Source organism: Alosa pseudoharengus, unplaced genomic scaffold, assembly GCF_046254945.1.
Source record: "Alosa pseudoharengus isolate Yale_2024_CS ecotype anadromous, Long Island Sound unplaced genomic scaffold, YU_APseudo_1.1 YU_APseudo_1.1_scf_8, whole genome shotgun sequence".
NCBI classification, from domain to species: Eukaryota; Metazoa; Chordata; class Actinopteri; order Clupeiformes; family Clupeidae; genus Alosa; species Alosa pseudoharengus.
The window spans coordinates 12,254,702-12,318,893 of record NW_027468870.1 but is presented as its reverse complement, the minus strand read 5'-3'; the positions used below and the strand labels follow the sequence as shown (position 1 = coordinate 12,318,893).

At 43.0% G+C, this 64,192-nt stretch overlaps 2 protein-coding genes across 2 annotated transcripts in view; one reads left to right on the top strand and one right to left on the bottom strand.

Moving 5' to 3' along the window:
• The first annotated feature begins 13,633 nt into the window (after positions 1-13,633).
• clint1b (clathrin interactor 1b) lies at positions 13,634-36,699 on the top strand. Its single transcript, XM_076273714.1, has 12 exons — positions 13,634-13,803; positions 22,257-22,361; positions 22,908-23,004; positions 23,363-23,471; positions 25,012-25,176; positions 27,656-27,839; positions 28,537-28,771; positions 29,567-29,639; positions 31,254-31,331; positions 32,882-33,156; positions 33,596-33,794; positions 34,051-36,699. Exons 1-12 carry the CDS (start codon positions 13,763-13,765, stop codon positions 34,434-34,436), a joined length of 1,947 nt encoding a protein of 648 aa, XP_076129829.1. The 5' UTR covers positions 13,634-13,762; the 3' UTR covers positions 34,437-36,699.
• Positions 36,700-61,588: 24,889 nt separating this feature from the next.
• The window catches only part of LOC143112591 (TOG array regulator of axonemal microtubules protein 1-like), a 3,238-nt gene continuing 634 nt past the window's right edge, over positions 61,589-64,192 (bottom strand). Inside the window, exons 3-8 of the mRNA XM_076274879.1 lie at positions 63,827-64,004; positions 63,421-63,526; positions 62,999-63,231; positions 62,604-62,762; positions 61,837-61,962; positions 61,589-61,688 (exon numbers count right to left, since the gene is read on the bottom strand). Coding sequence (XP_076130994.1) covers positions 61,676-61,688; positions 61,837-61,962; positions 62,604-62,762; positions 62,999-63,231; positions 63,421-63,526; positions 63,827-64,004 — 815 coding nt within the window. The 3' untranslated portion in view covers positions 61,589-61,675. The remainder of the gene's footprint in view (positions 61,689-61,836; positions 61,963-62,603; positions 62,763-62,998; positions 63,232-63,420; positions 63,527-63,826; positions 64,005-64,192) is intronic.

Below are 64,192 nucleotides of genomic sequence, written 5' to 3'. Positions count from 1 at the left end.
TTTTATGTAGTGTGACATTTCACTTTTCAGCATGACAGTGGTGGCAAAGTTCGGCAGCAACAAATACTTACTTTTTCCACTTTCTGGTTTTCCTCATCCCCATTTTGTAACGTCCGACATCATTTCCTCTTTAGTCTGGGCACATGTTGGCAGAGTTACACTGAGTGAAGGCACTTGGAGGCCCTTTAAGTATGTGCAAAACCACAGATGTCCACATCATTATTCCATATAAATACACCGCAAGTCGGAGCTAGCGCTGGCGGAGATCTGGTGTTGAGTCTGTGGCTTGGTGCCAGTGCGGGACCAGGGCTGTTCCAGAGTCAGCAATTGGACAGCTAGTTTGATGAGAAAATGTTGTTGTCTTGGCTTTCCTCAGGCCTCTGATCTGTGTTATATCTGTTGTGCTCCACTTTTATATGTCTGTGGATGTAGTCATGAAGAAAGTGTTTTTTTTTTACCCTGACAACTTTTAGCAGTTGAATGTCTCATTCACCTTACACTTTTATGAATTCAGCCACTTTTCATCTGTCTCAACTGTTTCCCAGGGAAATCTTGGTAAATCATGCCAGCTGACTGTGGTATGGGTGCTTAAAACACACACACACACACACACACACACACACACACACACACACACACACACACACATAATCAAAGAGAGAGAGAGAGAGAGAGAGAGAGAGAGAGAGAGACTTACATTTGACCTCTCTGTGTCTCCCTGTTTATATCAGTAGGAGGCAGGCTGCCTATCATTCTTGTTTGACTTGGCTATGGTGTGTGTGGGGGGCCGAGGTTGGCGATCGCATATGTAAAGCGGTACAGCGTAATAGTTCTCAGATGCAGCACAGAGAGGCGGTTGGATATGCCAATGGCTTGCGATGAGGTTAAGCCCTAGGCCGTCCATGCAACCGCACTGGTGTTGCTTGGCCCCGTTTGGGCATACTTCTTTGCTGAGGCCATTTTAAAGCATTTGAGATATTCACCATGTTGGAATTAAATTGCGAGAAGATTCAAGAATTTTCCACACATCATATTTTGTCAAGAAATGATTTATTTAGCTATAAAAACCATGTTTTCAGTGCATGTCAGAGCCAGATCCCAGTATCGTCTCATGGAGTGATCTTACGTACCCACATAAATCACACTCGAACCTCAATCTGTCACACAACACCCAACCACACCACATAGTCTAGAGACACACATACATGCAAAAACACACGCACGCACACACACACACACACACACACACATACACACACACACACACACACACACACACATCTAGGGAGACTGAGCTCTTATTCACTGTGGCAGGTGAACAACCAAAAAGGTGGTTTTACAGTTTGGCCTTAAGGCATTTATCCAATTTTCCTCTGTTTCCTCTCTCTTTTGTCAAATCACCACCACCATCAGTATCCCCCCACCCTACCCCACCCCGCCACCCCTTCACTCTAAACTATCCCCCCACACCACCACCAGTCTGGCCTATAATCAGGCACCGGGGTCCACCGGTGTGGAAAGCAGGGTATTCTCAGGGGGGTAGGAGGGGGCCGGCTGCCGTTGTCGGTGGACAGCCTGGACGAAAAGGGGGATTTTTTTTTGGGGGGGGGGGGTGTAATTCCACACATCATTGCCTGGACGTAAACACTGACAGGGTTCCACAAACAGCACACTCTCCTTCTCCTGGGTTTCTTGTGTTTCACGACCTCATCCCTCTGCTTTCCTGTCTGTGCAGTTTGGCTTAAAAGGTCGTTCCCAGTGCTTGTTCGTTTCCATCCTGCGCGCTGCGCCCTTTCTGAGGATGCCTATAAAAACATGCTGCTCTCAGGAGCTTCTGAGAGGGAAGGGCTGCAGAAGGCTCGGGCTGTCAGTCAGCACCGCGTCACCTGTCCGACAGCCCTAGAGGGCCATCATCCGCTATTACTTATCTTTCAAAGCAGATATTCTGAGATGCTGAGGTCAGCTATTTGGTCAAGATGATGGTTTACTGCTTTTCGCGTTGTTAGGAACATTCCTGTATTTGATTTGTCTGAGTGTGCATGGATACTCGTCTAACTAAACCTCCATCTTTAAACTCTAATACTTCAAAAAGGAATAACGCAAGATGTCTGAACCACACAAAATACCTGTGAATAAATGTTGGCCTGATACACTAAGCACAGTACAACTAAAAGATTGGTGTTTTGAACTCAGAATAAAGGATGATGCAAATATTAATCCTGATGTATTAACAAGGTGATTCTGTAATGTAGTATTTATTCTTGAGGACAGAGCGAAAAGGGGTTTTTTACAGTCTTTTTTAATTACTTTGTGGCACTCACACTTCTCCAATGAAGAAGCCCACTAGGAATAGTTTGACTTTCCACAACTGTTCTCAGATTAAACCTGCGTAAACACAACATCTTTAATTGATCTCAACAGCTCTTAAAGATGACAGCCTGAAAACAATTTACACCTTCTCCCGACGCGCCATACTTTCCTGCTAGCCGAGAAGTAATAATATTTGTTTTCTCCTGTAGTGTCACGGGTCACATCGGCTCGTTGAGTTGACTATGTTTGCAAACCGGTGTTTCAACACCCTCTGCGCTATGGTGGAGACTTGCCTGTCAAGGCAGTGTTATTTTAAGAATGTAAATTCCCTGGTATGCGTTCTCTCTCTCTCTCTCTCTCTCTCTCTCCCTCTCTCTCTCTATCACTTTCTCTCTCTCTCTCACTTTCTCTCTCTCACTCTCTCTGAGTTGTGCTATTCCCATGGAATATAGCCTGGTGAGGGCTTACCACCAAATTGCAAATAAAATTCTATGCATCATTCTTATTGGCACCCAGAACATTTTTTATGTTCTTATTTCTTCTTAATCAAAATATCAAATCAAAATCAAAGTATCTCTGGATAATCTAATCTATAATGCACATTAAGATGTGCCTTGTGTATACAAAAAGCTGGTTTTCCCAGAGAAAATTTCGGTAAAATATGCAAAACTATACCCTGCAAATCTGCTATCTATTATCAGTCTAATAAACATACAAAACAAAAACCTGTAAAAAGTATCTTAATAATGACTGAACATGACTGACTTTCTCAGCCCCCTCCCCTTTTTCTTTTTTCTTTTGTTGTCTTTGAGTTTGACTTGTGGTTTTTATATTGTTAAATGTGGAGAGAAAGGGAATAGTTCTGAAATGAAAAACAGCCCCAAATGTGGAGCTCTCTGCTGAAGTACCTTCACTGGGGCTGCACTGCCAGCCTCGCCTGTCGCTGCCACTGTTGCTGGTGCTGATGTGCTTGGCTGTAAGCTGCCTTTTCTCAGGCTTCTTGGGTTTCAGATAAGCAACATATTCTGAGCTGCATAGGGAAATCTGACAATTTGTGTCATCCCCCCCCCCCCCCTCTAGAACACTCGCTCGCTGTACGTTTTTTAAAATGCTCCGCACGCGTGTGTGTCCTTGAGCGTCACCCATTTTCGCCCCATCCACTCCATCTCCGGCATTAACTGTTAATGACTCCAGATGTTTTCAATGGGGGGTGGGGAGGGGTAGGCGTAGGGGTGGGGTGGTCCGTATCTCCATCTACCCCCCCCCCCTTCCTCTCCACCCATTAAATAGTTAATTGCATGTGGCCGTAAAAGAGCATATGCTTTGGAGATCAGAATGATGGCGTGTAGGGTGGAAGACAGGAATCAGAGAGACAGACTGATAGAAAGAGTAAGAGAGAGAGAGAAAGAGAAAGAGAGAGAGAGGGAGAGAGAGATGGGGCTGTCCAGAGACTTTGGGAATAGTGGTGGTTGCATTTCACTGCCCCGACATGGTGGTGCATGCCACAGGGGCCTGCATGACACTTTGAGCTTCTCTGAGGCTCTTGGACCACTTTAAAAAATCTACTGACATCAATCACAACAGAAATAAATAAATAAATAAAAGCCATGACTGACACCAGGTTCACTGCCTCTTATGCTATAGCTGTGCTCCAAAGGGGATCTTGCTCCCCTCTCTCTCTCTCTCTCTCTCTCTCTCTCTCTCTCTCCCTCTCTCTCTCTCTCTATCTTCTTCTCCCTCATCCTTTCATTTTTTCACCCGCGATAAGAGAAACGATCCAACCCCTTTAAATGTAAGCTCAGGCGCTTTCCCATGAGGTTAAGTCCCAGTGCTCCCCAGATGCAAGTGCAAGGAACAAGGGCCCTTTTTCTCCTCCACCTCCCCTGTTACTTCCCAGTTTATTTTGGTAACAGCAGAGGAATGTGTTGCTCTGACTCTCTTTCTCTCTGTCTGCCTGTTTGTGCCATAAATAAATTTTCAAAAAGTGAGGCTAAACACCGCCGCTGTCGATAAAACAGGGGAGCTGTGCTGAAGGGAGAAGGTGCTGAATATTGGGCAACTGGAGTGAAATGACACAGGGAGGATGACAGAGCGGAATAGAGGATGAGAGAGGGAAACCAGAGAACGACTAAAGAGAAAGGGACAACAAGAAGGAGGGAAACAGCAAGCCAGAAGAGGATCACAACAGAAAGAGCTAGAATACTGGACAACGGAGGGAAAAAAGACGACAATAGAGGAAAACTATACAAAGACTGAAAAGAGAAGAGGCAAGGGAAGGAAAAAGAGAGAGAGAGAGAGCTGGAGGTATCTATTGTCAGATCAGTGGAGAGAAACCCAAGAAAGAAAGAGAAAGAAAGCAAGGGAGAAAGAGAAAGAAAGCAAGGGAGAAAGGGAGGAAGGGTTCTCTTCAGGGCCATCGGATGTCAGTCCCCTGTTTATTTTTGGCCCCTTGGCCTCCCTCTGCGCTGTTACCCTAGTTCCAACGGCCAACACTTTATGCCCACTTTTTATGCGTCTCCAGCCATCATCGCCACCATGGCACTGACAGCTTTCCCCAAAAGGCTTAACACCAGCGAGGAACGCAGAGTCAAACACACAGCTCCTGGAATGCAAACTACAGCTTCACAGACAAAGGGTATGGAAGCAGTGAGAAAAAGAACAACATGAAGAGAAATTAGAGAGAGAGAGAGAGAGAGAGAAAAAAAAGGGAAAAAAAGAAGAGTAAGAAAACTAACTAGAGTACATTATGGCAATTTTCACGTCAGCCTAAACGGTTCATAAACGACCATGTGATCCAGGCGTTTACGGCTCTTAGGTGAAATGTTGGCTGGGAGCCTGACGGGCGGAATCAGAAAACATTCCCATGGGTGGCTAAGGGCTGGGGCACTGTGAAACGCCAACACTGATAGGGCAAATGTCTGCAATTACAGCTACCTCCATAGTATGGGTTTACTACACAATCATCATCCACTCTGCCAGCCTGCATACTAACATACAGCAACGCTCCTTGGTTTCGACTAGGAATATTTTTAAGAACCATGCAGCTGCAAAATCTATGATGTAGCACAAACGATACATTTGATATTGTATATTTATGTCGAAAAAGAGCCAACAACAGACTGATAAATTACTACGGTATATTATTAACAGCGAACCCATGCACCTGTTTTAACCAATTACTTCATCACTGAAGTCACAGAGGAGGCGTGTAGACTGAAGATGAACTGAGCCTATACTTAAGTACGTTTAAAACCTTTTGCGGACCAAAAAGTGGGAAAAGGGGGTAATAAACATGACGAGTGAAACAACATGGCGGCCAAGCCATTTGTCAATTTCCATGAGTACTAATGGAGGGGGCTTGTTTATTCAGCTGAATTTCCCATGGCAGATGTGGTCAGATCATCATCGGCGGTCACGGACTTGCTCCAGCTTTTCTCTCCATCTCTTTATAGTTTAACAAAACACAAAATGGAAAAAAAGATATAAACAAAACAATCCAAATTTCCCATTATTCTTTTTTGGTGTTGTCATATGGATGCAATTAGACCTAAGTGCTGTGAAACACTGTGTGTGTGTGTGTGTGTGTGTGTGTGTGTGTGTGTGTGTGTGTGTGTGTGTGTGTGTGTGTGTGTGTGTGTGATTGAGACGGAGGATTTCTCTTTTCCATTTTGCCGTTTCATCAGAAATGCAGCGTTCCTTATTTGTGGCTTTTCGTCTCATTCCACAGCACTGCAGATGTGCATGCCCACGTCTTAGTTCTCAGGTTTGCAATCACAGTCATTGGCTAGAATATCTCTCTTTTATTCTCTCTCTCTCCCTCTCTCTCTCTCCCTCCCTCGCTCACTCCCTCCCTCCCTCCCTCCCTCCCTCCATCTCTCTCAACTCACTTGGCTTTTTATTTGGGGATGTTGTTTTTGGCTGGAGCGCAGACCACTCTTGGACCTCTGCTCTTTTTCCCAAGCGATATGCGTCTCACACACCCACATGCCATAGATCATTTGACCCCAGCATACACAACAGGTCACATCTCCCACTTTTTACTCTCCATTTAAGAACAGCACACACACACACACACACACACACACACACACACACACACACACACACACACACACACACACACACACACAGGGAGAGAGAGAGAGACACCAACAAACAAAAACAAACAAATCAAACACAATACAAACAATACATACAATAATACTACAAGCAATACAGATGAACTCACATATGGTCTCTTAATGTGTCAGATAATTTAACTGGTAAGCAAATATTTTTCAATATCTATTCAACCTGTTTGTAAAGTTACCAGAATGTTGATTGTAACATATTACATATTACAACTACTATCTTATTATAGTAATAATTGAATGTTAATATATTCAATTATACTGACATATTTACACTGGGTGGGAAAGTCTCTCACTGTACACACTGGGAAAGTTATTTTTGAGTGAATCTCTGGTGTATGCTATGCCAATTGTTTTGGCAAATTTAGAGTGGTGTAATAACAGAGTTACAGTGCCCTCTAGTGGCAGAAAGGGAAACAACTAACAACTGAAAAAAGAGACATCATAGAAGTTGTCTTCTAACCAGAACATACTGTAGCCCACAGACTTGTCTTTGAATCATAACTAGGTGAGTTGGAACCGATAAAGACTATCTAGACTAACTAGTTTGTATCTCATTTGTTTGTATTTCAGTGATACATGTGACAAAGTCATGTCCATAAACCTTCAAAATGAATTTAAGAATTTTATCAAAATAAGTTACCTACAAAAGCCTTCAAGAGGTTGCTTTAATAACTCCTAATAAAATTAATATATATATATATATATATATATATATATATTGTTAATCTTAAGGTTTGAAACCTACCATTCACATTTTTATAGCCTACTCTTTTTTCTGGAATGTACAATGATTTCTAAAGAGTCCTGTATCTTCACATATCAATGATTTGATCTGTTTTATGTTCATTCATGTGCTCAAAATATAGTTAATCAATTCATGTACCAACAACGTAGAATTTCTTGAGCTACCTGGGGAAAAATTAGAGTATTCATAACATAATGACTTTTTAATCATTTTTCCTGTTACATTTTAAATGCTGAACAAACAGGTCATCACTTTGCTTGGCTTGGTGTGTAATAGTACATTCTATGTGTTAGACCAGGGGTTTTCAACTGATTGTGAACCAGGGACCACCATTCTGGCTAATTGCACAACCCCAGGACCACCACTGAATAAAAATACTGATTCCCACATTGCAACTACATGACTGAATCCATGGTCACAGACCACTGGCAAAGTCCTCACGGACCACAAGTGGGACCACTGGTAGAAAACCCCTGTGTTAGACCATTCATTCAAAACACTGGCACACCTCTGATAACCTAATAACACATAACGATTGATCTCTACTCAATTGTACATCTTTTACTTATCAATTAATTGAACTGATCTCTTACAATGGCACTCAGAAAACACAGTGAAGCAGTTCCTTTGAATTGCATTCAGTATGACAAGAAGGGTTGACAGCGCAGTCTGCTTGTGCCTGATCGCATTGACAATGCTCAGCAATTTCAGCAAGATCTGAGACTAAGTGCTTCTGAAATACATTGTTTACTACTTAAAGCCTCCTCCCATTGGCCACAACACTCCTGAATAGTTTATTAGCGGGGCCAGAAACAGATTTTCCCTGTCAATCTCTCCCGGCCTTCATGTGTCAACGTGATCAGATTGCTTGTGAGTGCTCTGATTATGTCTTCAGGTCTGTTAAACCGTGCATCATGCGGTGTGGGTGACAGCTATGGCCCTGACATGGTCTGCTCAGGCACAGAAACTTGGGGACGTTAAGTGCAGTCTTATGTCAAGCGCTGCAACTTTTTCTCAAGTTTAGTTTTTTTTTAAATGTTTTTTTGTGTGTGTGTGTGTGTGTGTGTGTGTGTGTGTGGCTGTCATTGTCTGCTTATTTATTTATATATTTCAGCAAGTGTTTGTTTTAGAGAATGTTGTGGAGAGATGCAGATTCTTCAAAATTCGTAAACCCCCTGGTGAATTTATACACACATAAAATGCACACAGACATAAGCATGTTGAGAGGATTTGGGAGAAAGAAAGAGAGAGAGAGAGAGAGAAAGTGCCGGAGATAAATGGAAAGACATAGCAAAAACTCAAAAAACAAAAAAGAGTGTGTGTGTGTGTGTTTCGGAGAGAGAGAGAGAGAGAGAGAGAGAGAGAGAGAGAGAGAGAGAGCAAAGAGCATCAAGACGAGTTTCTGAGAAATGGGCTTGGAATCGGAGCTGACACGAGGCGGATCCAGCCCGGGCTGCCTGCTGTCTGTCCCGGTGACAGGCTTGATGGAGCCAGGAGCCTAAAGTGCTACAGCACGGGAGGAGATGGGCTGCTCGGCCTGATGCGGAGCTGTTGTTTGGAGATGCCGATGCTTCTGTTGAAGGCCTGTTTGTGCTCTTTGGCCCATCTGTTCAGGCTGGCCTAAAAGAGATAGCACTCACTCACACTCTGACAGAAAGCTTTCATGTCAGTATGCTGCCTTCCTCTGTCTGCAGTGTCTAATTTAGGAGGGCTAATATGTGGTTGCAGCTCACTGCTGAGTAATGTTCTTGATATTTAATGTGTTTTAACTTGAGGACCCACCAATAACCAAGAGTTAAAATAATAGCTAATCTAATCAAATATGCATATTGGTTAGCAGTGTGGTAGAACCTTCAGAAATACTATATAAACTATAGTATTCTGCAGACTATGTGACCATTACATATCAAACACCACCTTGAACATATAACAATACAACTGTAGAACCATACAACTGATCCACCTAAACCTGTTTTTTCCACTCTTATAACTTGAGGATTGTGAGAAAGTAGGAGGAATGGATTTACAGATCAGCAAGGGCATCCACTGCAAGTGGTGGCTGAGGAGGTTGATGCTGAGATCTGATAGCTGATAGCTGATTCATCACAGCAGTCAGCTTGTGTCTTAGGGTGGGGGGGGGGTGAAGCCTCACTTCAGCTAAGCTTGAGTTCCTGCAAGGATAATGTTGCCCTCTGGTGATGAGCATCAAGAACAAGTAACAAAAGTCATTATAGGTTTCAGTCTATAACTATTTTCTACATAAATATCTCACAGCTAAAAGTTTTTTCCGGAAAACCCCATCTGGAACACTTCTATAGAAACGTAATGTCATCGCAGCTATAAGGAATCTGCGAGGGCCTGCACAAAAATGTTTTGTGTCTTATGTACTTCTGAGAGTCTATCAGCTTGCCACTTCAAAACACAGCTCCAGAGAACAGGGGAAATCTTGCTTCTGCTGAGAAACAGTGCTATGAGAGGATTTGGCAACAGTGCTAGTTGGCTTTGGAGCTCTATACCTCACTCCAAACAGTAAAGATTATTATAAAAAGACATGTACTTTGGCCATTTCAGGGGGACTTAACTCATACTTACCGAATTATCACTTGAACACTGCACATTACTGCAAATTTACTGCATTGTCACACACTTATGGGCTATCCCACATCATTTGTCATTATGCCCAATTATAAAAGTTCCATTTTATTTGCTAAGGAAATTAGCTCTTTCTGTTTGTTAGGTTAGAGGGACTGGCATTGCACTTTAATGATCAGACTGGAACATTGGCAAGGACCATGGACTGGATGGATTAAAGTGTTGCTGTAGTGGAGGAAAAATGGGACAGAAGTGACAACTCAAAAGCATGTAAGATAGCTTTTCTTAAAGAAAAATATGCCTATTAAATGCGCTCTAAGATACTTGTTTTCTGTTTGTTTGTTTTTAAACGTCTGTCTCTCTTGGGTCCTGTAATCAGGTAAATGTGTAGTGTGTTAGAATCGGGATAATTAATAAGAGATGGACATCTCTGAGGTCTGTCTATCTATCTACCTTTCTATCTATCTATCTATCTATCTATCTATCTATCTGGAACAAAATCATCCCTCCTTTCACACATCAACGTTGTCTATCCTCTTGAAGATGGCACCCTCCAGTGGTCCACCTCCATCACCTCCTCTGCTATACGCTCATAAGCGAGCAGTATGGCATTGCAACTGTTACTGGTCAGGTACAGCCTACATGTTTATATTTGTGTGCTGTGTGTATTTGTGTGTTTATATTTGTGCGTGTGTTAATATTTCAGTTTATTTTGTGTCAAAATTCTATTTTGTTTGTCATTTACAGAGTCTTTATAATTACAAACACCATGTTTGGCATGCACACAGAGAAATGAGACACTACATGGAAAAGACATAGGGAGATAAGCCCCCCCCCAATCAACTTGAATTTTTGGTCTACGATGCGATGGGCCCCCCGAAACCCAAAAAATTCATTTTTTCTAAATACCTATACCTGAACTGTGGCACCGAGGATTTTGATGGCATGTTGGTCTCAAGGGCCCACGTCAACCTAGCCCATAACAATTCCAAAAAAAATAATAATAATTTATGTGTACATTAACTGACTGTACACCCATCAGCCTGTAGATGGTGGTGTTGAGCGAAAGGTTGCTGGTAAAGGACGATGAGGTGAGAACACTGTAAAAAAAAACCTGGTCTCTGTAGGCAGCCAGGGGGTATTCCAAGTTTAGTGACAAAGCTGGGTAAGTTAACTCCGAGTATAAGTGGTAAACCTCCTACAACAAGAGCCCTATGGATTGTTTAGTTAGGAGAATGATCCATTTTCTATTAAGAGGTTTACCACATACTCTGAGTTAATTTACCCAGGTTTTTCACTGAACCTCGTACTTGTAATAGCCCCCAGACTCAGGAAAACTGGAAACTAAATAAGTGCAGCCTGTCCTCCAAACAAAAACAAAACCCTGCATGGAATTTCTCTGGGAATACTAAAGGGAGGGGTGAGCTACCTCTCTGGTAGCCTGACGTCGTCATACTCAATTCTAGTCAGAATTTGAGTCTGATACAGCTCCATTGGGATGTGATTATGGTGCATGTTTCAACCGATACAGGGGGTGAATCCTGTAGTAAGAACACCCCAACCATCCTTCTCCACATTTGCCTTAACACTGTTTTCTGGTCGTTTTTGCACTGTCAATATCTTCTACAGTATAACAGACGCGATGACAAAATCTAAATGTCTACCTTCTAGCAACAGCGTTTTTGTTAGGGAAAACCGGGATGAATGAAACACTTTGTAATTAAACGTTATTTACAAAGACATCGTATACCAAAAGCTAATATTTTGTCACAACACCCTACATCTATCCTCTGTCAAACACAGTGGCATTTTCTGCTCTGAACAAAACCGTTCAGGAGTGCTTCTGGTCCGAACCGCTCTGGTTCAGGAATAGTGGCTCCACAACGGAACAAGTCCAGACCGAACATCCCGACCTCAAATGTTGTAGGCGGGGCTAAGTTCGGCTGGCATCCAGGGGGGTATTCCATCAACCTCGCTATGGCGCTTAACAGAAATAGCCTGGCTTGAACTAGCGTAGGCTTTCACTTGGGGCTGAAGCCGTTCCATTAACTCAAGTTAGCGGCATCTTGGCCTCGTTTATTCAAGCGAGGTTTAGGTCAGCTTCATCTCTGCTCGTGCACAAGGTAGAACAGTAGACCAAAACAGTAGATTGACGAAAAGAATATATATTTTGTAAAATTAAGACAATGCTAGACGATTTCTGTTCGATTTGGCAAGCGCCATCTACAGGATTTTCATCGAAAGTCATCAAATTTAACATTGAGAGAAAAAAATAGATACAGAAATGGGAGAATAATGAAAGCATACATAATAACAATGCTAATGGTTTGAAATCAATTGCGAGTTTGATTGGCTTTACTCTTGAACACATAGACTATACAGTCTGAGTGGATTGTGACTTGCTGTAGCCTAAAAGAAGCTGCATTCCCTAGTTCAGGGGTCTCAAACTCCCGGCCCGCGACGTATGTCAAAATAATAATGTAATCCGGCCCTTGAGGGTATTTTTAATTGCGACAAACAACGATACTGATTAAAATATACGATAGATCCAAGTACGGTGACACATCTCATTTGTACTCTCCTCCACTATTTGCTAGACATCCAGAGCTTGATTCAAACCCAAAATCGCTGCACAAAGTTTTCAGGAAATACTTGTATGAGTAAGAAAACACGTCGCCGTTTAAAAAAAAAAAAAAAACATAGTCCAGTATTTCTTTTGAAATTGAAATTAAGTTGTATGGACTGGACTATGTTTTTTTTTTTTTTTTTTTTTAAACGGCGACGAAATTGTGAATTTCCAGAGCACACTTGGCAATCGACTCCTACAGACTTTCCCCTAAAGATGGCAGCAAAGATGGCAACATTTCCGGAAAGGTACTGGCTTGATGAAATTCATTCTGGACTCTCTATCCGACCACATAAAGACCTCGGGATACTTCGGTTTGGCTTTAGGGACCCTCTACTCACTACCACGTAAGTGTAATGTTGTTTGGAACTGTAGAAGAGGTATAAAAATAGCGTTTTGTAGCGGCGAAATAATATGCCCTTCTCACTTCCACGCTAACTAGTTTTGACTAAAAACGGTAACAAAACACATCCGAATGACATGATTTGGATGTCAACTCAACGTATGTACTCCCAATCATCCGTAAATTGATCTAAAGTGCATTTTACTCCGGATAATTCCTTTAACACTGACGTGGCCCTCCAATCAGATGACATTGGCAGAAGTGGCCCTCAGCTCATTTGAGTTTGAGACCCCTGCCCAGGTTATAACAAGAGGCTATGTTTCCTAAGGATATAGGCTAGGCCAGAGCCATAGAGAGATATGGCTCTGGGCTAGGCTACAAACTGTTGAAAAAAAGATTATGATGAAGTCTAAGTTTTGCTAGTGGCCCTGTGTCACTTCAAGCTAATCCTATGGTGTCAACAAATCCTTAGCCTATTGGATTTGTTAGGCTATGTTAGGTTACAACAGGTTGGCGATTTCAGTGAATTTGATTGATGGGTCATGCATGGCCAACAGCCTAGTCAGATGGTGAACTTGTAGGGGGTGATGTTGGTTTTTAAAAGTCTTCGGTTGAGAGGGGTTCAGTCCTTGATGCCAAGGAATGGCAACGCATTGGTAAATGCACCAAAACATATGCCACTACTTCGATATGCACCAACAACATTGCATTATTCACCCTGGTATTTCAACACAGACAGACCAACAATTTAATTACTCTGTCTCTGTCTATTTACTTATAAAAGAACTACATTTTCTGCCATGGGGGTGAGCTAAACCGTAGGCGCTGGGATATGACGTACGTAGAATGTTGTCGTAGTAACTGAAGTTATCCGGCCCCGCCGCTACCGCTATCAGCACTGGAGAGGCAGAAGGGGTTGGGGTTGTCGGTAACAGAAATCCAAGTCCATCGGTGGGCATTACAGAAAAGGACGACGAGATATTGAGGCGGAGAGCCCCAGTTACAGTGAGAGGATGCTGAATATGTGGAAAGTCAGGGAGCTGGTTGATAAAGCGTAAGTATGCGTTCTGTTTTCTTTTTACCGTTTGTTAGCAAGGCCCGTAGTTAAAGGCTACTTATCTAGACAAGGGAAACACGTAGCCCGCACGTGACGTCACACTATGGGCTCAGCTGATGGCTAGCTTGCTAGCCGACAGAGGTTTCTATGACAGCCTTTAATATGTACAAAATAGACACTGAAACGAAATGCTACATATATGAAGCTTTCCTGACGCGTCTTTCCACCACGAGTTCTGGTTTTCAGTACCGTTTGCACAACAATTCTATCTGGATATATCCACTGAATAAGCCCTACCGTTAATGTTACCTGTCACTATTTCTATCCCCGAATGATAAGAAGTGTTAGCTTATCCAACTAGCCTTTCGCCCAGGCTAAACATAACGTTATTCATATTTATATTGTATTGTGTTTCATGTTGCAATTAGTTTAATGGTTAAAATAAAGTATATATCGTATGACTGCGACAGTCCTGTTTGCCCTCTGAGTCGTAAGCTAGCCATCAACATGTTGAGGCCCTTGTTATTGTTAGCTGGCTAGCTAAGTCGGTAGCTAAGCAAAGCTTGCTGGCAAATAAACTCATCATAATTGCTTAACTTCAAAGGCTAAGCAAGCTTTATGCGCCGAAACCTAAACCATTACAGCTGTCAAAAACTGTCGAAATGTTTTGGTATTTCTTTACAAATGATCCTCGTGTAGTTTGCTAACTAGCAATTAATGTTGGCTAGCTAGATGGAAAACGAAAAAACTGGAAGTGGCGACACATTTTGTCATTCATTAAAGTCATTGTTATTATTTAATTGACGTTAGCTATCATTGTTTTATTTCATATTCTAGCTAAGTAACGCCATCAAACACACTGTTTTGTTTACAAGGATTACTGTAAGCTAGTCGATCCTGTTCCCAATGACTTGGAAGCAGCACATGCATTACGTTAAGTAACGTTAACGTTACCCTTAGTTCCCAAATTACATGCATGACAAGTAGATACATGTATTCAATAACGCTAACCTTATTTTTGTATACATTTGACATTAACGACTGTTCCCTCAGGAAATGCGTTAGTATTAAATGCACCGGGTCTATCTGTGATGGTACTGTAGGATGAAACTTCGGTTGAAGCAATGGGTTTTGCTTTATCCTTTGACTTGATTTGGCCTGTTGTGATCTTTGGTAATTCGTAAACCTAAACGAACCAACTTGTATACAGTCGATTTGAAAACATCAAATATGATATGGTGTGTGAGAGATTGGATTCATGTGTGATACAACTGAAAGCTTGTTCCAGTTGTTTGATCTCCCACATTAAGGCATGTATTGGCAAATTTGTTGTAGTATGGCTGGTTCTGGTGGTGACCTTCCAATGTTATATCATTCCCCATGGATCAACCAGTCATAAACGATAATAGGGTGTGGTAAGCAATCGAAACTCCAGACTTCATATGCATCAAAATGAGGAGAAGTGGAGAAAAATGCTTGAGCTGAATAGCTCAGGTGTGAGTAGGTGTGAGCGGGCCTACCTGATCAGGCAAGTTTCCCAAGCGTCTTTTCACCATTCTCTACAGTAAATGGGCCTCTGTGGTCACTCCCTCAGCATGACCCCCCTGAGCTTAAACAAAGCCATGCTTGTTGAGGGAAAGGTTCAAAGGTTAAACCCTCTTGAGACCTGATGGAGAAAACAGCTCTGTCTCAACAATCCTTGCACACACTCTTTAGCCCACACACAATCATTGACTCTGTATATGAATTAGTTACAGTTTGTTTTGTGAGTACAATATTGCCAGGTTATGGAATGGACACTGTCCTTCATCAACACATTTGCTACCGACTCAATGAGTCCAACAAAAGTATGTCTGAACGTCCTGTGGTCTTATTGAACAGTTTTCTGTCAACATAGTAATAATAAATGGTTGTGCAAGCAGTAACTGTAATTTTAATCTTTGCATGAACATTTCTTGTTGATAGAAATGGCCTTGCTGTGCTACACGTTTTTGGCAGTTCCATAACCTCTCTCCCTCCATCTCCCTCTCGCACACGTGTACCACCATTCGGCCCAGACCAAGCCTGGAGTCAGGTGATGGTAATGGAAGCTGTGGCTGGTAGCACGCATGAGTGAGGCTGAATGGCGGGTGCCATCAATACAGCTGGTCTTCACCAGCCTGTGAGGCTCTTTGCCTCTCTGTAGGTCAGGTCAGAACAGTACTGACCAGTTCTATGTAAAAAGAATGGTTGCAGTTTCCTCAGGAACGTAAAGTAGACGCAAATAAACAAATGCCTAGTCATGCAGACTTTTCCCATTTGTACTCCATGCGCTGGATTTTCATTAACACACTGGCATATCAAGTTACATGGGTACAAGCCTCCCACTGCTCTTAGATGGAACAGCCTGGGGTTTTAAATTAACATTGTTTCCGAAGCACCTGAGTTGGTAAAGAAGGACGCACAGTAGCAAAGGGCATTGTCAGTTTCTATTCATTGGTCAACTAATGATAAGACATTTTTGCTGAATCAACAGTGTCTTTGTTCTATTATCAGCATCGCTGACATAAGGTAAAACATGTGAATGCCATGGAAACGAGGCTCATAACATTCCCCTACACAGACAGGTGATACAGTATTGAAAAGGCCACTAAAATGCGCAAATGTCCCCATTAATCTTTTCCTCTTGTGGAAATGTTTGCAACTCTGGGGTCTACCCATAGATAGCCATCTTCGAAAGCATTCTTTTTAGGTGTGTGCAGAGCGCACGTTTGTCTGGACACACATTTGACAGGTTAAACTATGACCAAATGGGACCGTGTCAACGACATTGAGGCCAACCAAGTTACTGTAAATAGGCTTGGATTTAAATTGTAGCCTATAGGAGCTCATGTGATTGTTTCATATCAGACTTTCGTGATCAGGCGTATATTGACAAACCTGCCCATAATGCTTAACTTCAGGGAGGCCTATGCTGTGTTTTAGTGTATTTACATCCGTGCTACAACATGGAGGGGAACTCTCTGCTGCATTAACAAACAAGAATGGATCATTGATGTTTTGAATTTGACAGAATCTCCAGGTGATATTTTTTTTTGACATGTGCGTGTAGTGTTTAGTTTGGAATTTTGATACAGTTTTGCTAGACTCACTTCAGAGTATCTACCTTGTTTATTAGACATGTAGTTTGTTTTTGTAAATTGCCTCTGTGCTATTCTTCCAGTCCAGTCAATAGTTTTTTACTGAAGGCTACCTCAGGCCCAATTAAAAGGGAGCGGGGTAATTGAGCGACAGCAGTCTGTGTGCAGTCAAGAGGACCGAGATGGATTTCCCCCCCGACTGTGTCCCCTGAGCCACCACTATCCTTTTGGGCTTTTGAGGACAGGAGCACTTGGAACACGGTGCCACTTCTAACACAGCACTGCAGCAGCTCAAATGCAACTCGGCGTGAGCGCCAACCAGCGGAGCGCCGCAGTAGCTGGCGCAACACAGAGCGGCTGCTTTTACAATGCGCCACAAAGTCTCGTTTCCCTTCCCCAAGGGGGGATTTCTTTTTCCCCAGCTAGCGTCCACAGCTACACACAAACTCTCGCTCGCTTTGTGGTGGCGAATGTCACATGCCTCTTTCCTCGCGGCTTCTGAGGCCCTTGCCATAGCTTCCTATTGATACCTGTATCAGCGAAATACTTTTCATTGCCATCTGAAAGTTGCTGCCCTAGACTCTTGCTTTAGGTACTATAAGGTTCTTTTATTTCTTTTTTTTTGGAGAAGCCAATGCCCCTGAGATCTTTCAAGAAGGGCTCCTGAGTTTTCAAAAGGCCTGCATGGCATTGGTGAATGCTTAACTAGGCCCATCCTCATTCAGTATGGGATTGAGGCGAGCAGGAGTATTACTGGAAAGGGAGAAGAAAAGACAAGATAAGGGCTTATTGCACGGTCGAGGATAGTGTGTTTTTGTGCCCCTCTTCCTCAGCAGCATGTGGCACTTAACTCTGTCACTCATAGATTATTCCAGTAGGATGCTTATTCCTTATTTTCATACTTGGTCGTCTCGTGTGTGTTTGCTTTGGCATCACTGATGTGCTGGCTGGTCTCTTTCTTTATAACCATCCATTCATTATTCATTGTGCTGCAGTTTTTTGCCTGTAATGTTGGTCCTGCTTTGCGCTGTGCCGCTTGACCTCTTTCTCTGTGTGCTCTCTCTCTCTCTCTCTCTCTCTCTCTCTCTCTCTCTCTCTCTCTCTCTCTCTTTTCCTGCCGGTCTGTCTTCTCTGTTTCTACTAATAAAATCTGTTGAAGCGCTGGCACTGGTTTAGGTCCAGATATGGTCCTTCAGACTGGCAGACTGACACACCAGAAGATATGGGGGCCCACTGTGGGAACAGTATGTTTAACTCCTTTTGGATGTTGTTTACATCCTGCCACATACAGAGTTAGGCTAATTACAAAATAATGAACGCTGTCAAGTCAGCAAGTGGGTGTATTGACAGCAGAGCTACCAATTAAGGGAGGAAACGGCAGTGTCCAGTCAACTGAAACCAAGGTGTGAAAAATGAAGTGGTACAGCAGTGCATGACTTGTCTGGTGTCCCTAGGACTCCAAGCAATTTATAATGTCCTCTTAAGAAAGATTTTGTTTTCATTTGAGTTTTCTGGATACCTTAATGTTTCACCTGAGTCTAAAGGCACTTGCAACTATGGTAACTTGCTGGGAATTTACAGTTTTTGAAGCGTTTTTACCATCTGATGTCTGTCTGTTGTTGGTGATATAATTCCAATAGAATCATAAACCAGCATGCTTTGCGCACGTTGTTAAAAGTAGACAAATGCGTATTTTTACACTTCACTTCTACTTTTAGATTGTATGTGAAACATACACATACAAAACACGTTATGTGGAGCAGTGTGCGGGTAGGGCCTATACCTTGAGATTTTCTGGGACCGTGAGTAGGGCATTATTGGCTGTTTAACTTGATCTTTGAACCGATACAATCCAGACTGGCTGCTACATTTACAGTGGTTGCTTACTCAGCATGTGATTTTGGTTTTGGTTGGTTTGGCCAAGATTAGCCCAAGTCTGGACAAGCATTTGCCTGTTTTTCCTTGTTTTCACTCACACCTCACACAATAATTCTGAAATGTCTTTGAGCATTTTGTGATGTCTTGAGTCACTCAAGCATACTGCCCAACCATCTGCCTCCATATTGGGGCAGGAAGGAACCTTAGACCCGTTGGGCTTGCAAGGGTTGGAGCTGGAGCGCTTTTTATCAGCTGAGGTGGATGACCATCTGTGTGGTGAACAGAGCCCAGGTTGTCAGGATCCTCCTTCAGGGTCATTATGACCTTGGATTCTGGATTCTGATTCTGGAGCCGGTTGCAGATGAGTTCAGCCTAGAATGACCACTTAAAATACCTGTTACAGGCCATAGGGTAGTTGTTGTCATTTCAGCAACGTTAGCCTAAATGTTATGCTTGTGTTATCCTTTCAAATATGAAAGTGCAGGGGGGGAAATCTAACTAAAGACAAAATGATACATGGCATAGATTGCGATCACACTTATTTTTTTCACACTAACATTTCTGCCTTGCTGTCAGAAATCTGGAGCCTAGTTTTGTCACTCTGTCATTGTCCTCTGGCTTGTTTGAGCACTTCAAGAAATATCCTGTTGTGGGTCTGTCTGCATGAAGTAGATTTATGTCCTCATTCATTGGCAGTGTTGTCTACCGTGCCAAAGGTTAGAGGTGGTTTGTGTGTGCGTGAGCAATATGAGCAAATACCAGAGTGTGAAGGAGTACAGAACAGCAAATATGCTCCTTAGATTGAGTACACAACAGCAAATATGCTCCTTAGATTGAGTACACAACAGCAAATATGCTCCTTAGATTGAGTACAGAACAGCAAATATGCTCCTTAGATTGAGTACACAACAGCAAATATGCTCCTTAGATTGAGTACAGAACAGCAAATATGCTCCTTAGATTGAGTACAGAACAGCAAATATGCTCCTTAGATTGAGTACAGAACAGCAAATATGCTCCTTAGATTGAGTACACAACAGCAAATATGCTCCTTAGATTGAGTACACAACAGCAAATATGCTCCTTAGATTGGCAGGCAATGCTAGCGCTGCTTTTTTTTTTTAACCACTATATGTTCTTCTCGACAGCTGAAGCAGAACTGAAGTAAAATTGGCCATGTAATGGCCGTGTAGTTGGATCCAGACTCCAAGTAGACAAAGCAGGCACCCTTTCCAAAACAATAATTGCAGTTCTGCGACAAACAACTGCAGTTATAAAGCAGAAGCAGTACAATGCAATTTCATGTCCAAATGTCCAGCATTTTTGCAGTAAATATCAGTACAATGTAGTTGCAATACAAATTTGTCATGTCCAAAATACTGCATTCTGCATGTACTGCCTGTTTTGGTGATTGACAAACTGCAGTTGGGCTATTTTTTGTAAGGTTTGCTGCAGACCCTGCTTTTTGAGCCTAATGCCTGATCCCTGCCCCCAGCAAGTTCTAACATTATGACTGTCGTTTTCCATGGCCTCTAGAAATTAGATTCACTCAGTCAGTGGGCTTGTAACCGCCAATTAGCCATCTCGACGAACAGGAAATCCCAACTCCGAAGGACCCACCACCTTCAGTGCAGGTGTTGTGAAGTTGTGAGCAGGCTTATACAGAACTGGGCTGGCCAGCACCCCTGTGCTGACCTTCCCCTACCACCCAACGCATTCCTGTATCTCTCATTTACCATCGGCTCTCCCCAGCCCCATCTTCAGTAATGACTTCCAGAAGTTCCAAGATCGCTTTTCTGCTCATGACATCTCTGTCTTTCTCTCTTCCTCTCCCACCCAGCCACACAGTGGGATTTACTAGCAGTGAAAGTACAGGGTGTGATTGCTGGTCTTGCTCTAAATTATATTAGCGATGATTGCCCTAAGTGCTCACAGCTGTTGGAGAAACAGGCTTGCTAGAGCATCACTGAATGTCTTCATCTATTTGAGGGTTTGATGGAAGGACATTTTGCAGGCTGTCTGATATGTTGGTTTCCGTCTAGTTTTACAGGTGGTCTTCCAAGACCAGTCATTGCTTGCTACTGGGGTTAGCACAGGCTAATTGCAATTTAGGCTATTGATCTTCTCAAACCAGTCAATAGGTCTGACTTGATAGCAGCCAGTTCTCAGTGCATCAGTCACTGTTAGATCGCTGCTAGCAATAGACCAGAGGCAGCACCACACAACACATTTGGGACATTTGACAGCCCCAAGGTAATGCCCGTGTGTCTGTGTGTGTGTGTCTGCTGAGTGTTGAAGAAGTGTAGTTAATTGTGTGGCTCAGAGTGCTGGCTCAGGCATGGGCAGTCGTAAGATGGGGGCTGTGAATGTCGCAATGTGATCGGAATCCCAAGCGCTCTGGGGTACATTCCAGAAACACTCTCTCTGAACACCCAGCAAGGCCCTTTCTCTCACAGTTGCCCTGATTTACGACAGCATGCTCAGCTAAGAATTGCGTTCTGGTTAAGATGGAAACCATCGGCCTCAGACCTGCCACACCCCTCTTTGTTTTTAGTCCAATGTTACTCGTTTGAAGTCTTTTTTTTTTTTTCAGTTTTAGGTAAGAACATTCATCATCTTTGTCAGCTTCACTCATCAGAAGGGCTTAAGTTTCTCAACTTGCCAAAGTAATCTGATGAGGCCTAAATTGAGAGAGGCTCAAGTGGTATGTTTCCCAAGTTTATGAAAACAGAATCGGTAAAATAACACCATTCATCGTCTGAGCTGTTATTCACCACCATGGCCTGAGTGGCATTTGTTTCTTTTGCTTTTTTCCTCTGCATTTTTAAAAAATGTATCTAGTGTTTTCATTCAGGCCAAAAGGTTTTTTCAGTGGCCCAAGTGTCTAGGTTTATGTGTGTTTCATTTAATATGTTAAAGCTGCTCCCCAACTCTTTCCGTCTTTTTTTTTCTCAACTCTCTGTCTATTTAATGGTTGTCATTTTCGTCTCTCCATTTGCGTTTCCTTCCACAACCTCCCTCAAGTCTTTCCAGCTGTTTCCTGCCATTTGCCGTTTGACGGACAGCTTGGAGTAGCCGAGTGAAATCCACCCCTAGACAGGAAGTGATTGGATCTCCTCGTGATTGCTCTGGCGATAGATTCCACACAGTGCAGCGCAGCACAGCAAAGCTGCACACACTTAAGGCTTTGGCAGTCACGTTCAGGCGATGGGGGTGTTCAGCCTGCCCCGTAAGCCGTGGTAAACACGATTGGAGAAGGGTGCCAGCTATTATCCAGTTTGGGCAGGGCTCGGCACATCTCTCACCGCAGCCATGCACCATGGCCAAATAAAGAGATCAGAACTTAACGCTGAATGATAGGCTAAGGCATGTGCAGTTCCCTTTCTCTAAGCTGACTTTAAGTTCTGACACTTTTTATTTATGGCCGCCTTCCTCTTCCCTTTGCCTCTCCAGCACCAACGTGGTGATGAACTACTCAGAGATCGAGTCGAAGGTTCGTGAAGCCACTAATGACGATCCCTGGGGGCCATCCGGACAGCTCATGGGAGAGATTGCCAAGTGAGTGTTCCGAAGCTGAAGCATTCTCTTGTAGACCGAAGAGAGGGATACTGGAGTCTCAATCCATCTCGTGCCACAAAAACACCAACATGTCTAAAATCTATTCTGAAAATGATGTGTTAATATTGTAGACAATAGTTATAATCATCAAAGTAATGATAAGTCTTTCTAGAATACAGTACTGGGCGTATTGAGGAATTAGTCTGATGCAAGATGTACTGGCAATTTCCTGAGCTTTATTATTCTTATTTCACAGAAGGGTTTTAAGTATCCTGTATTCCAAAGGTCATGTAGAAGTTAAACAGTTCCAGGGTGCTTGTGGTGTTTTTTCTTGTACTTTTCAGTGATTTCATAGTGTGGTGGGCCAAATTTTCAGATAAGGTCCGGGGTGAGGACAAAAGACAGATTTTTGACAAATTTCAAAAACGGTCAGATATTGTCCAAATTATTTTTTATTTCAGGTCTAGACATGTGAAATGCATGAACTAGGGCAAAAAAGTGGAAAAGAATTGGTCTGATTTAGTAATCTCCCTCTCCTGTCTACAGAGCCACGTTTATGTACGAACAATTCCCTGAGGTTATGAATATGCTCTGGACCAGAATGCTGAAAGACAACAAGAAAAACTGGAGAAGAGTTTACAAGGTAGACCTTGCAAAATGTGAATATTAATGCAGGGTTTAAGTATGCTGTATTGTAAGGCCTAATTATATGTGTGAATTTGCCTTTGTATATTTGACTTTGACTTTGATATGTATATTTGAACATTTAACTTTTGTTATATCAGCATTGTGTCATACTAAGCAGTAAGCACCCACAGACAATAACTGGGCCTATTCCCCATTGAGCATGCACCTCATGCTGGTTTTGCAGTTACTCAAGCATCACCCATCTGTATTTGTTTTAAAAAAGAAAGAAGAAAAAAAACGCTCGTTGTAAAAGGTGTTGTGTTGAGGTTTGTGATGACCGTTTGCTCTTCCTCCTCTCCTCTCCCCTCCCCCAGGCCTTACTTCTACTAGCATACCTCATCAGAAACGGCTCTGAGAGAGTGGTCACCAGCGCCAGAGAGCACATATATGACCTCCGCTCCATGGAAAACTACCACTTTGTTGGTGAGTGTACAGGGAGATTCCCGCTCAAAAGGTGTAACCGCTGCAGTGGCTAAGGGTTATGGTGACATTAAAAATTCATGAACAGGATCCACCACATACAAGGATACAAGGAAGTTTATTGTCACATGCATATAGTTAGTGGATGTAAGAAATGCAGTGAAATTATGTCTGGTGTCAGCCTATTTGTGCATTTATGGGGGGGGGGGGGGGGTAAAAAGTGCAGTAGAAGAGGGGTTTAGTAGATTAAGTGGCAAGGGCTGCATAAGAAAGGTGGGGGAGGATTGGGATTGGGGGGGGGGGGGCACCAACAATGAGCACATTGTTGTCAAAATAGTGGCCCTGATTTTAGACCAGGGAATGCAACAGTGCATATGTTTTGCTTTGCAAGGAATGTCACTGCTACGTGCAAAAGCCATTCTATCCTATTTCACTCACCACCACTGTTGGTTTCTGCCTTTCAGACTTACGAGTAGATTTTGAGATGATTTCCAGTAGACTCAAGGGTCTCAGCATCGCAGTTTCTCAAACATTAATTCTGTTGACACATTGTACTGTTGCGATGGCTGCTGGTTTTATGAATAATGCAGCTTTACTGTCAGTGCTTGTTTTTATTGCGTAATAACAGTATGTTTCATAGAGGGTTGTTGGTGGGAGAACACACGGCAGTTAAGTTTGGGTGTGTTTATATAGTGGCTGCAGAGCATGTATGTACATGTGCATTCATCATATGCCTGGTACTTTGTAAACGTCTCATCCAGTGCGGTGCTTGTTGAAGCATGCAAGGACTGTGTTTTAAACATGCGTAAACACAGACCTGTTGGATGGTTAATACAGGGAACAGATTTATCGGTCACAGCCAGAGGAACCGATCTTGTGTTATGTGATCTGGGCACAAACAGTCAAGTCAGAGAATGTGGGGAACCCTAAATATGTCCTCTCTAGGCCAACGTTTTCCCCCAGCAGCACATTGTTTATGTATGCACAGTTCCAAAGAGTCAGTGATGAGTGACATTTTAGCACCAGTGCAGTACATGTTGGTTTATGTTTATTTCTTCGGGATAATCGATACCATTGTGCAGTGCATGCTTATGGAGTCCACATGAACAGCTGGTGGCCGCTGCAGACTGTTGGCAGCATAGGGTATGCTGAACCTCTGTGCAGGTTAGTTAGACATAACAGAGATTTCTGTGCACATATACATGGAATATGATGCAATAAAGAAATCTCTAACTATGAAAGTAAGGAGGGAGTGATATTGTGGTGCAGTTATATGCCTAGACAGGTTTCAAGTCTCTGGGCCCATACCAAAGGATATGGGGCTGTCCTTAGGGAATATTTTCCCATTTGAACAATATTGAAGGATTGCTAAAATGATGTCAAATGATTTTTAAAACTTTTAAAACCACAATTCAATTACGCCAGAGGATTTATGCCAGTGTCTGACAGGCTCTAAGCTCATTTGTGCCACCACTCAGTACAGATCATAATTCATAAATATTTATATATTTTTGTTTATCAACCGATGACTATGCCTCCGCAGACGAGAATGGGAAGGACCAGGGCATCAACGTGCGGCAGAAGGTGAAGGAGATGGTGGAGTTTGTGCAGGACGACGACCGGCTGCGGGAGGAGAGGAAGAAGGCCAAGAAGAACAAGGACAAATACATCGGCGTCTCCTCCGACAGCATGGGCAGCGGCTTCAAGTGTGAGTGGGCGCTAGAGGGGGGAGGGGTGGGGTGGGGAGGGGGAACAGTAGGTGACAGTGGCAGATGTGGCTTTCTGTCAGTGTTTTGGCAGGGGCTTGAATGCAAGGAAATTGTTGCAACCATCTGCTTGTGTAGGCTTGATGGAATTAGCACAGCTCATCCATTGGTTTCTCTGTGTGTAGGTGTGGTGGGTGTTTATCATTTTTGTATTCACAGCCAGGCATTGCCTTACATGTATTTTATAGACTTTTTTTACCATCTTATTTGCTGATTTTCTGCGATTGCATGATTAAGCAGACTAATAATGCTGACTTAATTTTGGGGTCAGAGTTGAACCTCCAATATACCCACTCCCATTGCCAAAACAAAAAGATGTTATTGAGTTTATTTGTAGCTTACATACAGTCTTCAGGTACTCTCTTGCCAACTGTGATGCCACAGATGAATGCACTCTGAACCATCCCTCTGTGAATGACAATACGTATTAATTGAACAATGACACCTTCCCTACGGCTTTCTGTAATCCCTCTATCTAAGGCTCATTAGGGGATTTGCTAGCACAGTCATCTCAGAAGAATTCTTTATTCTCACTTTGGTGATAGTCCCCTGTTCCCTCAAGCCCTCGCTCGCATATGACTTTGATTAGCTTTATTTTCTTACTAAGGGCAATAACTTTTGCTTTACTAAATCACCAGGAATATTTTTTTACAGTCATGTTTTTACCACACAAAAGCACCGTTGTTTTTTTTATTTTTTATATATATCTCTCTGTTGTTCTCTTCAGATCCAGGAGATCGTGTGTCTAATCATACAGACTCTCAGGCTCCCAGCCATGTCATTAGCATTGCTAGCAGTCGGTGAAAGCTTTTGATTTTTTTTTCCCCCCCACGGTTGATATGGACTCTCTGATGTGACATCTTTGATTCAGGACTCCGATATCTCTCTTCATTAGGCAGAGTAGTGAGGCTGTTTGTCAATTAGTGATGTGGCACTTTAAAAATTATGTTTGGTGATGCAACATCAAAAGGACAGCGGGGTGCACACTGTATGCATCTGATTGAGAAGTTGTCAGTGGTGCTCAGTATGATTCAGATTTGACTGAGAGTAGCCCTTCTCTTTCCACACACTTTTCAGAACAGGCAACTGAAGTACGTAGAGATTAGTGGGGGGTGTTACTTCAGTTGGTTGAATTTAATATCTTTTAAAGTAAGTTCCTGAGGTAATATAACATGTTAGCTCAGCAGGACAAAGTAAAATATGGGCATTGTATAATACATGCTTCGAAACAAAGAAACTAAAATGAAGCTGGGAAAACGTTAGTAGTTTAGTAGTTAGTAGTAGGCTATAGTTTTTAACCACAGACTTTTCAAATATCACAGACATGCACTTCTTATGGTTGAAAGCAGGGTCATTGTGAATGCAGTCATTTTTGCATTACCTTTGCTACAAGTTATTGCCTAGCCTCAATCTACACAAGAGTATAATTAAAGCAATGTACTGCTCCAGTGATATGAATGAGCCTTTTACCCTTCACAATGTTGCTACCAGTCACCTGATATCAAACAAATCATGTATTTTGCCTCTCCCCTTGTAGAAATGGAACAGTGGAACAGTTTTATTATCTAGTAATAAGAAGTGCAACCATTATCAATTGTTGTCATTTATCAAATTGATAATCTCCAACTATTTTGGTAATTGATTAATGAGATTGAGTAATTTTTTAGACAAATCGAGGAATTGGAGAATGACTAATGAATTAATTCAGAAAATGTTTGACAGATTAATTCATTATGAAAATAATTGTTACTTGCAACCTTACTAGTAATCATCATCTCTGCCAATCAAAATTTGATTTTCTTTTCATTGGCACAACTGTAGGCTTTGGAGGCCTGTGCTCAGACTGAAGCTTCACAGAGAGTAAAACGTGATTGGATTATTTTTCGCCTCACTTGATCGATCTTATGGCAGGAGGAAGCGCTAGGATTTTGTGACTCGTGAAGATGTTGCCCCATTTTTAATTTGGATAAAGCACAAACGTTCTGTTTAAAATGGAAATGCAACATTATATGTTGTGTCTGGGCATTATCACTGTACGTTTGGGCATGCAAGTTCATAATTTCTTTTTCCCCCCCCTGAGAAATGAAGTGTACCAGTCAAAAAAAAATTACAGAAAAACACTAATCCATGCATGTGTGCATGCAGCAGCTAACAGAAACAGGAATACATGTTTACATACATCCCAAGTGTGCTCCCTCTAACTGCTCCCACTCAGTCTCATGAGTGTGTCAGTGATGTGTGCGACTGAGAGGCCATAGTGATGAGTGTGTCAGTGATGTGTGCGACTGAGAGGCCATAGTGATGAGTGTGTCAGTGATGTGTGCAACTGAGAGGCCATAGTGATGAGTGTGTCAGTGATGTGTGCGACTGAGAGGCCGTAGTGATGAGTGTGTCTCCGTCTCTGTCTTGTTCTGTGTCCAGCGGGAGAGCGGAGTTTAGACGGAGACTCCAAGGGGAAATGGGAGGAGGACTGGGACAAGAGTAAAGGGGGCTTCCCCTTCAGCGAGAAGCTGGGCGAGATCAGCGACAAGATAGGCAGCACCATCGACGACACCATCAACAAGTTCCGCAAGAAAGACCGTGATGACTCGCCTGATAGAATCAGGTGTGTGTGTGTGTTCCAATTGTTAATCCTCTTTTGCATCCAAACAAGGAAATGACACAGCACCTGTAAGTAAAGCTTTGAAATGTCACATCAAATCGTAAATTGTTTTTACTGTTAGTAAAAATGTTTTATTTGTGTAGTCTCACTGAAGTCTTTTACAACTTTTAGAATTTGAACAGGTTTTAAAAAGACAATTATTGCCTACTGGCAGAATGATTTTGACTTTATCAAAATTTAATTATCATGGTGAGAGACGACTAGTATGGCATGTTCCGCCTCCTCACTCGCTATGATGATTAAGTCTAAATCATCAACAAAAAAGTGTGTGATTGTGCAATCACAGGAACCTAATGGGCATCCTATTTCAAGGCAAAACAAGGTACATTTTTATTGGCTGATAGTCCCAGATGTTTTCTGATGGGATGCATTCATTAGTGGAATTGGAGTGCATCATACACCTTGTTACTCCCTTGATGATCGGATCAAAAAATCAAAAACATGCCTGAATTTGTGTGTCCATAGACTTCCGTAGTCCCTGTTCACTTCAACTGGCCAAATTCTGCAATCTCTAGCAGACAGTTGTGAAGTTGATTGATTATAGATCAGACTTAAAAGCAAAGTAACAGTCGCATAGTGTCACCTTCGCTTTAGCTCACAACTGAAATTCTGTGAAACTGAAGCTTTTGTCTTTCCCCAGTGACAACGAGGAAGACAGAGTATCGCAAAATGGCCCGCCCTCCAAGTCCGAGTTCAAGGATGAAGAGGACGGCGTCACAAACAAGGGCAGTACAGTCACCCAGGCAGAAGACGCCACGACAGCTGCCACCACTTCTGCGCGCAAACGTGGTGGCATTCCTTCTAAAACAGTGGACCTGGGGGCTGCTGCTCACTACACCGGCGACAAGAGCAGTCCAGACGCAGACAACGCAAAGGTAACCCATTGCCGCTCAAACCACATCCTACTACTATGAGTATAGTTATGTCTTTTTTTTGCATTTTTTGCAAGTGCACAAATGTTTAAAGAATAAGAAATGTAATTGAAATAATGCAATAATGCATGTTAGTACTAGTATGTCAAAAATAGATTGAAACACACACATACATATGCACTAGTTAACTATTTTAAATCACTAGTCAGTGCTGTAGGCAACAGTCAACTAGTCATGGGCAAAAAGGCTGAAGGTTAAACAGGCTAGATATTCCTATGCATTGAAGTAATGAGACAAATGAGAGCTGTTCCACAGTGACATGTAAGCTGTACAGCTATATCAAAGAACAATAACAACATGTCTACTATGGACAACAGTCAACAGCTAGAACTAGACAAGCATTGGATTAGCAATGGATTTGGATGAGTGGCACCAACAAAAATTACAACTAGTAATAGTAATAGAAAGAGTAAGAATACGTAGTTGTGAATTGGCTAATATACACACACTCTTATAGATATTGAGCTGTCAAATGTGCATGTTTGGCCAGATCTGAGGAATGCCTGGTGAGGGGCGAGTTGCCAGTGTGTGCTTTAAAAGCTAAGCTTGTGCTGCCACCTTATGGCTACACACTGACAAGCTCGAATTCAGCCAAACCTCTGCCAGCGTACTGTGTATTTAATGCTTCAAGGCTTTTGTTGGTTTTGTTTTGTTTACCTTTGTGTGCCAGTGTTTTCCCATCGGAATTCAGTTGAAAGTCTTTCCTCTTATTCATTTGACATTTTGTCTTTTTCTCAGACATCCATCAGTCAATCAAGCAGTGGCCTTGCAGACCTGTTAATGGGGGACCCAGGCCAGACACCTTCCAGTGGTAAGTGCTCTGGTGCTGCTCTCCTTCAGAGAACAGCAGGAGTGCCATACAGAACCATACCCTTATGGCAGGCCTTTAGAACCATACCCTTATGGCAGGCCTTTAGAACCATACCCTTATGGCAGTATACTGCCTTTAGGCTCAATAGTATGCTTATTTTGTGAACACTATATCCGACAAATTCTATTTTTATTTATTTTTTTACAAAAAAAACACAATTTCTTGAACGTTCTCCCACTATGGGGATGGAGGATAAGTAGACAAAGATCAGTATACATGATGGAAAACACAATTTGATAACTTTTATTAGTTGTTAGTGGAACTGTTGTAATAAAGCAGTATGACAGTTCATGGCGTTGGTAAAAGGAAATACCCGCTGCTGTGGTTACCTGCAGCGCTTGGTCTCTGGTCTTGTGCCCACGGCCGGACCACTGCCAAGGCTATCTTACCAACCCCACTCTGACTCATGCCATATTGCTTAATCATGCATCACTGGTTATTTGTGGAACGCCTTTCTGGGTGTCGTGATTTATCACCAGTCATCTGATGTGTCATCAGTGGATGATCTGCACACACTGTTGCCAAACATTTCCATGCCTCTCTTAGATGCTATAGCTAGTTAGTATCAGTCACAGAGAAAGGGGGAAGTTAGTATCAGTTTGAGAAAAGGGGGAAGAGAGTGAACACAACATTTCAGACAGATTGCAGAACTTTGGGTGCTTCAGACAGATTGCAAACCTTTGAGCTGAGTATAGTCTAGTTCAGTGTTACAATATATAAAATGTATAAACTATGGCCAGATTTTGCATTCAAATTCTTGTCTCTAGTTTATGTGGAACATAGCATTGTTCACATAAAACCCCTGGTCATACTGATGTTGGAAATTCAGACCTAAAACATGTTTTGCTCCAGATGGAAATAATCTTAGATTGGAACAATGACGGCTGCATTTTCTGCTGCATGTTGCCTCAAGTGTAATTTTAAGTAAAAATTTACTTGAATCCATCATGAATCTGATTTTTTTTCCCCTTCTTCTTCTTTTCGGTAGCTAGTGGTAGCCTAGCTCTTTGAGATGAGGTGTGTGGAAGTTGTGTGAGGAGAAAGGGAGACCGTTGGCAGTGCGGTGGGCATGAGTCGGGCACGCACACAAACAAGCAGTGCGGTGGGCATGAGTCGGGCACGCACACAAACAAGCAGTGCGGTGGGCATGAGTCGGGCACGCACGAGTGGTGAGGTGAACGCAGTGCACAGAGTGGAGGTGCAGAGCCCACGGGGCCACGCTGCACACATGGTGTTGTGTCCTCCCCATCCTGCCACTGTCTTCACCCATCAGCTTCACACTCTGCCTTTTAGAAGTGTGTGTGTGTGTGTGTGTGTGTGTGTGTGTGTGTGTGTGTGTAGCAGAAGCAGACAACAGACAACAGACAGCATGTTTGTGAGGAAGAGCGTGTGCCGATGAGATATGACAGAAGGTGATGCAGTGTGTATGAAAGAAAGAGGGATTTACGTGTGTGTGTGTGTGTGTGTGTGTGTGTGTGTGTGGGGGAGGGAGAGCGTGGGCAGAGTAGACATGGGCTAATCTCTGCTGTCTGATCTGCTGTTTCCTCTCGGCAGGTGGAGGTTCAGATCTAATCGGGGGCTTTGCTGATTTCTCCTCCCCAGCCGCCTCCGCCAGCCTCCCTCCCAAAGCTGGTAAGTCTGCAGCTCTGCTGGGGGAAATTAGATTAGAGCCAGCACACACACACACACACACACACACACACAAACAAACACACAAACAACAGATTTCCATACCTCCACTTCACCACCCAACATTCCAATCAGAGAGTAATATGAAAAAATCACAGTGCGTTTTTAATGTGTGAAAAGATGGGAAAACAAGATTAAGACTAAGGATATTGGCATGTCCAACAGCCTTGTAGGGAGTCATTTGCCTTTGGTCCAGAAGCACAAGCTGTGCTGTACAACAGCAGCCGCAGCAGCCCATGTGTAGGGTACACCAGGGCATCTTGCGTGCTGGAAGGACGCTGAAATATTGATTAGGGTCGGAGTCATCCAGATGGAGCCGCAGGCCTCTGAGGCAGATGCGGATGGACACCTGTCCTCCCTCATCCGTCAGAGCGGGGCCTCACGCTTCGTGCCTCTCCGCACCCCGTGCCCACATCCCCAGGCCCATCCTGGCCTCCCACGCCCTTCACCACACTCCTCCCCAGAGGTCGCTCCCTGATGGCCAGTTTACCTTATGCACACCGACCACAACGCACATACCTGCAGAAGGGTCAACTAATGTCACTGCACTGTGAAAGCGGAGTGTGCTATGATTATGTGCTGCATGTATAAGTGTGTGTGTGTGTGTGTGTGTGTGTGTGTGTGTGTGGTGTTTGTTGGTATGTGTTTGAGGGAGATAGACCTGAATGTCAACATTAGTGCTATGTGATGTCAGATCCAATCAGATGTGGGCTGTGCATGCGGTCACCTCCCTCAGGGTGGATGGCTTGACCCCACTCCCCCATCAAAAGGAAAAAGACACGCTCATGCATACACATGCATACACCTACATCTCACTCAAGAACAACCTGGAAACAAAAATGCTCTCTGGAGGGGAAAAAACACCACCACTACCAAGTACAATGTCCACCTCTCCTGACCATAGCAATGTCCCAGGCAGCAGAACCTGGCTACAAAGTGTAGAAGTCATATGCTTGAACAAATTTCTGTTCAGTTGTGATGTAATATTTTAAGATGTGAACTTAGGATCACTAGCAAAACATATTTTTTGTAGGAATTATGAACAATAGGTTCTACTAGAATACTGTTTTATTTTATATTTTGATGGTTACCTAAGCCATATTCTTCAGAATGCAGTCTAAGATTCTAATGAAAGGCCATTGATGTTTAAACTCAACAACCAATTAATCAAACGACAAAACTCCCTGTTGCACTCCTGTTGATAGTGCCGGCTGAGCCACTAAGATGGCTTCTCATTTACAGAGGAAGGGCAGTGTCCAAACACTAGGCTTATTTTGACACATAGTAATAACATCGGACAGTGTTTCACTAAATTTGACAAAATGTGCATTAGATTAAATTTGCGTAACTGCTCCTTTAATACGTCTAATTTAGCATGGTGATGGCATGAACATATGGGTACTTTATGCAAGATGTCTTCTTTAACATAGAATGTGTTAAATGTGTAACAGGAAATGTTCACACCGTGACTGAAATTGTTTGTGTCCCTCCAGCCCCCGGTGGTAACGGAGAGTTTGGCGAGTGGAATGCCTTCCCCACCACCAGCCCGCCTGCCTCCGCCGCTGCCGCGTCGGCCGTGCCTCCAGCAGTGACCGACCTCTTCGGCGACGTCCAGGCTGCCCCGACTCAGCTGCCCCTCTCCTCTGCCCAGCCCCCCTCGGCCGACCTCTTTGACCTGATGGGGCCCAACCACGCCACCCTCAGCGGCTCGCAGAGCCTGAGCTTCAACATGTGTGCCAACCAGGGCATGCCCATGTCACGGTCTCAGGTGCGGTCTCTTGGACGGCTGTGGACGGTCACGCCCTTTCTCATGTCTCTTCCTTAACTCCTCTGACCGCATGAGCATGGAGTTCAACTGGAGTAATAAAATACTGCCATGGTTGCCATCAAGTGGTCAGGTTTTGGCTGTATTATAAATGGAGAGTTTTTGAACAGTAATGACCAGCTGTATAATGGTGTAGAGCTTCTTTGCTGCCATAAATACCTGAAGCCCAGCTTAATAGCACTAAAAGCAGCCCTAACCATAGGTCTATATCTTGATAAAGAACATATTGCATTGTCTTTATTGTTGTGTCCTTGCTCCTATGTAATTTCTCCTGCCTAGTCATGAAAACGCCAAAAATGTCCACTTGATTAGAATGCATACCTCAGTGATGGTTCTGACTTTATTTCGCTCTGATGTTGATCATCTCCTTTTCCACACACAGACATTGGGAGGTCCTATGCACAGTTTAGGGGGTCACATGATGCCACAGCAGATGGGTATGCAGAAACCAGGGGCGAAGGGCTCCCTCCCCGCCACGTGGTCCGACCCCAGCGTCAACATCAGCCTGGACTTCCTGTCGGCCGGTATGCAGCCGCCCAAGCCCTCCCAGCCCACGCTCAACACCATGATCCAGCAGCAGGGTAGGTGGCTTGTGGCGCTATTTACTTCCTCAGAAGGGGTTTCCTAGCTCATACACACCCTTGCATAGACTCTAAGTCACTTAGACTTAATGTGCTCTGAAATGTGTCCTGACTAGTTTATGAAGGAGTTCTGATTTTGAGCAGCTCAAAAAAATCATAAAGAGTCATTATTTTGTGGCATGTTATCATTTTGTGTGTCTTTGGACAATAATAATAATAATAATTATTATTATTATTTTGTTTTGTTTTTCTTCAGGACCAGTTACAGGTATCCAACCTCCTCTAAACATGATGGCTCAGAATTTTGCCGGCATGAACCTTAACTCCCCACCAGCAGCTGCTACAGGTGCCCCCAGACCACCCCTGGGACCCATGATGGTATCGGGTGGGCAAATGGGCATGGCGATACCCCCCCCAGCCATGGCAACGGGTACGATGGGTGTCGGGGGTATGGGAGTCGGGGGCGTGCCCCTCAATCAGGGAATGCTTGGCATGAACATGGGCATGACTGCCCCTGCTGGGGTGGGCCTGCCTGGAGGCGCTGTTGGCATGCCGGTGATGGGCATGGGCCAGGGCATGACTCCCGGCATGGTGCCACCCAAACAAGATGCCTTCGCAAACTTTGGCAACTTTGGTAAATGAACATGAGGAGGAAGAGAGGAAGGAAGACTTTTGTGATGTGAATGAGGAGAGCTGAAAGCATCTTGAGGGGGAAAAAATGAGCTGCCTATCACATGGACAAACTGAAAAAAAATTAAACAAGCAAGCAACTGACAACAGTCCTCTGCTCTCTGGGGTCTTTCCTGGGTTGGAAGAGAATGAGGTTGTGGTGTCAGAGCAACTTTTTTAGGGGGGGTGGGGGTCAGGGGAGTGAGGAATGGAAAGCGTATACATAGCATACTTCGAAGAGAGTATCTTTTGGAGTTTTGGTACGTCTACCAGTACTGTTTCAAGAAAACAACATGATCAAATGAAATGAAATGAGTCCTGTTTTCCCATCTTTTTCTACTTTAGTGTTTCTGCTTCTTTTAGAGTCTAATGAAGGAAAAAAAAGAAAATTCCAGAAATTACCTCACATTATCCATACTTCATGCTGTGACTCGGAAGAATGAAAGCGTTTGTCTTTGTAAATATTCCTTTTTTGTGTGTGTGCAAAGAAATAAATTATTGCATTATTAAGACCTCTCGGGACAGTATGGATGTGGGTAAGAAGACTTGATGGACAAAGAGCTACCATAGGTCCTTAATTTCTTTTATTTCTTCTTTTTGTTTTAAATTGTTTTATGTTTCAGTCGTACTGTTACAAAATGACATTCTACTTCCTGCACTTGATCCCATTTTGTTACAAAATGGCCACCGGTCAAAAAGGAAAACTTGTGCAGTTCACTCGTAACTCTGTCATTCCCTAATGGACTCTCTCCCCCACTGCTCCAGTCACAGACAGGCTTGACATGATCATGATCGTGATCATAACTGTTTCACAGTACAGTTAGTGACTGCCAGCCTGTCTCAACTACAGAGTGCCTGACAGCAAGCTAGTTGCCTTCTTATATCTGTGGGCCACATTTCAGAGCAAGCCAGTATTCAACCCTAGAATATGTGTAATGAGAACTGTTTCCAAAACCTCAGTATATCAAGATGTTACTGTATTTCAAGGTATGATGTGAGTTTTTTTTTTTTTTTTTTTATTATTATTATTATTAATATATTGGTTCAATTTATTTCAAGATTTTATTATTATTTCTTTGGTTTGTTACACTATTGGCAATGAAGGACATGGTTGACTGAAAGAAAATCATAATTGAAGTGAAGTGTTTGCCACAGCCCTTCATTGTTACAAGTCTGAGATGACAAGAGTCTGGATTTGAACGCACAAGGTCAAACTTACGGTATGATAACCCAGTTAGGCTTTCATGTCTGTCAGTGATCAGGCTGTTTCAACATGGTAGCATTTAAGGCTGCTCAGTGCATCACGGAGAGCTGTTCCAGTTCTACCGTCAGTAAAGAACGTCCAACAGATTCTGCCTCTGACTTACAATGATACAATGTTACAATGATCCAATAAATATAAGTGCTGTAGCAGTTGAACTTGTGAGCGTTGCAGCTATCTATGGTGGTGGTTATGTCACTTTGAGGTTTGATCCAAAGGCTAGTTCAGTACATGTATGAAGCTGTTCAAATTTGCATTGCTAATTATTTGCATGTGTCTAAGTGACATGTTATTTTTATTTCTTTTTTAATACCCAAAAGCTGCTGAACATGTGACAGTCACACACTCACTCAAACACATACCCAGATCTCCTCCCATCACATTCTGAGGCATTATGTTTAAAATGACCAAATCTTTATTTTGTTACTCTTGAGATTTATTCCATGAGGATTAGTTTTCCTATTTTAATACTTTAACATTATACAACTTTATTATATTCCTATATACATTGTTTTAGGGATGGGAGAGAGAAAAAAACATTAGTTTTATGAGCTAAGAAGCAGAAAGACAGAGAAACCTCTTTCATAAAATAGATTTTTTTTTCTTTGATTTGTTCTCAATACATTTTATGTATGACATTAAATAGTTCATTGAAACATGTAAAGGCTTCATTGTTTTCCATTGAATGTAACATAAAAAACACTTAGCCTTTTGTGATCTCTTTCTGTAGTCTTGCGGTCATATTTGTGTAGCTGCTCTCAATGTGAGGCAAATTAACCTTCCTAGTACGCTCTCAGAAGACTGTCTGCCCCCAAGGATACCTTTCATCTGCAAAGCATGGAAGCTGTAATTAAGTCCTTATAATTAGGATCACAGACATGTGATGCTCTGTGCATTCAAAGAACCTTTCCCCAGAAAGGTGATCACAACTATTGTTACAGTGTTAGTGTAGGCTAGGGCAGATACCTTCCACTGAAACTGGTGAATGGTAGGCTGCAAACATGTCAGTAGTTAGAAGACTCATTGAGCACTGTAAAATATTTTCAGCACAGTGTTCTTAGTTGAACAGAATAATGTATGTTGTATGTTTTAAACATACAAAATGAATCATTCAAAAGAGTGGGTGATAATCATTTTGTTTGCACTATTTTGATCTTCTACAATGATCCCCCACAATGACATAACCTAGTTAATGGATATTTACACTTGCTCAGATATACTTATCCACCAGTCATTGCTGATGCCGTCATCACATAGCTAAGAGAACTTCAACACCATCAACCAAAAAATAAGGTGTATGGTATGGCCCACTGTAAGAGGGTGCATAAGAATGCCCCTACTTTTTCTCAGTGATAGAGATAAGAAACAAAGATAAAATATGAATATGTTTTTGACAATCCATTGAAAATATGGGATTTTATTGTATCCGCCTGAGAGGTAGGCCTAGGCAAAGTTGGAAATACTAACCATTTATTCCAATTCTATTTCTGTCCACAAGGTGTCGCCAAAATTGAATGAATATCCCAACAGCTTCATCTGTTAAATGAACCTCACATTCCTCATTTATAATGTAAAACATGCAAGAGTATTAGGCTACAATTTAAATGGACATTTAAACACAATGTTTCTCTTGTTTCCGCCTTGCAATCTTTACTGAAGTAAAGGTGCATAATTGTTCATCTATCTTCATTCTCCCCCTATTAAGTTCAATTCAGAGATTCCTAATTGTCCAATAATAAACATGAAAAAGTTACATAATTATAAATATAGTTGTTAGCGACAATGAGGTGGGTCCAAGCAGTTCTAAAGCATGGGGAGACTTGGATCTCAGGTCAAAGTCAACTTTAAAAGTAGATCTTGCTTCAAAAAAGGTTGGGCCCACCTGCCCTATTTACACCTTCATGCCATATTTGGTTTCGGCATTCAATTAAGTTATGCCTCTTTGGTTCCTTCAAACAACCACCCCGGCCCCCAACATCCATGCCATAGCCTAAATGTGTCTTGTTTGGTTTATCGATGGACAACTGCCACAACCACAATGGTGCAGATAATGGACTCACAATGCGAATATGTAATGTATTTTCCTGCGGTTCCGATATCAGATTTGTCAGACCCTGGACGGTACTGAACACTCCCAAGGCGGTCATCTCTACCTGGGAGAGACTGCACTTATTCCTGGTACTGAAGAACAGTGATGCAGAGAGTGATATACTGACAAGGACCGGTATCACATTTCAATTTGGTATCGAAAGTCCAAACTGTCGTGCATGGAGAGTGGTGAACTAGCAGGTTTGCTTTGCGCAGTGGTGAGTGTGAGTCCAGGGGAAAGCAGGCATCGCTCTCACACCTGCCTCAACCATGATCACAGTAGCGGGAATTAAAGCTGCAGTTGGCAAAAAAAATTTGATCATATTCAGTCAAAACCGACACTATGCTCCAACAGAACAACATAAATCAGCAGGTTTTAGAAAAAGAAACAGTACTTCTACCTCCACCTAGAGCCTGTTATTTGTTTTGCAAAAATCCACAGCTCCCGGTTCTTCTGGTCCAATCAGAGCAGGGCTGTATGAGATCTGACTGTCAATCACAGTCTGGTGCACAGTCTGGTGCAGTCTGATGGGAACGAACTCGATGAGAGGGTGCTCAGTGGTAGTGGGGGAGGGGCATGAGAGTTGTAAACATTTAAAATTTTGGCTAAGTCCCCTCAATCTGTCAGACTTGCCAACTGCAGCTTTAAGGTCCTGAGGAGGGGGAAGAGAATAAGGGAAGATCGTCAGTCAGGAGAGGTGGTGGCTTTAGAGAATCAAAGCTTCTGCTTATTCATAACAACGGCATCAGTGTTGTTAAGTTCCGCAGGATCCTCCTAAAGGTATGGAACTCCCCTGGAAATTCATATAGGCATTTCCAGTGAGTAAACAGATTTGCCGTGGAAAGTAGGAGAGAAAGCAATCTAACTTATGCTTCCCATAATTATTTTTCCAGAAAATAAATCAAATCAATAAATCTGGATTTTTTTCTTTATACAGGACTTTGCTTTCTTGTCACCGTGAGTATGTCGACTATTAAAAATAATCAAAATTTTGGTTGGACCTCTTTGCACTTGGTTTTGAGATTATCAAAATAATTGTTTATTACTGTTTAAGTTTTAGAAAGTTGAATCAGTGCAGACAAACACATTTTTTTGTATTTGTTTTTTATTTTAGGTATGATTTTAAGGATGTGCATTAGCGTATCACTACAGCACTGCCCTGTGTGTGTGTGTGTGTGTGTTTTGGTTGTGTTGTGTGTGTGTCTGTGACTCCGTGGATGCCCTGTCTCGCCCTGGCTCTGATGTCCACTTCAAGGCAAAGGTCTGCCGGAAAAAAAAAAAAGCACATTACCAAGACAATTTATCCTGTATGTTCACAGATTAAACAATAGTGAATAGCGATTTTGGTACATTTAGCACTTTGATAAATAAATGTAAAGTAAAAGTGTTTAGTGTTTATGGTGTCCGGTGATGTTTCCAGTCCACCTTTTCTGGCATTTGTTAATAAAGTCCTTCATGCGGATTTGATCACTCAGAGGGGCGAACCTTTCCACCATCTTGATGAGGTCGGGATGGGAGGCCACTACAGACAGAATGTTACGGGCCTGATTCCTGTTTCAGGCACAAAATACATCAGCACCCATTGATTCACTGATTCATTAGTTTATGATGTTTAAGCATATACTGTAAGTATTATGGCTTTAACATCATTTTGATGGTACACTGACTTATAATTGGAAAAATGGCATGTTTGTCATTGCCTCTGGCCCTCCTAAAAGATCTCATATCTCATACTGTATATGTAATGTAACTTATGTAGCCTAGGTGAACCCTGCCAAATCTATGTTTGAATTTGCTCAGCAGATTCTCAGAGACTTTGGAATTGAGTTAACAACTAAATATAAAACATTTGTTTACAGGAAAGATGTGTCAATGGAGATTTGATAATCAGTCAGGTGTCAGCCAGGCTATAACTTTTGTGGACACTACTGTAAAGTAAATATTAAATCCCAAATTCTTCACTATATTTTAGCTGTAAACACACTATTTCAATGCCATGCACTGACAGATAATTACATTCAGTATTGCTGTATGACATGAGATGACTTTTGGATAGCTCATAATAGAACAGAAACTGTTGCTGATTGGCTAATTTAGAAACATTTACTTTTACTTTTATGAATTTAACTGACACTTTTATACAAAGCCAATAAGTAAATGATAAGGAAACATAGAGAAATAGGGCTCCCGACCTGACTTCCAGTGTGTTGTCAAGGGCCAGGCAGCTGGCAGTATGGATGAAGCGGGCAGTCAGGTCGTTTTTGCCGGACAGGAGACGAGCTGCCCCTATGACCTCCGTCACTTTCTCCAGGTGCCGTGCAGTGCTCTTCCTCACGGCTGTATGTTTGTGACTAAGAAGAAGCAGAGAACCAATGAGTCACACCAGGAGAATGGATAAGCCAGAGATCCAGGGGAGACAAGGAGACAGAACCAGGAGAAACAGCTGAGACAGAGAAACAACAGACAAACTAGGTGATAGGGGCAGCATAGGTCATAGGGGCAGCATAGGGGCAGCTTGAGTAACAACTGATACAGACATCTACATAGCCAGGTAACACAGAGAAAGTTGAGAAGCACTAGAAAGCAATTAACCAGTACAACCCTGCTCTCTTTTTCTCTCTGCCCCTAACCTGAGCCCTCCGTTGATGAGAGCGTTCATGCTGCGGATGGGGTTGGTGTTATACACCATGTACCCCAAGGCCAGATCCATGTCCTTCATGAAGCTGCTGGACTCTCCAGCCTTCGGCAGCAGTGTCCGGGCTGCGCCCTCGGCCTCCGCATCCATGTCCTGCCCCAGGTGAGCAAACAGGTGGGCCAGCGTCACCATGGCAGCATGGGACACCACTGAGCGCAGGTTCTTCACCTGGTTGGGAGGAGGGAATTAGAATGACAGCTTGCACCGCTTTGACTTGACATGTATAGAATACTGACAAAGTTAACATCATGTCTTTGGTAGCATCATTAAGGCATTTCAATAGATATTGCCTAGTTTGAAACAGGACAAAAGATACAACATGTGCTCCAGAATGTTTTCCAGCAGAGAGCCTCTCACCTCTTGATTGACGGCCAGACAAACATCATGCAGCCTGGGCAGCAGCACGTTGGCGTGGTGCTGAGCCAGAGACCTGATGGAGATCAGGGCCTCGATCTTCTTCCCCCTGCAGCAGCACCAACAACACACTCACATCAGAGGAACATGGTATACATGGACTTGGTTCAAGTATTCTATCTCCAGCTACTTACCAACTCTTGTCATGTAAATCCTATGTGTTAGCATAGCCTAGACTATCTACTCTAAAGGCATGCTGTTCTTTTAACATCAATATCTCCGCATAGTCTAATCTATCTTAGCTAAAAGCCTACGATTTGTCTGGATAGCGTAACAGCTTAGTCTATCTTGGCAAAAAACCTTTTATTTGTTAATATATCAGCCTAGACTATTTAAGCTATACTCTCACCAGTCATCGTCGCTGAGCACCGTAAAGGCCTGCAGGAGGGCCTGCTCGGGACAGGACAGTGGGCGCAGTTTGGCCAACTCTGGCAGATTCTTGGCTGGCTGGGTCTTGCTTGTATGCCTCACCTCAGTCACTTTCCTCTTCTTCACCTCCTTATGCTCCCTCGTTTCTTCCTGCCTCCCTGCCAGAGACTCAACAGACTTTTGCTCTGGGAGGTCAAAGGTCAAATATGTTTGTCTGAAATCCAGTCTACATTTTCCTTGGCAAACAACTTTGTTATTTGTATTGATATCTGCACTGATATTTAATTAGGCTAATAAAGACTGAGTCAATATATTCTTCTGTGTGTGAGTGTGTGTGTGTGTGTGTGTGTGTGTGTGTGTGTGTGTGAGAGAGAGAGAGAGAGAGAGAGAGAGAGAGAGAGAGAGAGAGAGAGAGAGAGAGAAAGAGAAAGAGAGAGAGAGAAAGAGTATAAGAGAGACTACTCACCTGTCACAGCAGTGACCCCACTGAGTGATATGGTGTTCTTGAGACGGGGTAGTCTACTCTGGAACTGTCTGTGGCTGGTTGTCTTTGGGGGGGCGGGGATAGCAGGGGCAATGGGCGAATTGAGGAAGGGCAGAGTACGGGGCGCCGGCGGGGTCCTGCGATCCACAGGACTGAGGCTGCCCACAGAGCAGCCTGTCTGGTCCGAGGCCTTGGCATCATTGAGACTGGCAAGTTTGATCTCCTCAGCGAGTTCCAGGACCTCCTGCAGGAGTTCCTTGCGAGCCTGGCGCTCCTGCTGAGCGCTCAGGGTTCTCAGCGTAGACCTCACAGACCGCTGCAGCTGGTGGTGGGGGGATGCAGGGGGTATGGGGGCTAGCAGCTTCCGTTGGCCAGGTGCCGCACTGGCATGCAAGGGCTGGGGTGGGCCCCAACGCGTTGTGGGATCGTGGGGCAAGGTCAGAAGATGAGGCTGCAGAGAGGCAAGAGGCAACATGTCATCAAACATGGCCACCATCTACACCCTCTGACACACAACTGCCCAACCGCAATGCTGCGTTTGAAATCTTCACGGTTTCACTATAGTGCACTATTTAGTAAATAACCAAGGCATCATTATATTATTACATTATTAATGATATTATATTATAATAACATTACAAAGTAGCTGTATGAACAATATCATCATTTGTTCTAATACCTCTATGGTAACCACTAACCCAAAAAGTGTGACTGATAGTCAGATTTGACCAAAGCTGTATCCTTTCAACTTTGACCTGGAAAGGTCACTTCATAGATGCCCATCATCAGAACATACTTAAACATTGACCTTTACCCTTTCAGCATAGATGCCAAATGAAGTGCAGGGAACATGGAATATTAGATTTAGTTATAATTTAGGCTATATAAAACTGTACACCGGCTCTTATATGTTTTAGGGAACTCACACATGCGGTACACATCGTATTCTGATTCTGCTCCTGGCGTAAAATCAGGAGCTGTAGCATCATTTTTTTCATCTCCTCATTTTCTGCATGGAGATTTCCGAACTCCTTTTGAAAATCCATTGAACTTCAAATTTCGCCGATATATAGGAGCTACTTTAAAATAAATTGTATAGAACTTAAATATAATCTACTGAGCAAAATCCAAATATCTAGGCTACCGAGAAGCGAGCGGGTGAGTCCTAAGGTGAAGATGCATCAAGTGATCTGAAATGACGATTTTCGCCCATAATGGTGACCTCACCATTATGACGTAGGGGCGCAGACAGCAGACACCGGTTGCACCAACTCTTTGCTACGACTGCTCTTAACTGCTAAGTTGGTCTTTGTTAAGACCAGTCTTTAGAATTGAACTTAGGTGGGTAACAAAACACCAACTGAATTTACGACTTAACTACTCCCTGTCTTAGCCATGCGCGTTCATGTGGATGATGCCAGGTTTTGCCGTCTTTTAGGGCGACCACGCCCCCCTTCGGAGGAAACAGCGGTAAAAGTGACTGGAGGCCAACATGGAGCTTGGAAGTTGCGCCGCCATATCTTACTCGATAAATAAATAAAGTTCACATAATTAGTTCCTTCTTGGTATTTTCTGGATATGGAATAAGCAAAGGAGACGCGATATAGATATCACTTTATCTTTTCAGAGTTAAGACCACAATGGAAACATGTAGTAAGCTAGTTAAGTTAGGCTATGGCAGAACCCTAACAGTAAATGACTGGTGGTTAACCTACTGTAAACGGCTGTGTACAGTATGACTGAAAGCGCTATAAAACCCTAATGGAAAGGGATACAATCCCAAAGTTAATCAACCAACCATGTTGATGCTAGGAATGCAGTGACAGGAAGGCAATTATATATCCAATGTAACATTAGCTTAGCGTTATTATGCACACAAACATATTGGGCTAGATACCTAATGTTATTCAAAGTGTTTCAAAGTATGTCTGATTAGGAAAGTACAATAAGCTGTTTACAAAAGGTGTTATCCCTGAATGATACCCCCCTTTAAATTCTCACAGTTGTTTACAGTGCAAACTACATTGCTATCATTCTCATGCTTGTTGTTAGCAAGCTAGCACTTGTTTTAGCTAGAGACACTTGACCATGTAAGGGGGTGGGCAGATTGCTACACAGTGCTTACATTTTGACCTTAAGCCTGCTTATGTTATTCAAAGTGTTTCAAAGTATATCTGATTAGGAAAGTACAATAAGCTGTTAACAAAAGGTGTTATCCATGAAGGATACTCCCCTTTAAATTCTCAGTTGTTTACAGTGCAAACTACATTGCTATCATTCTCATGCTTGTTGTTAGCAAGCTAGCACTTGTTTCAGCTAGAGACACTTGACCATGTAAGGGGGGCGGGGAGGTCAGAGAGGGAAGAGAATAAGAGAAGATCGTCAGGTGGTGGCTTTAGAAAATGCAAGCTTCTGCTTATTCAGTGTTGTTAGGTGCCTCAGGGTCCTCCTAAAGGTGAAATTCCCCTGAAAATTCATATAGGCATTTCCAGTGAGAAATAAGATTTGGTGTGGAAAGTAGGAGGGAAAGCAATCTAACTTATGTTTCCCGTAATCCTTTTTCAAGAAAATGTAAATAATGTATTGTTTCCAACTGATAATGCTAAAACATCATCAAACCTGGGTTGTTTCTTAACCAATGACTTAGAGGACTTTGCTTTCTTGTCACCACGAGTATGTTGGCTATTAAAAATAATAAACATTTTGGTTCGACCTCTTTGCACTTGATTTTCAGGTGATCAAAATGAGTGTTCATTACTGTTTATTGTTTCAAAGTTTTATAAAGTTGAATCAGCGCAGACAAACATATTTTTTCATTTTTGTTTCTTTATTTTATGTGGGAAAAGGATGTGCATTAGCGTATCTCTACAGCACTGCCCTGTGTGTGTGTGTGTGTGTGTGTGTTTTGTCACACATGGTGGTGTTGTGTGTGTGTCTGTGACCCCGTGGGTGCGGTCTCGCCCTGGCTCTGATGTCCACTTCAACGCAAAGGTCTGGCGGGGGGGAAAACAGCACATTACCAAGACAATTTACACTGTATGTTCACAGATTAAACAATACTGAATAGCTAGTCACTTTGATAAATAAATGTAAAGTAAAAGTGTTTAGTGTTTATGGTGTCCGGTGATGTTTCCAGTCCACCTTTTCTGGCATTTGTTAATAAAGTCCTTCATGCGGATTTGATCACTCAGAGGGGCGAACCTTTCCACCATCTTGATGAGGTCGGGATGGGAGGCCACTACAGACAGAATGTTACGGGCCTGATTCCTGTTTCAGACACAAAATACATCAGCACCCATTGATTCACTGATTCATTAGTTTATGATGTTTAAGCATATACTGTAAGTATTATGGCTTTAACATCATTTTGATGGTACACTGACTTATAATTGGAAAAATGGCATGTTTGTCATTGCCTCTGGCCCTCCTAAAAGATCTCATATCTCATACTGTATATGTAATGTAACTTATGTAGCCTAGGTGAACCCTGCCAAATCTATGTTTGAATTTGCTCAGCAGATTCTCAGAGACTTTGGAATTGAGTTAACAACTAAATATAAAACATTTGTTTACAGGAAAGATGTGTCAATGGAGATTTGATAATCAGTCAGGTGTCAGCCAGGCTATAACTTTTGTGGACACTACTGTAAAGTAAATATTAAATCCCAAATTCTTCACTATATTTTAGCTGTAAACACACTATTTCAATGCCATGCACTGACAGATAATTACATTCAGTATTGCTGTATGACATGAGATGACTTTTGGATAGCTCATAATAGAACAGAAACTGTTGCTGATTGGCTAATTTAGAAACATTTACTTTTACTTTTATGAATTTAACTGACACTTTTATACAAAGCCAATAAGTAAATGATAAGGAAACATAGAGAAATAGGGCTCCCGACCTGACTTCCAGTGTGTTGTCAAGGGCCAGGCAGCTGGCAGTATGGATGAAGCGGGCAGTCAGGTCGTTTTTGCCGGACAGGAGACGAGCTGCCCCTATGACCTCCGTCACTTTCTCCAGGTGCCGTGCAGTGCTCTTCCTCACGGCTGTATGTTTGTGACTAAGAAGAAGCAGAGAACCAATGAGTCACACCAGGAGAATGGATAAGCCAGAGATCCAGGGGAGACAAGGAGACAGAACCAGGAGAAACAGCTGAGACAGAGAAACAACAGACAAACTAGGTGATAGGGGCAGCATAGGTCATAGGGGCAGCATAGGGGCAGCTTGAGTAACAACTGATACAGACATCTACATAGCCAGGTAACACAGAGAAAGTTGAGAAGCACTAGAAAGCAATTAACCAGTACAACCCTGCTCTCTTTTTCTCTCTGCCCCTAACCTGAGCCCTCCGTTGATGAGAGCGTTCATGCTGCGGATGGGGTTGGTGTTATACACCATGTACCCCAAGGCCAGATCCATGTCCTTCATGAAGCTGCTGGACTCTCCAGCCTTCGGCAGCAGTGTCCGGGCTGCGCCCTCGGCCTCCGCATCCATGTCCTGCCCCAGGTGAGCAAACAGGTGGGCCAGCGTCACCATGGCAGCATGGGACACCACTGAGCGCAGGTTCTTCACCTGGTTGGGAGGAGGGAATTAGAATGACAGCTTGCACCGCTTTGACTTGACATGTATAGAATACTGACAAAGTTAACATCATGTCTTTGGTAGCATCATTAAGGCATTTCAATAGATATTGCCTAGTTTGAAACAGGACAAAAGATACAACATGTGCTCCAGAATGTTTTCCAGCAGAGAGCCTCTCACCTCTTGATTGACGGCCAGACAAACATCATGCAGCCTGGGCAGCAGCACGTTGGCGTGGTGCTGAGCCAGAGACCTGATGGAGATCAGGGCCTCGATCTTCTTCCCCCTGCAGCAGCACCAACAACACACTCACATCAGAGGAACATGGTATACATGGACTTGGTTCAAGTATTCTATCTCCAGCTACTTACCAACTCTTGTCATGTAAATCCTATGTGTTAGCATAGCCTAGACTATCTACTCTAAAGGCATGCTGTTCTTTTAACATCAATATCTCCGCATAGTCTAATCTATCTTAGCTAAAAGCCTACGATTTGTCTGGATAGCGTAACAGCTTAGTCTATCTTGGCAAAAAACCTTTTATTTGTTAATATATCAGCCTAGACTATTTAAGCTATACTCTCACCAGTCATCGTCGCTGAGCACCGTAAAGGCCTGCAGGAGGGCCTGCTCGGGACAGGACAGTGGGCGCAGTTTGGCCAACTCTGGCAGATTCTTGGCTGGCTGGGTCTTGCTTGTATGCCTCACCTCAGTCACTTTCCTCTTCTTCACCTCCTTATGCTCCCTCGTTTCTTCCTGCCTCCCTGCCAGAGACTCAACAGACTTTTGCTCTGGGAGGTCAAAGGTCAAATATGTTTGTCTGAAATCCAGTCTACATTTTCCTTGGCAAACAACTTTGTTATTTGTATTGATATCTGCACTGATATTTAATTAGGCTAATAAAGACTGAGTCAATATATTCTTCTGTGTGTGAGTGTGTGTGTGTGTGTGTGTGTGTGTGTGTGTGTGTGAGAGAGAGAGAGAGAGAGAGAGAGAGAGAGAGAGAGAGAGAGAGAGAGAAAGAGAAAGAGAGAGAGAGAAAGAGTATAAGAGAGACTACTCACCTGTCACAGCAGTGACCCCACTGAGTGATTGAGTGATATGGTGTTCTTGAGACGGGGTAGTCTACTCTGGAACTGTCTGTGGCTGGTTGTCTTTGGGGGGGCGGGGATAGCAGGGGCAATGGGCGAATTGAGGAAGGGCAGAGTACGGGGCGCCAGCGGGGTCCTGCGATCCACAGGACTGAGGCTGCCCACAGAGCAGCCTGTCTGGTCCGAGGCCTTGGCATCATTGAGACTGGCAAGTTTGATCTCCTCAGCGAGTTCCAGGACCTCCTGCAGGAGTTCCTTGCGAGCCTGGCGCTCCTGCTGAACGCTCAGGGTTCTCAGCGTAGACCTCACAGACCGCTGCAGCTGGTGGTGGGGGGATGCAGGGGGTATGGGGGCTAGCAGCTTCCGTTGGCCAGGTGCCGCACTGGCATGCAAGGGCTGGGGTGGGCCCCAACGCGTTGTGGGATCGTGGGGCAAGGTCAGAAGATGAGGCTGCAGAGAGGCAAGAGGCAACATGTCATCAAACATGGCCACCATCTACACCCTCTGACACACAACTGCCCAACCGCCATGCTGCGTTTGAAATCTTCACGGTTTCACTATAGTGCACTATTTAGTAAATAACCAAGGCATCATTATATTATTACATTATTAATGATATTATATTATAATAACATTACAAAGTAGCTGTATGAACAATATCATCATTTGTTCTAATACCTCTATGGTAACCACTAACCCAAAAAGTGTGACTGATAGTCAGATTTGACCAAAGCTGTATCCTTTCAACTTTGACCTGGAAAGGTCACTTCATATATGCCCATCATCAGAACATACTTAAACATTGACCTTTACCCTTTCAGCATAGATGCCAAATGAAGTGCAGGGAACATGGAATATTAGATTTAGTTATAATTTAGGCTATATAAAACTGTACACCGGCTCTTATATGTTTTAGGGAACTCACACATGCGGTACACATCGTGTTCTGATTCTGCTCCTGGCGTAAAATCAGGAGCTGTAGCATCATTTTTTTCATCTCCTCATTTTCTGCATGGAGATTTCCGAACTCCTTTTGAAAATCCATTGAACTTCAAATTTCGCCGATATATAGGAGCTACTTTAAAATAAATTGTATAGAACTTCAATATAATCTACTGAGCAAAATCCAAATATCTAGGCTACCGAGAAGCGAGCGGGTGAGTCCTAAGGTGAAGATGCATCAAGTGATCTGAAATGACGATTTTCGCCCATAATGGTGACCTCACCATTATGACGTAGGGGCGCAGACAGCAGACACCGGTTGCACCAACTCTTTGCTACTACGACTGCTCTTAACTGCTAAGTTGGTCTTTGTTAAGACCAGTCTTTAGAATTGAACTTAGGTGGGTAACAAAACACCAACTGAATTTACGACTTAACTACTCCCTGTCTTAGCCATGCGCGTTCATGTGGATGATGCCAGGTTTTGCCGTCTTTTAGGGCGACCACGCCCCCCTTCGGAGGAAACAGCGGTAAAAGTGACTGGAGGCCAACATGGAGCTTGGAAGTTGCGCCGCCATATCTTACTCGATAAATAAATAAAGTTCACATAATTAGTTCCTTCTTGGTATTTTCTGGATATGGAATAAGCAAAGGAGACGCGATATAGATATCACTTTATCTTTTCAGAGTTAAGACCACAATGGAAACATGTAGTAAGCTAGCTAAGTTAGGCTATGGCAGAACCCTAACAGTAAATGACTGGTGGTTAACCCTACTGTAAACGGCTGTGTACAGTATGACTGAAAGCGCTATAAAACCCTAATGGAAAGGGATACAATCCCAAAGTTAATCAACCAACCATGTTGATGCTAGGAATGCAGTGACAGGAAGGCAATTATATATCCAATGTAACATTAGCTTAGCGTTATTATGCACACAAACATATTGGGCTAGATACCTAATGTTATTCAAAGTGTTTCAAAGTATGTCTGATTAGGAAAGTACAATAAGCTGTTTACAAAAGGTGTTATCCCTGAATGATACCCCCCTTTAAATTCTCACAGTTGTTTACAGTGCAAACTACATTGCTATCATTCTCATGCTTGTTGTTAGCAAGCTAGCACTTGTTTTAGCTAGAGACACTTGACCATGTAAGGGGGTGGGCAGATTGCTACACAGTGCTTACATTTTGACCTTAAGCCTGCTTATGTTATTCAAAGTGTTTCAAAGTATATCTGATTAGGAAAGTACAATAAGCTGTTAACAAAAGGTGTTATCCATGAAGGATACTCCCCTTTAAATTCTCAGTTGTTTACAGTGCAAACTACATTGCTATCATTCTCATGCTTGTTGTTAGCAAGCTAGCACTTGTTTCAGCTAGAGACACTTGACCATGTAAGGGGGGCGGGGAGGTCAGAGAGGGAAGAGAATAAGAGAAGATCTTCAGGTGGTGGCTTTAGAAAATGCAAGCTTCTGCTTATTCAGTGTTGTTAGGTGCCTCAGGGTCCTCCTAAAGGTGAAATTCCCCTGAAAATTCATATAGGCATTTCCAGTGAGAAATAAGATTTGGTGTGGAAAGTAGGAGGGAAAGCAATCTAACTTATGTTTCCCGTAATCCTTTTTCAAGAAAATGTAAATAATTTATTGTTTCCAACTGATAATGCTAAAACATCATCAAACCTGGGTTGTTTCTTAACCAATGACTTAGAGGACTTTGCTTTCTTGTCACCACGAGTATGTTGGCTATTAAAAATAATAAACATTTTGGTTCGACCTCTTTGCACTTGATTTTCAGGTGATCAAAATGAGTGTTCATTACTGTTTATTGTTTCAAAGTTTTATAAAGTTGAATCAGCGCAGACAAACATATTTTTTCATTTTTGTTTCTTTATTTTATGTGGGAAAAGGATGTGCATTAGCGTATCTCTACAGCACTGCCCTGTGTGTGTGTGTGTGTGTGTGTGTTTTGTCACACATGGTGGTGTTGTGTGTGTGTCTGTGACCCCGTGGGTGCGGTCTCGCCCTGGCTCTGATGTCCACTTCAACGCAAAGGTCTGGCGGGGGGAAAAACAGCACATTACCAAGACAATTTACACTGTATGTTCACAGATTAAACAATACTGAATAGCTAGTCACTTTGATAAATAAATGTAAAGTAAAAGTGTTTAGTGTTTATGGTGTCCGGTGATGTTTCCAGTCCACCTTTTCTGGCATTTGTTAATAAAGTCCTTCATGCGGATTTGATCACTCAGAGGGGCGAACCTTTCCACCATCTTGATGAGGTCGGGATGGGAGGCCACTACAGACAGAATGTTACGGGCCTGATTCCTGTTTCAGACACAAAATACATCAGCACCCATTGATTCACTGATTCATTAGTTTATGATGTTTAAGCATATACTGTAAGTATTATGGCTTTAACATCATTTTGATGGTACACTGACTTATAATTGGAAAAATGGCATGTTTGTCATTGCCTCTGGCCCTCCTAAAAGATCTCATATCTCATACTGTATATGTAATGTAACTTATGTAGCCTAGGTGAACCCTGCCAAATCTATGTTTGAATTTGCTCAGCAGATTCTCAGAGACTTTGGAATTGAGTTAACAACTAAATATAAAACATTTGTTTACAGGAAAGATGTGTCAATGGAGATTTGATAATCAGTCAGGTGTCAGCCAGGCTATAACTTTTGTGGACACTACTGTAAAGTAAATATTAAATCCCAAATTCTTCACTATATTTTAGCTGTAAACACACTATTTCAATGCCATGCACTGACAGATAATTACATTCAGTATTGCTGTATGACATGAGATGACTTTTGGATAGCTCATAATAGAACAGAAACTGTTGCTGATTGGCTAATTTAGAAACATTTACTTTTACTTTTATGAATTTAACTGACACTTTTATACAAAGCCAATAAGTAAATGATAAGGAAACATAGAGAAATAGGGCTCCCGACCTGACTTCCAGTGTGTTGTCAAGGGCCAGGCAGCTGGCAGTATGGATGAAGCGGGCAGTCAGGTCGTTTTTGCCGGACAGGAGACGAGCTGCCCCTATGACCTCCGTCACTTTCTCCAGGTGCCGTGCAGTGCTCTTCCTCACGGCTGTATGTTTGTGACTAAGAAGAAGCAGAGAACCAATGAGTCACACCAGGAGAATGGATAAGCCAGAGATCCAGGGGAGACAAGGAGACAGAACCAGGAGAAACAGCTGAGACAGAGAAACAACAGACAAACTAGGTGAGTAACAACTGATACAGACATCTACATAGCCAGGTAACACAGAGAAAGTTGAGAAGCACTAGAAAGCAATTAACCAGTACAACCCTGCTCTCTTTTTCTCTCTGCCCCTAACCTGAGCCCTCCGTTGATGAGAGCGTTCATGCTGCGGATGGGGTTGGTGTTATACACCATGTACCCCAAGGCCAGATCCATGTCCTTCATGAAGCTGCTGGACTCTCCAGCCTTCGGCAGCAGTGTCCGGGCTGCGCCCTCGGCCTCCGCATCCATGTCCTGCCCCAGGTGAGCAAACAGGTGGGCCAGCGTCACCATGGCAGCATGGGACACCACTGAGCGCAGGTTCTTCACCTGGTTGGGAGGAGGGAATTAGAATGACAGCTTGCACCGCTTTGACTTGACATGTATAGAATACTGACAAAGTTAACATCATGTCTTTGGTAGCATCATTAAGGCATTTCAATAGATATTGCCTAGTTTGAAACAGGACAAAAGATACAACATGTGCTCCAGAATGTTTTCCAGCAGAGAGCCTCTCACCTCTTGATTGACGGCCAGACAAACATCATGCAGCCTGGGCAGCAGCACGTTGGCGTGGTGCTGAGCCAGAGACCTGATGGAGATCAGGGCCTCGATCTTCTTCCCCCTGCAGCAGCACCAACAACACACTCACATCAGAGGAACATGGTATACATGGACTTGGTTCAAGTATTCTATCTCCAGCTACTTACCAACTCTTGTCATGTAAATCCTATGTGTTAGCATAGCCTAGACTATCTACTCTAAAGGCATGCTGTTCTTTTAACATCAATATCTCCGCATAGTCTAATCTATCTTAGCTAAAAGCCTACGATTTGTCTGGATAGCGTAACAGCTTAGTCTATCTTGGCAAAAAACCTTTTATTTGTTAATATATCAGCCTAGACTATTTAAGCTATACTCTCACCAGTCATCGTCGCTGAGCACCGTAAAGGCCTGCAGGAGGGCCTGCTCGGGACAGGACAGTGGGCGCAGTTTGGCCAACTCTGGCAGATTCTTGGCTGGCTGGGTCTTGCTTGTATGCCTCACCTCAGTCACTTTCCTCTTCTTCACCTCCTTATGCTCCCTCGTTTCTTCCTGCCTCCCTGCCAGAGACTCAACAGACTTTTGCTCTGGGAGGTCAAAGGTCAAATATGTTTGTCTGAAATCCAGTCTACATTTTCCTTGGCAAACAACTTTGTTATTTGTATTGATATCTGCACTGATATTTAATTAGGCTAATAAAGACTGAGTCAATATATTCTTCTGTGTGTGAGTGTGTGTGTGTGTGTGTGTGTGTGTGTGTGTGTGTGTGAGAGAGAGAGAGAGAGAGAGAGAGAGAGAGAGAGAGAGAGAGAGAGAGAGAGAGAGAAAGAGAAAGAGAGAGAGAGAAAGAGTATAAGAGAGACTACTCACCTGTCACAGCAGTGACCCCACTGAGTGATATGGTGTTCTTGAGACGGGGTAGTCTACTCTGGAACTGTCTGTGGCTGGTTGTCTTTGGGGGGGCGGGGATAGCAGGGGCAATGGGCGAATTGAGGAAGGGCAGAGTACGGGGCGCCGGCGGGGTCCTGCGATCCACAGGACTGAGGCTGCCCACAGAGCAGCCTGTCTGGTCCGAGGCCTTGGCATCATTGAGACTGGCAAGTTTGATCTCCTCAGCGAGTTCCAGGACCTCCTGCAGGAGTTCCTTGCGAGCCTGGCGCTCCTGCTGAGCGCTCAGGGTTCTCAGCGTAGACCTCACAGACCGCTGCAGCTGGTGGTGGGGGGATGCAGGGGGTATGGGGGCTAGCAGCTTCCGTTGGCCAGGTGCCGCACTGGCATGCAAGGGCTGGGGTGGGCCCCAACGCGTTGTGGGATCGTGGGGCAAGGTCAGAAGATGAGGCTGCAGAGAGGCAAGAGGCAACATGTCATCAAACATGGCCACCATCTACACCCTCTGACACACAACTGCCCAACCGCAATGCTGCGTTTGAAATCTTCACGGTTTCACTATAGTGCACTATTTAGTAAATAACCAAGGCATCATTATATTATTACATTATTAATGATATTATATTATAATAACATTACAAAGTAGCTGTATGAACAATATCATCATTTGTTCTAATACCTCTATGGTAACCACTAACCCAAAAAGTGTGACTGATAGTCAGATTTGACCAAAGCTGTATCCTTTCAACTTTGACCTGGAAAGGTCACTTCATAGATGCCCATCATCAGAACATACTTAAACATTGACCTTTACCCTTTCAGCATAGATGCCAAATGAAGTGCAGGGAACATGGAATATTAGATTTAGTTATAATTTAGGCTATATAAAACTGTACACCGGCTCTTATATGTTTTAGGGAACTCACACATGCGGTACACATCGTGTTCTGATTCTGCTCCTGGCGTAAAATCAGGAGCTGTAGCATCATTTTTTTCATCTCCTCATTTTCTGCATGGAGATTTCCGAACTCCTTTTGAAAATCCATTGAACTTCAAATTTCGCCGATATATAGGAGCTACTTTAAAATAAATTGTATAGAACTTAAATATAATCTACTGAGCAAAATCCAAATATCTAGGCTACCGAGAAGCGAGCGGGTGAGTCCTAAGGTGAAGATGCATCAAGTGATCTGAAATGACGATTTTCGCCCATAATGGTGACCTCACCATTATGACGTAGGGGCACAGACAGCAGACACCGGTTGCACCAACTCTTTGCTACGACTGCTCTTAACTGCTAAGTTGGTCTTTGTTAAGACCAGTCTTTAGAATTGAACTTAGGTGGGTAACAAAACACCAACTGAATTTACGACTTAACTACTCCCTGTCTTAGCCATGCGCGTTCATGTGGATGATGCCAGGTTTTGCCGTCTTTTAGGGCGACCACGCCCCCCTTCGGAGGAAACAGCGGTAAAAGTGACTGGAGGCCAACATGGAGCTTGGAAGTTGCGCCGCCATATCTTACTCGATAAATAAATAAAGTTCACATAATTAGTTCCTTCTTGGTATTTTCTGGATATGGAATAAGCAAAGGAGACGCGATATAGATATCACTTTATCTTTTCAGAGTTAAGACCACAATGGAAACATGTAGTAAGCTAGTTAAGTTAGGCTATGGCAGAACCCTAACAGTAAATGACTGGTGGTTAACCTACTGTAAACGGCTGTGTACAGTATGACTGAAAGCGCTATAAAACCCTAATGGAAAGGGATACAATCCCAAAGTTAATCAACCAACCATGTTGATGCTAGGAATGCAGTGACAGGAAGGCAATTATATATCCAATGTAACATTAGCTTAGCGTTATTATGCACACAAACATATTGGGCTAGATACCTAATGTTATTCAAAGTGTTTCAAAGTATGTCTGATTAGGAAAGTACAATAAGCTGTTTACAAAAGGTGTTATCCCTGAATGATACCCCCCTTTAAATTCTCACAGTTGTTTACAGTGCAAACTACATTGCTATCATTCTCATGCTTGTTGTTAGCAAGCTAGCACTTGTTTTAGCTAGAGACACTTGACCATGTAAGGGGGTGGGCAGATTGCTACACAGTGCTTACATTTTGACCTTAAGCCTGCTTATGTTATTCAAAGTGTTTCAAAGTATATCTGATTAGGAAAGTACAATAAGCTGTTAACAAAAGGTGTTATCCATGAAGGATACTCCCCTTTAAATTCTCAGTTGTTTACAGTGCAAACTACATTGCTATCATTCTCATGCTTGTTGTTAGCAAGCTAGCACTTGTTTCAGCTAGAGACACTTGACCATGTAAGGGGGGCGGGGAGGTCAGAGAGGGAAGAGAATAAGAGAAGATCGTCAGGTGGTGGCTTTAGAAAATGCAAGCTTCTGCTTATTCAGTGTTGTTAGGTGCCTCAGGGTCCTCCTAAAGGTGAAATTCCCCTGAAAATTCATATAGGCATTTCCAGTGAGAAATAAGATTTGGTGTGGAAAGTAGGAGGGAAAGCAATCTAACTTATGTTTCCCGTAATCCTTTTTCAAGAAAATGTAAATAATGTATTGTTTCCAACTGATAATGCTAAAACATCATCAAACCTGGGTTGTTTCTTAACCAATGACTTAGAGGACTTTGCTTTCTTGTCACCACGAGTATGTTGGCTATTAAAAATAATAAACATTTTGGTTCGACCTCTTTGCACTTGATTTTCAGGTGATCAAAATGAGTGTTCATTACTGTTTATTGTTTCAAAGTTTTATAAAGTTGAATCAGCGCAGACAAACATATTTTTTCATTTTTGTTTCTTTATTTTATGTGGGAAAAGGATGTGCATTAGCGTATCTCTACAGCACTGCCCTGTGTGTGTGTGTGTGTGTGTGTGTTTTGTCACACATGGTGGTGTTGTGTGTGTGTCTGTGACCCCGTGGGTGCGGTCTCGCCCTGGCTCTGATGTCCACTTCAACGCAAAGGTCTGGCGGGGGGAAAAACAGCACATTACCAAGACAATTTACACTGTATGTTCACAGATTAAACAATACTGAATAGCTAGTCACTTTGATAAATAAATGTAAAGTAAAAGTGTTTAGTGTTTATGGTGTCCGGTGATGTTTCCAGTCCACCTTTTCTGGCATTTGTTAATAAAGTCCTTCATGCGGATTTGATCACTCAGAGGGGCGAACCTTTCCACCATCTTGATGAGGTCGGGATGGGAGGCCACTACAGACAGAATGTTACGGGCCTGATTCCTGTTTCAGACACAAAATACATCAGCACCCATTGATTCACTGATTCATTAGTTTATGATGTTTAAGCATATACTGTAAGTATTATGGCTTTAACATCATTTTGATGGTACACTGACTTATAATTGGAAAAATGGCATGTTTGTCATTGCCTCTGGCCCTCCTAAAAGATCTCATATCTCATACTGTATATGTAATGTAACTTATGTAGCCTAGGTGAACCCTGCCAAATCTATGTTTGAATTTGCTCAGCAGATTCTCAGAGACTTTGGAATTGAGTTAACAACTAAATATAAAACATTTGTTTACAGGAAAGATGTGTCAATGGAGATTTGATAATCAGTCAGGTGTCAGCCAGGCTATAACTTTTGTGGACACTACTGTAAAGTAAATATTAAATCCCAAATTCTTCACTATATTTTAGCTGTAAACACACTATTTCAATGCCATGCACTGACAGATAATTACATTCAGTATTGCTGTATGACATGAGATGACTTTTGGATAGCTCATAATAGAACAGAAACTGTTGCTGATTGGCTAATTTAGAAACATTTACTTTTACTTTTATGAATTTAACTGACACTTTTATACAAAGCCAATAAGTAAATGATAAGGAAACATAGAGAAATAGGGCTCCCGACCTGACTTCCAGTGTGTTGTCAAGGGCCAGGCAGCTGGCAGTATGGATGAAGCGGGCAGTCAGGTCGTTTTTGCCGGACAGGAGACGAGCTGCCCCTATGACCTCCGTCACTTTCTCCAGGTGCCGTGCAGTGCTCTTCCTCACGGCTGTATGTTTGTGACTAAGAAGAAGCAGAGAACCAATGAGTCACACCAGGAGAATGGATAAGCCAGAGATCCAGGGGAGACAAGGAGACAGAACCAGGAGAAACAGCTGAGACAGAGAAACAACAGACAAACTAGGTGAGTAACAACTGATACAGACATCTACATAGCCAGGTAACACAGAGAAAGTTGAGAAGCACTAGAAAGCAATTAACCAGTACAACCCTGCTCTCTTTTTCTCTTTGCCCCTAACCTGAGCCCTCCGTTGATGAGAGCGTTCATGCTGCGGATGGGGTTGGTGTTATACACCATGTACCCCAAGGCCAGATCCATGTCCTTCATGAAGCTGCTGGACTCTCCAGCCTTCGGCAGCAGTGTCCGGGCTGCGCCCTCGGCCTCCGCATCCATGTCCTGCCCCAGGTGAGCAAACAGGTGGGCCAGCGTCACCATGGCAGCATGGGACACCACTGAGCGCAGGTTCTTCACCTGGTTGGGAGGAGGGAATTAGAATGACAGCTTGCACCGCTTTGACTTGACATGTATAGAATACTGACAAAGTTAACATCATGTCTTTTGGTAGCATCATTAAGGCATTTCAATAGATATTGCCTAGTTTGAAACAGGACAAAAGATACAACATGTGCTCCAGAATGTTTTCCAGCAGAGAGCCTCTCACCTCTTGATTGACGGCCAGACAAACATCATGCAGCCTGGGCAGCAGCACGTTGGCGTGGTGCTGAGCCAGAGACCTGATGGAGATCAGGGCCTCGATCTTCTTCCCCCTGCAGCAGCACCAACAACACACTCACATCAGAGGAACATGGTATACATGGACTTGGTTCAAGTATTCTATCTCCAGCTACTTACCAACTCTTGTCATGTAAATCCTATGTGTTAGCATAGCCTAGACTATCTACTCTAAAGGCATGCTGTTCTTTTAACATCAATATCTCCGCATAGTCTAATCTATCTTAGCTAAAAGCCTACGATTTGTCTGGATAGCGTAACAGCTTAGTCTATCTTGGCAAAAAGCCTTTTATTTGTTAATATATCAGCCTAGACTATTTAAGCTATACTCTCACCAGTCATCGTCGCTGAGCACCGTAAAGGCCTGCAGGAGGGCCTGCTCGGGACAGGACAGTGGGCGCAGTTTGGCCAACTCTGGCAGATTCTTGGCTGGCTGGGTCTTGCTTGTATGCCTCACCTCAGTCACTTTCCTCTTCTTCACCTCCTTATGCTCCCTCGTTTCTTCCTGCCTCCCTGCCAGAGACTCAACAGACTTTTGCTCTGGGAGGTCAAAGGTCAAATATGTTTGTCTGAAATCCAGTCTACATTTTCCTTGGCAAACAACTTTGTTATTTGTATTGATATCTGCACTGATATTTAATTAGGCTAATAAAGACTGAGTCAATATATTCTTCTGTGTGTGAGTGTGTGTGTGTGTGTGTGAGAGAGAGAGAGAGAGAGAGAGAGAGAGAGAGAGAGAGAGAGAAAGAGAAAGAGAGAGAGAGAAAGAGTATAAGAGAGACTACTCACCTGTCACAGCAGTGACCCCACTGAGTGATATGGTGTTCTTGAGACGGGGTAGTCTACTCTGGAACTGTCTGTGGCTGGTTGTCTTTGGGGGGGCGGGGATAGCAGGGGCAATGGGCGAATTGAGGAAGGGCAGAGTACGGGGCGCCGGTGGGGTCCTGCGATCCACAGGACTGAGGCTGCCCACAGAGCAGCCTGTCTGGTCCGAGGCCTTGGCATCATTGAGACTGGCAAGTTTGATCTCCTTAGCGAGTTCCAGGACCTCCTGCAGGAGTTCCTTGCGAGCCTGTCGCTCCTGCTGAGCGCTCAGGGTTCTCAGCGTAGACCTCACAGACCGCTGCAGCTGGTGGTGGGGGGATGCAGGGGGTATGGGGGCTAGCAGCTTCCGTTGGCCAGGTGCCGCACTGGCATGCAAGGGCTGGGGTGGGCCCCAACGCGTTGTGGGATCGTGGGGCAAGGTCAGAAGATGAGGCTGCAGAGAGGCAAGAGGCAACATGTCATCAAACATGGCCACCATCTACACCCTCTGACACACAACTGCCCAACCGCCATGCTGCGTTTGAAATCTTCACGGTTTCACTATAGTGCACTATTTAGTAAATAACCAAGGCATCATTATATTATTACATTATTAATGATATTATATTATAATAACATTACAAAGTAGCTGTATGAACAATATCATCATTTGTTCTAATACCTCTATGGTAACCACTAACCCAAAAAGTGTGACTGTTAGTCAGATTTGACCAAAGCTGTATCCTTTCAACTTTGACCTGGAAAGGTCACTTCATAGATGCCCATCATCAGAACATACAACATTGACCTTTACCCTTTCAGCATAGATGCCAAATGAAGTGCAGGGAACATGGAATATTAGATTTAGTTATAATTTAGGCTATATAAAACTGTACACCGGCTCTTAGATGTTTTAGGGAACTCACACATGCGGTACACATCGTGTTCTGATTCTGCTCCTGGCGTAAAATCAGGAGCTGTAGCATCATTTTTTTCATCTCCTCATTTTCTACATGGAGATTTCCGAACTCCTTTTGAAAATCCATTGAACTTCAAATTTCGCCGATATATAGGAGCTACTTTAAAATAAATTGTATAGAACTTAAATATAATCTACTGAGCAAAATCCAAATATCTAGGCTACCGAGAAGCGAGCAGGTGAGTCCTAAGGTGAAGATGCATCAAGTGATCTGAAATGACGATTTTCGCCCATAATGGTGACCTCACCATTATGACGTAGGGGCGCAGACAGCAGACACCGGTTGCACCAACTCTTTGCTACGACTGCTCTTAACTGCTAAGTTGGTCTTTGTTAAGACCAGTCTTTAGAATTGAACTTAGGTGGGTAACAAAACACCAACTGAATTTACGACTTAACTACTCCCTGTCTTAGCCATGCGCGTTCATGTGGATGATGCCAGGTTTTGCCGTCTTTTAGGGCGACCACGCCCCCCTTCGGAGGAAACAGCGGTAAAAGTGACTGGAGGCCAACATGGAGCTTGGAAGTTGCGCCGCCATATCTTACTCGATAAATAAATAAAGTTCACATAATTAGTTCCTTCTTGGTATTTTCTGGATATGGAATAAGCAAAGGAGACGCGATATAGATATCACTTTATCTTTTCAAAGTTAAGACCACAATGGAAACATGTAGTAAGCTAGCTAAGTTAGGCTATGGCAGAACCCTAACAGTAAATGACTGGTGGTTAACCTACTGTAAACGGCTGTGTACAGTATGACTGAAAGCGCTATAAAACCCTAATGGAAAGGGATACAATCCCAAAGTTAATCAACCAACCATGTTGATGCTAGGAATGCAGTGACAGGAAGGCAATTATATATCCAATGTAACATTAGCTTAGCGTTATTATGCACACAAACATATTGGGCTAGATACCTAATGTTATTCAAAGTGTTTCAAAGTATGTCTGATTAGGAAAGTACAATAAGCTGTTTACAAAAGGTGTTATCCCTGAATGATACCCCCCTTTAAATTCTCACAGTTGTTTACAGTGCAAACTACATTGCTATCATTCTCATGCTTGTTGTTAGCAAGCTAGCACTTGTTTTAGCTAGAGACACTTGACCATGTAAGGGGGTGGGCAGATTGCTACACAGTGCTTACATTTTGACCTTAAGCCTGCTTATGTTATTCAAAGTTTTTCAAAGTATATCTGATTAGGAAAGTACAATAAGCTGTTAACAAAAGGTGTTATCCATGAAGGATACTCCCCTTTAAATTCTCAGTTGTTTACAGTGCAAACTACATTGCTATCATTCTCATGCTTGTTGTTAGCAAGCTAGCACTTGTTTCAGCTAGAGACACTTGACCATGTAAGGGGGGCGGGGAGGTCAGAGAGGGAAGAGAATAAGAGAAGATCTTCAGGTGGTGGCTTTAGAAAATGCAAGCTTCTGCTTATTCAGTGTTGTTAGGTGCCTCAGGGTCCTCCTAAAGGTGAAATTCCCCTGAAAATTCATATAGGCATTTCCAGTGAGAAATAAGATTTGGTGTGGAAAGTAGGAGGGAAAGCAATCTAACTTATGTTTCCCGTAATCCTTTTTCAAGAAAATGTAAATAATTTATTGTTTCCAACTGATAATGCTAAAACATCATCAAACCTGGGTTGTTTCTTAACCAATGACTTAGAGGACTTTGCTTTCTTGTCACCACGAGTATGTTGGCTATTAAAAATAATAAACATTTTGGTTCGACCTCTTTGCACTTGATTTTCAGGTGATCAAAATGAGTGTTCATTACTGTTTATTGTTTCAAAGTTTTATAAAGTTGAATCAGCGCAGACAAACATATTTTTTCATTTTTGTTTCTTTATTTTATGTGGGAAAAGGATGTGCATTAGCGTATCTCTACAGCACTGCCCTGTGTGTGTGTGTGTGTGTGTGTGTTTTGTCACACATGGTGGTGTTGTGTGTGTGTCTGTGACCCCGTGGGTGCGGTCTCGCCCTGGCTCTGATGTCCACTTCAACGCAAAGGTCTGGCGGGGGGAAAAACAGCACATTACCAAGACAATTTACACTGTATGTTCACAGATTAAACAATACTGAATAGCTAGTCACTTTGATAAATAAATGTAAAGTAAAAGTGTTTAGTGTTTATGGTGTCCGGTGATGTTTCCAGTCCACCTTTTCTGGCATTTGTTAATAAAGTCCTTCATGCGGATTTGATCACTCAGAGGGGCGAACCTTTCCACCATCTTGATGAGGTCGGGATGGGAGGCCACTACAGACAGAATGTTACGGGCCTGATTCCTGTTTCAGACACAAAATACATCAGCACCCATTGATTCACTGATTCATTAGTTTATGATGTTTAAGCATATACTGTAAGTATTATGGCTTTAACATCATTTTGATGGTACACTGACTTATAATTGGAAAAATGGCATGTTTGTCATTGCCTCTGGCCCTCCTAAAAGATCTCATATCTCATACTGTATATGTAATGTAACTTATGTAGCCTAGGTGAACCCTGCCAAATCTATGTTTGAATTTGCTCAGCAGATTCTCAGAGACTTTGGAATTGAGTTAACAACTAAATATAAAACATTTGTTTACAGGAAAGATGTGTCAATGGAGATTTGATAATCAGTCAGGTGTCAGCCAGGCTATAACTTTTGTGGACACTACTGTAAAGTAAATATTAAATCCCAAATTCTTCACTATATTTTAGCTGTAAACACACTATTTCAATGCCATGCACTGACAGATAATTACATTCAGTATTGCTGTATGACATGAGATGACTTTTGGATAGCTCATAATAGAACAGAAACTGTTGCTGATTGGCTAATTTAGAAACATTTACTTTTACTTTTATGAATTTAACTGACACTTTTATACAAAGCCAATAAGTAAATGATAAGGAAACATAGAGAAATAGGGCTCCCGACCTGACTTCCAGTGTGTTGTCAAGGGCCAGGCAGCTGGCAGTATGGATGAAGCGGGCAGTCAGGTCGTTTTTGCCGGACAGGAGACGAGCTGCCCCTATGACCTCCGTCACTTTCTCCAGGTGCCGTGCAGTGCTCTTCCTCACGGCTGTATGTTTGTGACTAAGAAGAAGCAGAGAACCAATGAGTCACACCAGGAGAATGGATAAGCCAGAGATCCAGGGGAGACAAGGAGACAGAACCAGGAGAAACAGCTGAGACAGAGAAACAACAGACAAACTAGGTGAGTAACAACTGATACAGACATCTACATAGCCAGGTAACACAGAGAAAGTTGAGAAGCACTAGAAAGCAATTAACCAGTACAACCCTGCTCTCTTTTTCTCTCTGCCCCTAACCTGAGCCCTCCGTTGATGAGAGCGTTCATGCTGCGGATGGGGTTGGTGTTATACACCATGTACCCCAAGGCCAGATCCATGTCCTTCATGAAGCTGCTGGACTCTCCAGCCTTCGGCAGCAGTGTCCGGGCTGCGCCCTCGGCCTCCGCATCCATGTCCTGCCCCAGGTGAGCAAACAGGTGGGCCAGCGTCACCATGGCAGCATGGGACACCACTGAGCGCAGGTTCTTCACCTGGTTGGGAGGAGGGAATTAGAATGACAGCTTGCACCGCTTTGACTTGACATGTATAGAATACTGACAAAGTTAACATCATGTCTTTGGTAGCATCATTAAGGCATTTCAATAGATATTGCCTAGTTTGAAACAGGACAAAAGATACAACATGTGCTCCAGAATGTTTTCCAGCAGAGAGCCTCTCACCTCTTGATTGACGGCCAGACAAACATCATGCAGCCTGGGCAGCAGCACGTTGGCGTGGTGCTGAGCCAGAGACCTGATGGAGATCAGGGCCTCGATCTTCTTCCCCCTGCAGCAGCACCAACAACACACTCACATCAGAGGAACATGGTATACATGGACTTGGTTCAAGTATTCTATCTCCAGCTACTTACCAACTCTTGTCATGTAAATCCTATGTGTTAGCATAGCCTAGACTATCTACTCTAAAGGCATGCTGTTCTTTTAACATCAATATCTCCGCATAGTCTAATCTATCTTAGCTAAAAGCCTACGATTTGTCTGGATAGCGTAACAGCTTAGTCTATCTTGGCAAAAAACCTTTTATTTGTTAATATATCAGCCTAGACTATTTAAGCTATACTCTCACCAGTCATCGTCGCTGAGCACCGTAAAGGCCTGCAGGAGGGCCTGCTCGGGACAGGACAGTGGGCGCAGTTTGGCCAACTCTGGCAGATTCTTGGCTGGCTGGGTCTTGCTTGTATGCCTCACCTCAGTCACTTTCCTCTTCTTCACCTCCTTATGCTCCCTCGTTTCTTCCTGCCTCCCTGCCAGAGACTCAACAGACTTTTGCTCTGGGAGGTCAAAGGTCAAATATGTTTGTCTGAAATCCAGTCTACATTTTCCTTGGCAAACAACTTTGTTATTTGTATTGATATCTGCACTGATATTTAATTAGGCTAATAAAGACTGAGTCAATATATTCTTCTGTGTGTGAGTGTGTGTGTGTGTGTGT

Bases quoted from the DNA above. Each gene is read 5' to 3' on its own strand.
- clint1b (XM_076273714.1), top strand. From the start codon at position 13,763: ATGCTGAATATGTGGAAAGTCAGGGAGCTGGTTGATAAAGC. The intron at 25,177-27,655 runs GTGAGTGGGCGC...TTCTGTGTCCAG, and splicing joins CATGGGCAGCGGCTTCAAGT to CGGGAGAGCGGAGTTTAGAC. The intron at 33,157-33,595 runs GTGCGGTCTCTT...TTCCACACACAG, and splicing joins TGCCCATGTCACGGTCTCAG to ACATTGGGAGGTCCTATGCA.